Source organism: Lactuca serriola, chromosome 9 (genome assembly GCF_051521515.1).
Source record: "Lactuca serriola cultivar US96UC23 chromosome 9, Lser_US96UC23_V15, whole genome shotgun sequence".
NCBI classification, from domain to species: domain Eukaryota; kingdom Viridiplantae; phylum Streptophyta; class Magnoliopsida; order Asterales; family Asteraceae; genus Lactuca; species Lactuca serriola.
In genome coordinates, this window is record NC_136416.1 from 27,786,994 (window position 1) to 27,859,082 (window position 72,089).

General features: G+C 33.6%; 2 protein-coding genes and 1 pseudogene across 2 annotated transcripts; 1 reads left to right on the top strand and 2 right to left on the bottom strand.

The window, feature by feature from the left end:
- Positions 1-38,671: 38,671 nt before the first annotated feature.
- On the bottom strand, positions 38,672-41,012 carry LOC145072123 (RHOMBOID-like protein 2). The gene is made up of 6 exons (XM_079018507.1): positions 40,675-41,012; positions 40,407-40,570; positions 40,168-40,331; positions 39,841-40,091; positions 39,624-39,741; positions 38,672-39,538 (listed from the first exon to the last, which is right to left on the bottom strand). Exons 1-6 carry the CDS (start codon positions 41,010-41,012, stop codon positions 39,413-39,415), a joined length of 1,161 nt encoding a protein of 386 aa, XP_078874633.1. The 3' UTR covers positions 38,672-39,412.
- A 350-nt stretch (positions 41,013-41,362) lies between these two features.
- Positions 41,363-43,454, top strand: LOC145072121 (pentatricopeptide repeat-containing protein At2g29760, chloroplastic pseudogene; annotated as a pseudogene).
- Positions 43,455-43,502: 48 nt separating this feature from the next.
- LOC145072124 (uncharacterized) lies at positions 43,503-45,149 on the bottom strand. The gene is made up of 5 exons (XM_079018508.1): positions 44,995-45,149; positions 44,637-44,796; positions 43,985-44,088; positions 43,764-43,893; positions 43,503-43,682 (listed from the first exon to the last, which is right to left on the bottom strand). Exons 2-5 carry the CDS (start codon positions 44,748-44,750, stop codon positions 43,644-43,646), a joined length of 387 nt encoding a protein of 128 aa, XP_078874634.1. The 5' UTR covers positions 44,751-44,796; positions 44,995-45,149; the 3' UTR covers positions 43,503-43,643.
- Positions 45,150-72,089: the final 26,940 nt, after the last annotated feature.

The following is a 72,089-nucleotide window of genomic DNA, read 5'->3' on the forward strand; positions in this document are numbered from 1 at the left end:
AAAACTTCACCGTCATCCCCTTCATTAGAATTTTGTTGAACCACAACAACATTGTTGTTGCTTGGTCCAACACCATTATTCCCTTTCTTCAGCAATGGACAATCTCTTCTGAAGTGCTCATTTTCCTTGCAGTTATAACATTTGATGTTGGCTTTAGATTCGAAAATTGACTTCCCTTTGTTACATCCACCTATATATTATTCATCATTTGCTTATGAACAAACTGGAACGGGAAACTTCTTCTCCAACTAAAACTTTTCTTTTCAGTTATTTGGACATCAATGAATCCTTTACATCATTCACAATGATCGTTGTCCTACCATACAACAAGGTATCAACGAAATTCTCACAAGAATTAGGAAGTGAATATAAGAGGATAAGTGTTTGATCTTCATCTTCAATATTTACATTCACACTTTGTAAGTCCAAGATGATCCTATTGAAGTTGTCCAAATGATCCTTCACTTAGGTTCTTCCTGATATCCTAAGAGTATACTAACGTTGCTTCTGGTATAGCTTGTTCGTAGAGAATTGTTATGATGCTTGACACACAATTTCTCCCAAATCCCAGATGCACTCGTTTGATCTACAACCTCTCTCAGTACTTCGTTTATCAAACTCAACATAATATGTGTTATGCGCTCTTGCGAGAATATCCCCCTTCCTTTCAGCTGCCATGTCCTTTAGCAGTTTTGCTTTTCCTTCCAATGCCGCTGCACATCCTTGTTGAACCAGAAGATCCTTCATCTTCACCTTCCACAAAGTGAAATCGTTTGAACCATTGAACTTCTCCAAATAGAACTTGTGAGATGTCATCTTAAATCAAAAAAACACAAACCACAAATCTGATACCACTTGTTATGAAATCAAATGATACTTTTCAAGACTTAGAACATATTTGATGCCACCAGTCAAGCTCTGGTACAACTTGTTAGGAAGTAATGTCGATAACAAGCAAAACTAAAAGCACACAAAGACAAAGTATTTACGTGGTTCGGTCAAGGTGACCTACGTCCACAGGCAAGAAGGGTGTATTCTTTATTTCAGAGTTCTCAAATAGAGGTTACAATTATAACTCACCAGAGATTTGTCCTACTCACTAAGGATACAACAGACACAAAATAACTTAGCATGCGTCCCTATTTATACTTGAGGGATCAGATCTAAAACCCTAATGGGCCAAGCCCATTGGCCCATGAAAGGTGATAACCTATCATATTTTGCCATGCAACATCTTCTAGAACATTCATCCATGACACACAACCCATGATCATAAACAACACACACGATGTAGCACCTTTATCCATATTGGTACAACATGAACACTAGTCGCCCAACATCCATCATGGTGGCACAACATGGTGTATTCCTTGAGCATCACCAACTTCTGAGCATCATAGAGGACTTCATAGCATACATGACTCATTAGAATTATCATGTCTCATCTGTTGGATTAGTGTCTAAGTCCATAACTATTTTGGTATGTACTTGACCCGATTATGAGCATGGTCCTTTTGGGTTGCCTTCACCATAGCAATATGTAGGATGAATTAAGGAGAGAAAGGTTTAATTATGATTTATTAATATATTATGAGAATAATATATTAAAGGAGAAATCATATTGTTGAATTAATATTAGTCAAGAATTAATTGATAACTAATTTTGTGGCTAAAAGAGATTAATTAAACTTAGGGGACTGAAGTTGTAATTATAAGATAATTATAATTGGGCTATGGATCACCTAATAATATATAGGTTGGACGAATTCTATGGGAAGCCCATTAGAAATCGTCCAAGGGATATCATTAAAGGAGTCCATGGACTGCTTAGGGCTTAAGTAGTCAAATTAGGGTTTCCTAAGGTCAAAACCCTAATAGCCTAAGTATATAAAGACTTCTAAAGACCCAAAAACGTGGAGAACTTATTCTTAATGGTTTCCAACTGTTTTTGGTGTCTTCCTTCTCCTCCCTCCTCATCCAAGTTGCATATGGTGTTTGTGACTCCATTAGAGGCGCAGCACTTGAGGCACTAAGCTTTCTAAAGCCAATCAAAGCAAGGAATTGATTGTTATTGCTATATAACAATCAAAGGTAATTCTCTAAACCCTAATTTAGTTTATTATATGTTAGATCTAGGGTTTATAGTTTTGGATTCATAGCATGTACAATAGAGAAACCTAGATCCAAGCATTAGGGTTTGTATGAGCACATATGATTGTTTCTTATGCATAAATCCCATCAGTGGTATCAGAGCCTTGATTGGTTTCAATTGTATGTGATGCTTAACTGTTTTGTTTGCTAAAAATCGAGTTTTCTGCCTCTGCCCGACTCAACTCGGCGAGTCAGTATCTGGACTCGGCGAGTTGGCCCCTACTCGGCGAGTTCAGAGCTGACTCGGCGAGTTCGAGCGTCAGACATAGGGTATTTCGGGATTTTGTTGCTGTTTTGACTTGGATTTGATGCCAAAATCGTTTTTTGAAGTTAAAGTCCGAATTTTATCTTAATTAAATGATTATCCTTGCCAAAACAATAGATAATTTCAAATCTTTTGAATATTAGGTGTTTATTTGATAAATATGGATTATTTAAAATTATTTGGTAATTATCTTGTGACTAAAATTGGATTAGGTCAAATATAGATAATCCCTAAATTAATTGTTAGATTTATATTATGTGTTATTTGATCCGTAGTAAGGTTGAATAGTTTCAATTTACTCCCTTTAGGTTTTATAGTCTAAATTTGAACTTAAAGGTTTGTTTTTGAAATTTAAATAGTTAAACCCTAATGTTTTGAAATGTTTCAAAACTTGCCCTAAAGTTTTGGAATTTAAAAGTTGATTAAAAGTTTATGTAACGCCTGTGTTTCCGGGCTTGCCATTTTTAGCAATGTAATAGTCTAGGTTAACCTCTATAACCCGTTTTGAAATAATAAAGATTGTATTATTTAAGTATTGTGTGTTTTGTGCTTAATTGCTTAATTATGTGGTTTGATTAATTAAGAATAAAAATAAGCGTCAAAATTTAAGTGTAAAATAAACTTAATATCTTTGAATAATGTTGTAGTAGTTGAAACGAGGTTTCAGAATATATATAGAACGCCCAAATCTGACTTCGTATGAGGAAGTTATGATTTATCGAAGTTTCGGCTTAGCGGTGTGCAGCCCGAAATACTCGATTTGAGATCGAGCGGTTTTTAGCCGAAGTAATCTAAACGAGGATCGAAGGTCTCGTTGTTGGTATCGAAGCGATAAAAAGTTAGGCGAGAACGGACGTCAAACGAAGAAGTTATGAATTTATAACGAAGTTTTTCTGTCGCGGCCTGTTAAAAATAAATAATAAAAAATAAATTCAAAATTAGCCGACGGAGTCTAAACGAAAGTTGTAGAGCGTAGTCACACCTTCGCGTGGATATAAAGAACGTCGAAAACGGAGTTCGTATGAAGAAGATATGAATTTCCGAAGTTTATTAAATATTTTGTATTTAAATTAAATCTTTAATTCGGAGGCATTATCCGAAGAGGAGTCAGCAATCTGATCCGAAGTACGCCCCGCGTACACCGAAGATGTCGACACTCGTAGCAAGTGGCTTCGGATACGTAAGCAATGACGTTTCGGGCAGTACGCCCCGCGTACTCCGAGGCTCCAGCCTCCTATAAATAGGATCCGAAGGCAGCCGATTCTTTTGTTCATTTTCTCTCTTCTCTCTCCCATTTTGCATCGTTTTGCGTGCCAGAAATACCCCGAAGCCCCGGTATCATACTCGAGCCCCGAGGCAAGTCCTGAGATCCCGAAGATCCCGAGAAGTGCGGTTCCCGAGCCGAAGCTCTATCCGCGAGAAGTTCGATTTTTGTGAAGATCTTCCAGATCTGCTGAGGATTACTACTTCTGCAAGTCGTAGTGCTGTCCGATCATCTTCTAATCAAGTGAGTGTGTAGTTACCTTCTTCCAACACATTATTATAAATTATTTTATATAAAATACGTGCTATGTGTATATATTTTGTTGTTATATGTGTGAATGTATATTCACTCTCTTCTATCTCATAGATCTGAGTTATTCTCTATGAAATATGTGTTATGTGTGTGTGCCTCATCTGTTATGTGAAATATGTGTTGATCAAAGCATGCTATACAGGTTTTTATCTATGTATAAAAATGTATATTTTTATCTACTAATATGTTGGGTAGAACATGGGTAGATAGTTGGTGTGTAATAAACAGATGAGAGGCCTCGTTGTTGTTTGATTTAGTCATCTAGCGGAGTTTAGATGACGACCACGGGCTATTCTAGACAGTCTTGTGGAAACATTAGCAGGTTCGCCACCTGTAGGTGTTAATGAACTTGGGTGTTCATTCGCTGTACTCCATCCCCCTCATGGTTGCCTTATTTGACTTATATTGCTGAGGTACCCCCGAAGCATGTGTTGTCGCCCCGATGAAATATTCTTAAACTAGGTCCCTTATGTTAGTTGTCTTAGGGACATAAAGTGAGAATAACGGGAATGGGTAATTGGGTTATTGTTGGTTGGTGAAAATTAAATATGATTATTTATTGTGGGTTGAAAACCCTATATGCTCACCAGGCTCCCAAGCCTGACCCACTCAGTTTTATTTGTATTACAGGAAGTGGCGCGAGGGCATAAGATGGATGAACCATCAGTTGTTTTGTTTACAAGTCTGTATATGTATATATTTGTTGAATGACTTGTAATGTTATCGTTTATACTTATTGGTCTGTATCGGAACATGACACCCCGAGTTTTGATTATATAATGAAAAATATATTTCTTTTATGAAATGCTTTGGTAAACATTGTTTTATCATGTTTTGTTTTTGGGAACAAATTCCGCAACTCTTTCAAATCAAAAAGGATTTACTCTGAAAATATTTTAAAAGCATAAATGAAATCGATCTTTTCTGGCCAAGATTTTGGGGATGTCACAGTTTAATTTTGAAATGTTAAATTCTAAAGCCCTAATAATTTGAAAAGTTCAAATCACACCCTTATGGTTTTATTAATTAATTAAAGTGTATAATTAAAAGTGATTTAATAAGTCTATAAAGTTTTGGTTTATATTTAATTAAACTAAAAGTATAATTTGCTAAGTTAAACCACCTAGTATTTTAAAAGTGTAAAATACACCTTATACTATATATAACATTAAAAGTCTAATATTATATATATATATATATATATATGTGTGTGTGTGTGTGTATGTGTGTGTGTATGAGTAAACAGTCAGTCTTACCGTTAGTAGGCCTCATTCACGAAGCTGGTCTATAAGGGGTGTTTAAGGAAATTGCCTATAAAATGACGATTGAATGGGTATCCACTCTTACCCACAGCACTCTTGACTAGTGGAGGATCGTTAGCCGAACGGGTAGGATAGGACAGAAACCTTCCATTATAAGTATAATGAAGTACAAAGTAACTAAATGCTTTTTCAAATTCCCAAATCATAGTTGCTTTAGGAAAAATGTGAAATTGTATGCTAATCCATAGAATTACGCTTTGTACCCTTTTCAAACGTTAGTGTAGCGTGTGTGGTTAACCGGCACACTAATTTGGGGATGACATTGGTAGCGAAGGGTGACTCGATGTTTGTCATAGATCAATGGAGCGTGTGTGGCTAACCGGAACATTGATTAGGTGATAGTAGCATTGGGTGCACCACGTGATTCGTATGGTTATTCACACCTTATTTGTGATCCTCGGCATCCCAGTCACAATATAGAAGGGCATAATCGATATTAAACATGCCATTGAAAAGTTCAATGAATCTCAAAAGATCTAGGAGTTTCAATTCATTTAAAACTTAAACTTCCTTTTCGTTTTTCATGGTGGAAATTGGTAAATCGTCATTTACCCACCTTAAAATATTCTGCAACTAGATTACGACATCCCTCTTCTAGGTTGTAGAATATTGTGTTGGATCCTAGCCTTAATAACTCATTTGGGTGTTTTATTAAGGACTCAATCAACTTAACTTGAACTTTCTCCCGTTTTGTAGATGTCTAGTTCCGACAATCATGGTCTTCCCAAATCCCATGGAACAAGTTTTCCAAATGAAGATGACGTTCCGAGATACGATCAAGGAAATGAGAGTCATGCTTCACTTCCTCCACCTCCTCTAATTGTTCTCCCTAACCCACAAGTTCAAAGGCTTGAAAAGTTCAAGATCACTCAAGCCCTTTTGGCAAGTAAACACGAAGATGAGAAACCTGTGTGTGCACACGTCTTAGAGATGAAGTCATAAATTGATAGGTTAAACATGTTGGGTATCGAGATTTCAAGTGAGTCGGCTGTTGACTGGGTTCTTCAGTCACTTCCTGAATCATATAGTGAGTTCGTTAGAGAGTACTATATGATGGACCACGACATGACCCTTATTGATCTCACCTATTTGCTTATAGCTGCTGAATCAGCAATGATTTGGCGTGCTAATCAAGCAAATTTATCTGGTGAATCAAACTCCCAAACTTCAATGGACATTGGCAACATTGGAAGTCCAAAAAGATTTGAGTCTGTGATTGTCCGATGTGCTGTGCCAAAGGAGTCCATTTGCTTTTATTGCCAAGAGAAGGGGCATTGGAAACGAAGCTGCCCTATTTACCTAAGAGATCTAAGAGATGGGAGAGTCAAGACGTATGGCTCTACTTCAGGAAAAATCCATTATCTAACTCTTTTAAGTTTGTATTCTATATTCTTAATACATGATGTGATAAGATTACATTTTGATGTTTTGTAGGATCGAAGAAAAGAGAGGAAACTTAAGGGAAGAAGTGAGCTGAATCTAATCGTGAAGAAATGGATTTCGATCGCATTACTTGAAAATTGGATTCTTGAGCTACTACTTGGAGTTAGATTGTTAAGAAATATGTAATAACATAGTTTTTCAATTGAATTGCATTGTAATGGCAAATTTTTTCCGCAATAATATGAATTTTGATTTTATCTTATTTATTTATCCTTGCAATGGCATGTATAAATAATTGATGTTTGAATGTTTCTATTATTAGCAATAATGGATTTGATTCTTAATTATGTTATTTTTGGAAATGTCAAATGTTTACCAAATAGGGAGAGTTTATCATCGCCCAAAGTTTCAATTGGATAGAAACTTGGAATCATGCAATGTGTATTGTATGATGAATGAAAAACTTTCACACTTGGGAAAGTTAGACTAATTCTTTGACAAAGTGTGAATTGAAGGACTAGGAGATCGAGTACACTAGGTCGTACGTTGATCAAGTCTACCACAAGAGTGACAAAGATATTCGTCATGATTTACTAAAGTTTAGTAAATATGGTTATACTTATAAGATTAAGTATAATTCTGAGTTAACTAAAAGAGTTTCAATCAATAGCAGAACGAATAAGAAGAATCAAGAAGGCAGAAAGATAAAAGTTTCTCCATTCTAAGAAGAAGGGAGAGTACCTTTTATTGTGTTTTATGATGAAGTCTTAATGATTAAGAACCATATCTCAATTGATCCTCTAAGTGAGTCTTAGTGCATTTTCATGTCTAAGAAGAGGAATTGAGAATTGTAGAAATGGTTAAATCAAAGAGTCAATCATACTTCGTTCCAATATCAAGTCTTAGAGTCATACTCCAAGATTGTGACATTGAGTGAAAAGTCTTACGTAGGTTTATAACATTCATCAAATGTGGAATTTGGAAAAGGTTTCTAATTCTTGCACATTTGAAATTGGTAAGTTGTGCTGTCTTGGATAAGACAAAGACCAACTAGGACCAATTATGAGAAAGGTTTTGTCTTGATAAGAACTACACTAACTCTTGAATATTTGCTTTGTCAAGAAATGTTTCTTGACAAGAGAATCTTATATTTCAAGGAGTCAGTGAGAGTCTTAATGGTCTTGAAAGGTTTCAAGAACAAATCAAGAATAAACCTTATCATCACTAGCACACGACTTGAGGTTTACAACCTATTGTGTTGACATTATTTTGTTTCTGCGCCATTCCAATTGAGTTAATTGTGTATGTGAGTTCTATGAGTTCTCATTTGAATGCATACTAGTGCCTTAGTCGATGGAAAGTACATTGATATGTAAGGACAAGTTACTAAACTACTTGGAAGACATGGTGGGCACTCGTGTTACCATAAGGCAAGAGATCAAGATTAAGAAAGTTCAGTCCATATGAGTTTGTATTTGTCGCAAACCTTTGTTTTAGCAAATTCACATGGATAGGAACTCATACACCATAAAATCTAAGTGTCATAAGATTCCCTCCTTCATGAAAATGACTGTGAGGAAATGCCTTCACTAAGAGAAACTTAAGAAGATAGCAATTGTGAAACAAAATTGTATTCTCAAATTCGATTATGGTTACGGCATCCCTTTCCATAGTTCGAATTGTGAGATTTGGCAATTAGTTTGAACATTTGGAACTTAGTAACATAAGTTCTAAATTGTTCAAACACACATATGAGCTATCTAAGGCAAAGGTGTATAAGTTTAAGAAGCTTAGATAAAGGCTTATCGAAGCATCTGGTATTAGAAATATGAATTTTAGAAATTCAATAGGCATTGTTTTCTGGAAGTTCATTAGTTTTCTGAATACATGTCAAAGCTAGTGGGAGCATAAGTGTTAGGCTTATATGATAATCATCATGATAGTAGGAGCATAAGTGTTATGCTTGTATGATTATTATGGTGAGTATTGCAAGTTATCAATATTAGTTATAGAAAAACAAAGATTCAATTTGCAAAGTTGCATGGGCTGAAAAGTTGTTTTGCTATAATTATGGGAGAGAATATTATACTTCGTTTCAAAATCTAAAGCTTAGATTGAGAAATTTTAATAATATTAGTCAAAGGATACATAGTGTGTTCTTAAATTACGATTATGATTACGACATCCCTCTTCATAGTTCGAACTGTGAGAATGTGACACATAAAATATTATGGCAGAAGATTGATAAAGTATCATAACTTTATGTAAGACATTATGCATCGTGTCCCATACGCTTCAGGTATAGGATCGATTCCAAATGCTATAATATTTGATCATTCTAAAATTTTCCAAATGTCTAGCGCAGTAAGAGGGAAAAAGGACTAGAATCGGTTTTGACTAAAATAATTAAATAACTATCAAAGGACGATCCAAAGTTCACTGAAGATTGGTCGCTTGTGAGTAGTTGGAAGTATGGTATTGGATGGACCATATCGACATTATTATGAATAGATAAGATTCTGTTAAGAGTGAGTTGTCATATGGCAAATATGGAAATGTTTCCATATTGGAAATTGGATGTTGAGAGTCTTTGTCTAGATTAGAAACTTTTATGCAAGAAGGATGTTCAAAGGAATGCACTTTGAATGTGAGACTTCGCGTCTATGGAATTGTCTTGTAACAATTTCTGATAGAGTACTTTGTAATTTCATTGGCCAAGTCTTGGTGACTTTTGTACTATGACATTACGAAAGGATCATTGCATAAAATGTTAGAATCTAACATATTCTATTAATGGCAAGAATGTTGCGTTCTTACACTAACGATAAAGATTGGGAATTGTGAAATGATCATCGTTGGAAAAGTTTTTCAATTGATCTATTTCACAAAGTAAGGACCATAGGAAACAAAGTGTGCATGCTTGGAGCATGGGACAATTGTTGTTGTAATTCAAGTAATGAGTTGATTATCCGAAACATTAAATGATAGATAATGAGTAATCGATATGGTGGATAAATAGAAGTGTTTTATTTACTCTCACAAGTTTGGGGCCATATAGCATTAAGTATTATTGTTATGTTTCAGTTTGCATGTTTGACTTCCAGAATAACTAGGTTATTCAAACATCCACAGTCGTTCATACGTTGGAAGTAAGTATGAAGGAAGACTGTCATGAAGAGTCTGTAGCTTGTCTAAAAGGTTTAGACATAGCACAAGTTTGCTGCAGAGTTCATGAGTGCTTTGATAAGATTAGAGTATTGGATTAAACCCACGCTCACTTGGATCACTTCATGGTTTTATCATGAGTGATTAGTGAGACGATAATATTGTATATTCTTGAAACCGAGACGTGTGAGTTGTTATTTGTTGGTAATTGCACATTGATGATAAGTAAACGCACCAGTAACTTGGTGTTATAAAACTTATTGTTGTGTGTGATTCGATCAGTGAATGCAAGTAAGCATATAAGTCAAAGTTTATCCATTCCTTTTACCCAAAGTGGGATAAAAGCGATATTTATGGGCCTCTCGATGATTTAGTGATAACACATAAGTGCTTGGCCAAGCCGGGACTAAGTTGATGTGTTCAATTGTAGTTTGTTGTCAGTCGTCATAAATCGGAAGTCGGGAAACAATATAGAGAGAATGATTGAAATTCATGTCTTATGTCTATACGATATCTTGAGAATGGAGGAATATATGATCCCTTATCTAAAGAACACGCGTATCTGATAAGATCAGATTTGACAGCGGCTTTTGAAAGCTACAATTGCTGATCAGGTTCTGAAGCCATACGAAAAATAGTTATTAGACTTATCCAAGTGGGAGACTGTTGGATTAGTGTCTAAGTCCATAACTATTTTGGTATGTACTTGACCCGATTATGAGCATGGTCCTTTCGGATTGCCTTCACCATAGCAATATGTAGGATGAATTAAGGAGAGAAAGGTTTAATTATGATTTATTAATATATTATGAGAATAATATATTAAAGGAGAAATCATATTGTTTAATTAATATTAGTCAAGAATTAATTGATAACTAATTTTGTGGCTAAAAGAGATTAATTAAACTTAGGGGACTGAAGTTGTAATTATAAGATAATTATAATTGGGATATGGATCACCTAATAATATACAGGTTGGACGAATTCTATGGGAAGCCCATTAGAAATCGTCCAAGGGATATCATTAAAGGAGTCCATGGACTGCTTAGGGCTTAAGTAGTCAAATTAGGGTTTCCTAAGGTTAAAACCTTAATAGCCTAAGTATATAAAGACTCCTAAAGACCCAAAAACGTGGAGAACTTATTCTTAAGGCTTTCCAGCCGTTTTTGGTGTCTTCCTTCTCCTCCCTCCTCATCCAAGTTGCATATGGTGTTTGTGACTCCATTAGAGGTGCAGCACTTGAGGCACTAAGCTTTCTAAAGCCAATCAAAGCAAGGAATTGATTGTTATTGCTATATAACAATCAAAGGTAATTCTCTAAACCCTAATTTAGTTTATTATATGTTAGATCTAGGGTTTATAGTTTTGGATTCATAGCATGTACAATAGAGAAACCTAGATCCAAGCATTAGGGTTTGTATGAGCACATATGATTGTTTCTTATGCATAAATCCCATCATCATCAAGAAACCAAGATGGCATGCCTTGCACCAAGATGGCGCAACATGTACAATGTTGCAAGGATGACACAACATCCTTCATGCTTAGCTCAACATCTTCATGGCACAACATGTTGGGTCATCTTTCCCCATGTTGCTCCAATTTGCTTGATAGTTTCATTTTATTTACTTCTTTTTATAGTTTATTTTATCACATTTGATTCATAGTTTAGCTAATTTTTCATGCTCATTTTTTGTTTGTTATTTTATGACTATTTCAGGTACTTTCTAGTTTCGTAAGCATAATTACAAATTTTAAGGAGACTAGCGGAGCGGGATCTTTAAGAGGCGATTGGACTTGGAGGACAACAAGGATTTTGAGCTTGATAGCTAGTGGAGATGATGCATGGAGTGAGCTTGTTGATTATTTGAAGGCTTGGAAGAAAATGAACTTTAAATTTTCAAGAAATGGAAGAAATTTTACGCATACGAAGGTTATTGATCGGTGATTACATGAGCTATGGATCGTTTGGAGAAGCCAGATTAGGCTTAAAATGAATAAAACTTGAAGAAAATGGGCTAGGACTTGACTGGACTCAAACTGGGATAGTGGAGGCCCAAAACTCAAAGAAGCCATCATCAGGGACCACCCGCGCAGGGCTGCACGGCCGCGCACAGACATGCAGGGGCAATTTCAGAATTCCATATTGAGAGCTATTAGAGGAAGGTTGGTGTGCATCTTTTGCACACTTCTACACCTCCAAAATTTGAAGGTTTCTCTGGAGATTTTGGAGTACTTTGAAGGCCAAGAACACCTCAAAAACATCATCTTTTTTCTCTTGATTCTTGCTAGATGTTTGGTACAATCTACTCTTACTTTGTTTTCTTGAGTTTAGCCATGCTAGGCTAAACTAATCTTGGTTGACTTTGGTGAAAAAATTTAAATGTTAATTAAATGTTGAAGAATTCCATGAACTTGTTCTTGAATCTTTATGAGAATGTTTTATGTTTTAACATCTTATTACTACTTGTATGTTTTTATTCACGAGTTTAAATATATTTGTAGTGATTAGTTGGCTAATTTCTTGATTAAGTAAAGGATCCTCAAATTAGCAAGCACCAAGTGGTTCTTGTGTTAGTTTTTTACTTCACACAATCACAAAAACAATTTATCTAACTTGGAAGTGAAAGACTTTTGAATCCTCTTGGATTTTGTGACTTTTTGGTTCTTAATGTTAATTAATTTTCACTAATTACATGCTTAATGGAAATTGTGACTTTAACTAAGGAAATACGTTATGAGCTTCTCTAGCTATTTTAAAAACTAAGAAAAGTCTAGGTAATCTCAAGCTTCTTGGATTACTATAACCAAATTAGAGATTTAAAACAAGAATTGCACATTGGGTTCTAATGATATGTTCACCAAATGTTTAAGTGATGAAACCTTAAGTCAACCATATTTCTCTTATTTATTTTATATAAAACTCTTGTTTTTATTGAATTGTCTACTTGAATCTTAATTTAATTCTAGTTTTATTTCAAGTATTTCAAAAGATCAAAGCTCCCATTTTGTTTTTATTGTCATTTTACAAGTATTTTTGCAAAGAGGTTTTCATAGAGTTATAAAACTGAACCAATCTCTGTGGATTCGACCCCTTTACCACGATACACTATTTTGTTAGACTCGACAACCACCATTGCTCCAAGTTTCCCCAAGTTGCTCCACCCCCCCCCCTTTTAGATGATCTGTTCCTTTGGAACTTGATCCGTTCCTTCGTCAGATGATCAAAATGCATCTTAGATGATTTGTTCCTTTGTCACATGCTCCATGAAACTCAAGTACTCCATTTAGTTCTAAGTGCTCTAAATTCTCGAGTCACATTTACCAAAATCAAATCATTCTTTTTAAGTGTCCCATGATTTATAGTGATTTCTCATTCTTGACTCTTAATATGTGTGAGATTTAAAATCTATCAATGTACTTATCTTAATTCAGTACAGAATCGGTAACGAAAGAACTATTCAGAACCAAATACAAGAGAAAAGATAGAGATAAGAGGCATATCCTTCATATCAGACTATTTTTCTTTTCGTAAAATTTGAGCATACCCAGTTGTAGTTTAACCAATAAGTTCTTGAAATCAACAACTGAAAACCTCACATTCACAGTTCGCTTGAAATAAATCAATAATATTTTGTTCAATTTTGAAGATACCAATTACAGTTAAGCTACATAGACATTGAAATCAAGAACTCCCCCCCCCCCAAAAAAAAAAAATTTATCATGAACTAAACAAAGAATTTTGTGTATAATGAATTGGAATTAATCGAAAAGTGTGTACTTTATTGAAAAGCTATCATAAATAAAGTATACCAACTTGGAAAAATGTTGTTTGCTTTGCAGTAATGCCAACTAAGAAATCAAATCGAGTTCAAAGTTCAAAGCAGATGGTGATCAATTAATAACCTCCCCAAGTTGGTGATCAACTCGATAAGGTCGGACCATGCATACATATCAGGGGAGGGAGGATCAACCAGAATAAGTTATGACCGAGGAAGAAGAAGGAAGAAATGGTGTCACATGAATGAGAAGGAGAAAGGGCAAGATGGAGATTATTGAGTTTGTTCCTAATCCTTCACATTTACACAACGTACCGAATCAATGGATTTCTATGGACCAAGTCCCAAGTTTGGACCGAGTCCAAGGTTTTTGAAAGGAAAACAAGCATGATTAAAGATTGAGGACCAATCCAAGTATCCAACTTTGGACCCGGTTAGAAGGAAAATCAAACACACCCTTAGTAAGAGTTCATTTTGAAGGAGTGAAAAGAGGCTCTTTGTTTCATCTTCTAAATATTCAATGAAGAGACAATCTTTTAACCATTCAACGTTTATAGGAGGTTTGGTTTCTATTGGACTAAACGATCAAAATAACCATTTTAACATTTTGAACTAATTTATATTTAATGAAATGTTCACATATCATAAAATATCTTAACCAACTTAATAAATATTTATAAAAAATACAAAGCATTACACAAAGTCCAAACTAAACATAAATGTTTTCAAATCCATGGAAACATATTGAAATCAAAATATTACATAATACTTTCATCTTAATTCGAAAACAATTAAGCAATTAGGGTTCTTGGTGGGAAAAATAAGGATGCAAATGGAAAACAATAGTTTAGACTCATTTCCATTGTTAAATCGTTTAGGGTTCCAACCCCACCCATCTAATCAAGTCAGAGTTTTTTTTTTCTTTTTACTAAACAATCTGAGTCATAACCATTTAGAAACTACCTCTTAACCGAATGGTTAATAATCCTACCAAACAATTGCTTAGTCTTTTTGGTAAGTTGAGCCTCTAATGATTAAGCAGCTCCTTTAGTGATTTTGTACTTAACCCATCTCTGAACTATTGATTTTGATAGAAAAAAATCATATTTTCCCTCAGCCCTAGAAGGAAAAAATTGCGACCTCATCCTCATAAAAAAAAATCATTAGTGTCCTAGTCTATATTTTCCATCACTGGAACCCTCACCTTCGTCCTCCTTCCCTGAAGTCCTCAGCGTCGTCCTCTTTCCTCGAATCTGTTTTCGTCGTCGCTACCGGTAAGTTTATGAAGCATCCCTTACAACTATTTATCAAAATTCAAGATTGTATGTAGTGGTTACTGCATCACGCAACTCCAATTGGCCTTCATTTTGAAGAACCCCACTTCATTTTGAAATTGTTTCCTTTTTCTTCCACGTCTACAAAAGGATAAATCATTTCCAAAAAAAATGTTGAAATGTTAATATGATTTTGTGTGAAATGTGCAATCTTTTGTTGAAACATGAAATGCATTTTTGTTTTTGCTTTATTTTAAATTTTGATTATTTGTTTTAACTTTGAAATGTGAAATGTGTTCTAATTTTTCGAGGTATTTTGTTGAATATGCTTTTTTTGAAATCTATAATGAGAAATGTGTTTGCTGGAATGTGTTTATACTTTTAAGTTATTTTTGTTAGATGATTGAAATAGTAATTTTTTTGTCTCATTAAACAGGTCCATTTATCAATCTTTCCAAACGACACTTAATCATTTAGACATCTTAATGGTTCATTACTGAATGATTCAGTTTCTACCAAATAGTCCCTACAACCAAAACACTATCTTATTGTCATTGCTAAACTTGAATTTGATTATGTATATATTTGTTAATATTCGATACATGTTTAATTTTAATTCTTCTCATGAGATACTTTTGGGGCTAATCACAAAATAGAAAAAATGGAAGGTTGACATCAAAACAAACACATTTCAATATTTATACAGACCTATCATTCCATTCTCTAAAAGAGGTCTCATAATATGTAAATCTACATTAATTAGAGATACCACTTTTTCTACACAAAGTGATATTGTAACATCCGGTCCAGGTATTAATCAACTTTTATGCATAAATCTTTATTGGGGTGGCCACAACGTGGTGGAGCATCACCACGTCGTGGTGGAGAGTTTCGTACCGCGAGTTTTTAATGACCATCACGGTGTGGCGGCCTATAACCACTACGTGGTGGTGATTAAATGAGAAACCCTAATCTTTAGTGTTTGCGCCCCTATTTAAGGGAATATGATGGCTAGGGTTGCTCACCCTCAGCCTCCATCACACTCTCCCAGCCTCCAAGAAAACCCTAACCTCTAACTTGCCTTTTGAGTCTTTGGTGGTGATTTTTGGGTATTAGAAGAAGAAAAAAGTGACATTTGGGCTTGGATTCAACAACGGACTCTTCTCATCTTCTTGTTGGGCATCTTCTGGACTTTTGTAAGTCCTCAAGTTCCATGCTTTTTAGTTCTTTGTGTATAGATCTATGTTTCTAAGCCTTATTTTTCATGTTGGGACTTATTGGAGTGTTGGAATTCCATAAAGTTGCCAGCTTTATGGATTCCCAGAGTCCCTTTTGGGTTAGAAGTGTTAGATCTGGAATTTCTTAGAGTTTTGAACTCTTTCATGTGATCTTGGCCCCTTTTGCTCTATTTTGACCTAGTTTGAGTTCAATACATGCATTGGACATGCATGTCTATAAAGAAATGATTTTCTTGGTTCATTGAACGAGAGAATGCCTTCTGTGAAGTTTGAATGGTTGGTTTGATGGATTAAGAGCTTATTAGAATAAGTTGGTCTGAACAACCACCACGACATTGTTTTGTCCTCTAGTCACCACGACGTGACAAATGGTTGAGTTGACTTTGTGAGTTTATCCTTTGACAAGGGTTTGACCAAGTTTGATATAGGGGTATTTTGAGTTGTATTTGAGAATTGGTCACTGTTGGATGGATAGGTGACCGGTAGAGCTGATATTCAGAGTTGTGTCATGTTCAACAATCATTTTAGACTCAGAGGTGAGTTTTCCTCATTGTACTTATGGGTCGAAGGTACCAAGGTCAGCCCATTGGATTTGATATCCCGATATATTGATAGATATTATGTTGAATATGCGGTAGATCTGTATGATTACCTGATGATTACTGATACGCATTAGACTGGTAGAACTGTATGATTACATGTATTACTGGATATGTGTTAGATTGGTAGATATGTAGGACTACCTGTATTTTTTAGCTATTGACTGTTATGATATATATTGATGTGTTATAGTCGGTTGGGTTGTGGCGGTCCTGCTTTGTGCTGAAGGCCAAGATACCCAAGGCGGTCCAGATAGACTAAAGGCATGCGAGGTGGTCTAGTCAGACTAAAGGCCCGAAGAGCGGTCCAGATAGGTTGTAGGCTCGAAGCGGCAGTCCAGTCATGTTGAAGGCTCAGAGTGTGATCCAGATAGGTTGTTGGCTCAGTGCGATAGTCAATTCAGGTTGTAGGTTGATGTATGCATGCTATCATTTGTAAGGTTGTGTGTGGTACTTTGGGGGAACTCACTAAACTTTGGCTTACGGTTTAAGTTTATGTTTCAGGTACTTTAGATGATCGGAGCAAGAGGAAGGCGTGATCGTGTACATCTTCTTATTTTTATGATATTGGATCTTGGGATACTTTAATTATGATTATACTTTTGAAATTGTGGGTTTTTTTGTAAACACTTTATGGTTAATGAGTTGTTTTTGAAAATTTTAAATTTCCTATGATTTTTGGGATGTTACAGATATCATGGACTTCTCACTATATTCATTAATTTCAAAAAATAGTTTAAAGAGAACATAGAATCCAAAAACTTTGATGTTACTCGGCGAAAAAACATTAAGCGTAGAGTATCTTTTTTGACAATAAGAAACATATTATATTCTTCTCACTATATTTGATATTGCCTAAATTAATCATATATTTAAAGGCATTTATCTTAATATATTATTCTAAAATGTTTTATTTAGAGATAATTGATACTTACTATTCGATAAACATTGATTAACTAAAAGTTGGATGATTTAGATAAAGATGAAGTTGATATGAATTAAATTCAAAGTTACCATAAAACACGGGCTTAGCGCCACAAAGAATAAAGATATCGTCACGAAGAGGTTTAAATATTCGAGAACCATCGGGATAGATAACGCTTAGCGCCAAGAAGATTAAAGCGTAGTGGCATGACATTTAATTTTCTATAAATACAAGATTTTACAATGGAATTCCATGTGTAGAGAGGTTCAACTCTCACTTATGCAATGGAATTCGATGTGTAGAGAGGTTTAACTCTCACTTATGAAAAATAAACCCTTTGAATCGTTTTCAAGGTCGAAGATCAACCACGGGCTTAGCGCCCCTTAATCGATTATCGTTGCCCAAGATTAAGTTGTGTACTCATTTTTGTTCTTTTTTTACTTCAACAATTTATAAAATTCCAATTAATAAAATAATTTCTAAAACTAATTCCTTAATTTCACAATTCATTTTGAGTTTTTTTTTTATAATTTTACAATGGTGTAATTTATAAAATTCATGTAATTTTTTGATGGTGTTCGATCTAGTGTAAAAGGATCATGTGCCTTTTTGATTCCTGGAGAAGGAAGATGGTAACTTAGGGGAATCAATTTCAAAAATCTAGAATAAGAAGGTGTGGGTGGGTGGGTGGTGGAAGGGATGAAAATGGAGATGGCTGATAGGGAGTAGGGAAGTGCGTTTAGACCGAATACCCGAACCGAAACCGATACCCAGACCGGACCGACCCGAATTAGGACCAGATAAGTTATTTGGGTCGGTTATCGGGTATTTATTTTTGTCCAATTCGGGTTTCAGGTTATTCGGTCCGGGTTACCGAATAAAGATTTAATCGGGCTAAAAAGACTGACCCGTAAAATGATTGGTCACTTTGGTCGTGTGTATTGCGTAGCCAAGTAATGTTATCATGCAAAAATCTGGCCGTATCCCACTATCGTCGAAGTTTCAAAAAAAAAACCACTATCATTGTTTTCCTTAGTCGATCATCATTCCCTTACGTGTCGATCATCATTCCCAGTTTCCCACTCTTGTCGAGTAAGCAATTGATTCAATTCCATCGCGTCATAAATTCATCGGCTTTGCAACACAAAAAAAAAAACTCCACTACACCTTCAATCGTTTACTGTCATCGATCACCAAAAAAAAAATCAAGTCAAGCATTCAAGAAATCGACCTACACTCTACTATCAAGAAATTGAATTCCAATCTTCATCTCCAAGGAATCATTCTAAATCAAGGACAATTGGGTTCCAAGTCAACACACTCAAGTAAGCATCATTATCTTAACCTATTGTTATTCTTTTAATTGTTATGAATGTTATTCTTTCGAAGTGTTATCATTGCTATTATATCATATTAAATACAATATGCTATGTTAAAATTGTTAATCTATTTCAATGTATTATGTGATTGTAAATCAGTCTTATTGTAATTTAGATTAATGATTGTATTTCAATGTTAAAGAACATATTTTGCTATTTTATGATATTAAAATCATTTGGTTATTGTGTTTTAGGTTGATGATGAAGATGTTTTGGTTGATAACACTCAAATTGACAACAAAGACGGAAAATGTCAACCAACAAAGAAGAAGAAAAAATATGCCAAAAGAGCAGCTTGTTGAGCCGATTATGATGAACTTGAGGTTAACAACGTTCAACATAGCAAATGCAAATGGTGTGACAAGTTGCTCAAAACTGAGTCCCGTGAAAACGGTACATCTAATATGATTAGACATACAAAAATATGTAAACAAACCCCAAAAAATTTAGAAGAAAATTTAAAAAAGCAAACCACTTTAAATTTAAAAAAAAAATGAAACCGAGGAGAATAGTATTGACACTTAGAAGCATGATGAGAAAAGAATAAAAAAAAAAGCTTTGTTAAACTTATTTGTAGTTGGAGAATTACCGTCAAGTCAATGTTTTAAAAACCGGTTTTTTAGTTGAACCGGTATGGTGACCGGTTCCCGGTTTAACCGGTTCGACCGCCGAGTTAACCGGTTTCTATAATTTTCATCTTTTTTTTTTTCCTTTTTTCCTATACATATAAGTTCAAACATTAAAAATACATATAAAAATAAGTTGCGGATCAATCCAAATACATTAAAATAACACATAACCATAAGTTTTAGTGTTTTACATCAATCCATATACGTCAAAAAAAAATAAAGTATAATACTTAAACAAAATATAGTTTTAGATGAATAAAAACATATCAAAAAACTTTATAACATTTACCGTATGTTTTTATTTAGAAAAAGTAAATGGATTTGAAAAAAATCACCAAATTTTATTATGCAAATGGTTCTTTTTCATGTATTTTTATTCGGTTTAACCGGTTCAACCGTTTTTTTTTTAAATCGGCCAGTTCAGTCCGGTACAGAAATCAACATAAAACCGGTGATAGTTGAACCGTTCCCTCCCCCGGTTCCCGGTCCAACCGGTTCGACCGACTGGTTCACACCGGTTTTTAAAACATTGATTACCGTTCAAGTTTGTAGAGAATGAAACATTTATTGAGTATACTAATGCATTGAACGGGAAAGTGGTTTTGCCATGTAGAACCACAGTTTCAAAAAGAGTTGTCGATTACTATGTTGAAGAAAAGTCAAAGTTGAATAAGTTCTTTAGTAATCCCATAACGAATGTTCATTTGACCACCGATTGTTGGACAAGTTCATGTCAACGATCGAGCTATATGGTGGTCATGACCCACTTTGTTGATAAAGATTGGGTCATACACAAAAGAGTTATCAAATTTAAATCTTTAAATAGTCATAGGGGAGAAGACATTGGGCGCATGTTGTTGACTTGTCTTGAAGAGTGGGGTATCAATAATGTAATGACCATAACCATAGACAATGCTACTTCAAATGATAAAGCAATTGAATTTCTAATGAAAAAACTATCAAACTTATACGATGAGGGGAAACAATTACACGTAAGGTGTATGGACCACATCCTAAGCCTTATTATTAAGGATGGGTTTGATGAACACCAATCTAGTATTAAGTGCATACAAAAGGCCGTTAGATATATTAGGAATTCCACTCAATGGATTCAAAGGTTCAAAGAATGCATGAAAGAGTTAAATGTGGAATCCAAGAAGTTTTTGTGCAATGATTCCCCAACCCGATAGAACTCCACATACGAGTTATTGAAGATTGCGGTGAAGTTAGAGAAGGTTTTTGGAAAGTTTGAAGTTAAAGGTAATTCCATATTCCATTCCATTGTTTTTTGTTTTTAAAAAAAAAATCAACATGTTTGTAGATTTTTATGTCCACTTTGAACTGTCATATCTTCTTCATTATCTATCCAATTTGCCTGATTTTTTTCCAGCATGTAGATCACAATTTAACATTCAGTTTACACTATTTATATGCTATTTTGGTTGTATATTCAATGAGATATAGGCCCTTAAACATGGGGTATCGAAGCTATGTTTTTTTTAACTAACACTTATTTTATTTTAATGGGTCCTACCAGGGCCGGCCCAACATATGGGTGAGTTGGGCAGAGGCCCAAGGCATCAAAGAGGAAAGGACATCAATTTAGCCCATCGTTTATTACGGTGGCCCAAATAAGTTCAGCAACCCCTGCTATCGGTTGCGTCGCCTTCAAGACTATGAGTAGGAGTCTGGTTCTCGTCTTTCCTGTCGCTACCTAGAAAGACGAAAGGTCAAGTTGAAGAAGACGATGAGTCGATTGGTTTTTCCAATCATCGATTTGTCAAGAGGCACTTATGTGGATAGGTAATAACTATATACTCTCTCCATGTGTACTGTTTATGTCAAGAACACAAGAAGAACAATAATTTTCCTTAACTCTCCTCTCTCGTCTCCGGATTTCTGAATACACCTCCCTGTCCCTATTTCTATGACTTTGCTAATGTCTCTGCTATCTAAACTCATCAAACCTCACTCATCACTCACCCCCTCATAATCTGATTTCTATTTTCTCTAATTTCTCTATTTTCTCTATTTTCTAATTTCTAAATATCGAATTGGTTGTGGATTCTCCAATTCCTGATTTCTAGGACTGTAATCTAAAGAGTCATAAGAGTAAAGAGGGGATTTCTGAATTTTTGATTGGTTGATAATAAGACTAAGGTACAATTTTTATGCCCAACTTATAATTTCTTATTTTCTAGACTTATGATTTCCAGATTTCTAGAGTTCGTGTATTTATTTTCATTTTTTTTTTTTGATTTAGGACTAAGGAGTTATATTTTTTTAATATTTGGAGTTTGGTGGAGGTATATACTTTGCAAGTATTTAGAAAAATGGATTCTAATTTATGATTAGTTTTTTTGATTCATTAGTTTTTCTGATTAATTCGTTCATGTTGTAATTCACACTCCCTTCTTTCCTTAAATAAGAAATCAAAAATCTTTTAGCTGTTTAGAAAGAACTCCCCCATTATTTGAACCTGTTGTGATTTTGAAATTGTTGTAATTTTAAAACCTGTTGTCCACTTAATTACTTGACCATCTGGATATTTGGTTAAGAGATTTGGAGTTCAAAGCTACTTCCTTAATTTTGTAGACTACTCATCCTTTTTGGCTAACATATAAATATTACCAGGTGTATATGTAGTCCTTCAAAATTTTAAACTTGATTAAGGATTTGTCATTATTTAATCAATTATTAATATCTTGTTTTAATTTTCAGAAGTAGGACATGCATGGTTTGCTTTTGGTTTAGTTGTTGTAGATAGTGTGAGATAGACTCTCAATGGGTAAAAATGTTTTGATAATGTATTTACTTTTGAAGGGTATATATGTAAAGTTGTACTTATATAGAATTTAATTAAAAAAAATTACTTTAATTCTGTCTAATAAAAAAGATTTTATATAAACGATATCGTTTGGTACAAACATATGGGCAACATCTATTTTTCTCGCCCTGGGAATGAAAAACCATTGGACCGGCCCTGGATCCTACATATGTTCGAGATGTTGTGTCCCCCGTAGAAGAAGATTTCAAAATTTGTAGAGCTATGGTTGGATTTCTCGCGAAATTCAAGGTAAAAACCGATAGAATATCGACGTCAACAAAACCTATGACACATCATTTTTTTTTTTGCAAAAATATGCGATGTGTACAAGCACATTAGAGATTGGGTGTTAACTCCCCAATTTTGCTTGAACGGGAAGGATATGATTGAGAAATATGAAAATTATTGGGGCGACCCTGAAAAAGTAAATGACTTTTTGTACTTTGCGATCGTATTAGATCCACGGTTGAAGTTTGAGTTTCTTCAACAAGCCTTTGAGAAGTCGATTAAGTTGAAGAATACCGGAGAACCTCCTATATTCAACTCAGAAGTCACTTTGAAGGCTAAGACCTTAATACAGGACATAGAAAAAAAATTGAGAAATTTTTTAATTTCTACAAAGCAAAGTTCGACAATACCGAGTCTTCTCAAAGTCAAACACGTGCTCATGAAGATGTAGTTATTCTTGATGACGAGAATGACTTCATGGGTGATTTAATAGTACAAGCGGATTACTCATCGGCATCTACAGAAACGGAGTTGATACGATACCTAAACGAGCGGTCACTTAAATACAATAGAGATTTTGACATTCTACTTTGGTAGAAACAAAATGCATCTCTTTACCCTATTCTAGCTCGTATGGCGAAAGGTATAACTTTTTTTTATTTGTATACTTTTTTATAATTATATTTTAACACTTTATTTGTTTATGTTGATAGATATTTTGGGACTACAAATTTCTACTGTGGCGTCCGAGGCGGCTTTTTTAGTACAAGTGGGCGGATATTAGATCCATATAGAACAAATTTGTCCGATAATATATTAGAAGCCTTGGTTTGCACCCAATATTGGGTAAGGAAATCAAGGAAGCCAATTGTGGACAACATTGATGAAGTTTTGAAAGATGATGACGTCACGAAAGAGTTGAAAAACGTGATAAACAATGGAGGTGGAAAGGAAAAACAACCAATCAATATTCTCGAATAATTAATTTGTATTTGGTCATTGTTATTTTGCAAAAAACTTTTAATATTTTAATTTGGGTGTTTAATGTTTAATCATGAATTATGGATTTTTGGACTATGAATTATGGATTTTTGAAATATGAATTATCAATGTTTAATATTTATTTTCTTGAACTAGAAATATTTTTTTTATTTGGGTTATTCGGGTTATTTGGGTCATTTCGGTTAATTTGAGTTATTCGGGTCAAAAACATAGTGTAAATGTTTATTTGGGTTATTTCGGTCCTTTCGGGTTAATAACCGAAACGAAACCCATATTACTCGATCCGGACCGGTCCCGTATTAGTATAATTCCTGGTTTCGGTTCCCACTTTTCTTCCAATTCGGGTTTTGGGTTGTTCGGGTTCGGGTTGGTTCCAGCCCGAAACACGTCCGTAATAGGGAGACTTAGGGTTGTTTGGTAGGATCTGAAATTTTAAGATCTGAATTTTTAAGAGGTTTGAATATCTAAGAGGATCTGAATTTTTAAGATCTAAAATTTTTACATGCTATTTGGTTAGAACATCTGAATTGGTATGATGAATTGTAAAAATAACCATTTTACCCTTTCGTATTATGTTTCAATGAATTCAGATGCTTGTTTATATAAAAACCGAAACGATTTCTTAAATAATTATTAAAAAAAACATAAACATCATATAAAATCCAAATTGAACATCCATTAAAATGAAAACTAATCCAAATCAATCATAAATATTTTCAAATCCTAAAAATTATATTGAAATCCAAATAAAATCCTACAAACACATCAAATTTTCAACACATCAACACATATGATATGAGCTGTGATTTTAGGAAAAAAAAAATAGCATCAAATCAGCTTTTCGTGTCCAGACATTACCACATCATATTTCAGCATTAATACATCAAGAAAATGTATTTCCAAAAGAAAAAGACTAAAACAACCCTGATATATTGCATCTTCCATCTCTGCTCAAAGGATGTGTAATCAAAATACCTCGATTCCAAATTAAATTCATCAATATTTATGTCAATTTAGTGTCATTTTAAATCAAAACATGCTTCCTGAAAACAATTCGAGTAAAATAGAAATGGAGCAAGAAAACATTGATTCCATCGTATTTGGGGAGAGAAAAAATCACCAAATATCAGCAACAATTACAGATTCATTATCGATTTTAGCAAGAAAACATTGATTTTTCACCATAAAATCATCGATTATCATATTTGGGGAGAGAAAAAAGGTGTAACACTCCAATCCAAGTATTTACCTCTTTTCCCTTTAAATGAATTTTCATTACAAATTTGGTCCCTTTCGTACGCTAGGCGTACTTATGAGTACGCTTAGCGTACTTAGAAGGAATGATTGCGGAGGTGAACCACGTACACAGGGTGTACGTGGCAGTTGGCCAAAAACCCTAATTTTTGGACTTGTGACCTATTTACGCAACCTTTCACCATTTGGATAAAACCCTAATTAGCCTCCATAGCCTCATTTCATTCCTTAACCCCAGATGTTCTTGTGAGAGTGATTCTTAAGCTTAAAGAGTGGCCATTTTAGAGAGCATTCAAGAGGGAGAAGGTGGTGATTAAGTCTTGGGTATTATTAAGCTTTTAGATCCTGCATCAAGTTCATCTTGAGGAACTTTTGGAGGTATAAAGTCATATCATTGTCACTCCTTTTGTTAGTTTAAGCTAGGGTTTTGCTAAGAAGTCCCTTTTTGTTTAGTTGTACCCTCTTTTGGAAGTTGAGCAACTCCAGATGCTATGATTGTTAGATCTAAGCTCTTTGAGCATGATTAATGCATAAAGGTGCCATCTTGAAAGTTGTATTGAAAGCATGCATAAGTTTAAGGCCTCATATGAAGTCTTAATGATAAGAATGAAGTTTTGGAGTCACATATGGCATGCAAGGGCATAAAGTTGCCAACTTTATGCCTTCGAACATCTTAATGAGCTCAGATATGAAATTGGACGTTGAAATCCCAAGTTTTAAGCTCTTAATGATCGATGGCGAATCTTCTGTTTGTACGCTGGGCGTAACCTAGTGTACGTTGCGCGTACAGACAAGAGGCTCAGTACGCTAAGCGTACTGGAGTGGTATGTTGGGCGTACACACCCTAGATGGGTTTGGGCTTCCTATGGACTTGTAAGCTTATTGGGCCTTATTTAGCGCTGGGCATGGTCCCATTACTGATAGTAGTTTGTTATTTCGAGTTGGGACAAAGTTGTATTGGTTGAGCCTTATTGGGCCATGTAGTCTATTAATAGTTTTATCTTGGTCCTAGGCCCATTTGTAAGGGTGGGACCTTTGGGTCACCATGAGAGGACTTAGGCTTAGGTCTTTGGACTCTTTGTCTATGAGGAGTTATAATCCTAATTTAGGGTTATTTATTCTGTTGTTTAGTGTGAGGTATCAGACTGTTAGGCGAGCAGCTTTTGTGTTCAGCAGACTGAGGTGAGTCTCCTCACCATACCAATGGGTCGAAGGCACCAAGGCCATCCCATTACTTGTTATGAAATCTTAATAGTTGTATGTGCAGTAAATGTGTTATTTGTTTATGTAAAGACCATGGGGGAGCCTATGACAAATGGTTAAGACCATGGGGGAGCCCATGGCCCATAAGTGTAAGACCATGGGGGTAGCCCATGACATTTCGGATGAAGACCATGGAGGGAGTCCATAGCATTCTTATGTGTATGTTTGCATGGCATTATGTGGATATATGGTTGGGTATGTGTTGTGAAAACTTACTAAACATTAGCTTACAGTTTGTTGGTTGTTTTAAGTATTTCGGGATCTAAGGGTAAGGACCCGACATGATGGTGCGGCGTGCAATCTCCAGTATTTCCCCCACTAGTTGTTATGAACACTCTAATCTTTCTGAATATTAAATGAGAATTTTTAATTATTAAATGACAAAATTTTACTTGAATTTTGGATTGTTACAAAAGGAAAAACTAAAGAACGGTACATACCTGAAGACGACCTTTGATATGCGAAAGTGTCATCGGAGGTGTGGGAGGCTGACACCGGAGATACGAAGGGCAATGATGGCAACGACTGACGGAGGCGAAGCGTCTGGCGGCAAAGGATTGTAGGTAATCGTAGTGTGTTGGGAGGGAAAATGAGTCGGCGTATAAAATAGAAAAGAAAAGAGGGAAGTCGTGTAGGGCAATATAGGAACACATGCCTCTTGTTCTTTTTCAGATACAATCCCATGTCTGAAATATTAACAGACAAAAATTAAAACGCTAACAAACATCTAAATTTTTAAGATGATGCCTCTTAATTTGCCAATTAAAAGGCAAACAAACATCCCCTTAGGAAGGTAATGTCATGGATAACATCATGTGGCTACTATTTTATTTGAATTTTTGTATGAATTATCATAAAAGGTTTTTGAACTTGTAAGATTTCATTAAAAAAATGTCAAAAAAAAAGATAGGATAATTTTGTCATTTTATTTGTACTTAACTTAAAGACAACTAACGTAACAGTAACTAAGATAGGGACCGGAGGTGTAATATAAACCTACAATAATAAGGACTATTCTTGATTAATCAAGAGACTAAGACTAAAACTATAAAATCGTACCAACAACAACGAAGACCATTTTGTAGTTCGCTCTTAAAATATATATAATGTATATGACATTTTTTTTCATTATTGTTACTATATTTTTATATTAAAGGGAAAACTATTACTACGTTTTACATTATGATATTTGGCGGGATAGAAAAGAACCAACCGTAAAAGTTGTTTTTTTTTTTTTTTAATTTTTATTTTTAAATGGTTCAGGGTTTGGTAGGGTAAAAGACAATTTCCCTGTAGACAAAAACATCCGTACAATCAATGAGGGTGTCGCATAAAATCATTAAAGTCACCTACTTTCCTTTTTAAGCAATAACTTCTCATGCATTAAAGAAATGTACATTATGCAGTCGAATTGGTACACCTGTTGCCCGTAATTGAAGGTTTTTGGGGATTGGATGCGTTAACCCCGTGATTAGATGACCTAAAAACAGTACTTATTTTCTTTATTTATAAATATAAAATACAAAAAACAATCATTACATGCAATTTCGTTTATTAGTACACTATGAAAATAATTCGGAAACAAAACTCAGTTTGAGGTACTCTTAGTTTATTTAAAATTTACATTGTTTTGCTTAAAAAAACAAAATTTAATTTCAAGTAATCTACCTTTTATTAAAACAAAATTAAAATACCGAAAAGTATGATTAAAAGTAAAATATGTTTAGAAATAACCAGTCCATAATGTTTTGTAGTAGATAACTTATATAAACATAATAAAATTATATAAATAAAATGATGAATTTTATAAATAAGTTGATAAAATATTTATTCTATTATGGAGTTTTTTTAATTTGTTTGAATTAATGAATTATTTTTAATTATCATAAAGAAAAACTCAACATATAAACTGTACTAGTACGGTTGAAACTCTTAACTATTGATGATTTATAATTATTTTGATACATTCTATTATAAATTATACTATTACTTAAACAAATACTAAAATTTGCTTGGTTTGTTTGCAATAATCAATCAATACACGAGTAATCAATTAAGAGTTGAAATGCAATTAGTTTGGTTGATTAGTTTTGTAAACAGAATTTTTGTTGAAAAAATGGGACCCAATTATCACCGTGATCGGCGGCTCCATATGCGGCAGGCTTTAATGACAAGCATACGAAGACATCACGCGCGCCCACCTACATCTCGAGCCTCACGCGTCGCCCCCACTTTTTCCATTGTTTGATAAGTTGCCCCCGCACTCAACTCCCATTAACAATATTAACTTTTTCACTCTACACTCCAACTATTACAAATTACTAAAATCTCCCTCATGTTTTCTTAATTATAGTCACATCTTTTTTCAGTAAAAACAAAGGTTGTAAAAATTGCTTGACGGTAGCTCGACGGTCGACTGATGTTAAGGGATTAATCGGTCTTGGCGGGGATTAAACGATGATTAATCAGAGACCATAGATTATTAATAAAATATTAAAATTAATTAAATATTAATATATCTTAAGAAAAACAAGTACTTCAAAATTAGAAAATAAAAAAAATGTAATTTGGAAATACGAAAATATGAACATTTTGGTATAATATTTGAAATTTTGAAAATTTGAAAATTTTGGAGTAAAAAAAAAGTTGGTTTCTTGAATTTTTTAATCTTTTTTTTTAAATTTTTTCAAATTTTTTTGACATTTTTTTTTTGACTTTTTTCAACTTTTTCGAATTTTGTTGACCGATTAATCCCACCAAACCCGATTAATCATAAATTTTCGATTAATGTCCTAATCCTCGATGGTTGGAGAACGCCAAACGATTAATCCCGATTTCTGCAACCATGGTAAAAACTCGTAAGCAACTATTATGCCAATTGCCAAGGAAGTAGGAAATTCATGTTTCTCTATCATAGTTAATTATATTTTATCTGTAAGATATAAAAGTCTAGTTTTGCAAATTTTGTCATTTTTGTTCTTCTGACGATTTTTGATATATAAATGTTCGGAAATCTAGTTCATATTTGCCATTTAGCCGGTTTTCTGTCCACAGCAGGTCATTTCCGCTTAGGTGACGCCGATGACGGTGAGTCGGTGACATAGATTTGTGGAGCTAACGTGACCCTTCCCTTTTATCTGAATAATCCAATCAAAGGTAGGACATAATACAGATCGCGAAAATCAAATGTAGGACCTATCGGCTACTAACACTCTTCCTTACCACTAGGCTAGAAAGATTTTGATGTACATAACATTATATTTATTGTATATAGGTGTGTCTGACACAGAGTGTTTGTAAACATTTGAGAGCTTCTAGCTTCTAGCATTTTATCGTTTGACAAAACCTCCAGTTTTAAATAAAAAGTCTCGTTTGACATTCCAAACTTTTAGCATTTAATTTAAACAAAAAACTCATAATCTAAAAGCTACATCACGTAGCGTTTAACAAAACGTCACCAGCTACCCACTCCACGACACATGCTACAAACTAGTTTTATCGAACACGCCTATAATTTGTAAAATGATGGTAGTTTTTACATAGATTATTATTATTATTATTATTATTATTATTATTATTATTATACACACATAAAAATATATATTATTACGTATTTAACACACACACACACACACACACACACACACACACACACACACATATATATATATATATATATATATATATATATATATATGGGAAAAGTGAATATACCCTTAAGGGTATATAAGCTTAGGTACCCAAAGACACCATAATACGTTGTTTTGTTTGATATATTCGTTTTAATGCTCTTTAACTTCAACCTATAACTTGAGTTACTTTCAAGATTTTTGAAATTTCACGATTATCTTTCTCTTACATCACATTTTTTTGTCGAACACCTACTAGGCTATATATATTGTAGTTGAAAATGAAAATTATGTAAGATGAAGATAAATGTGTAATTTATAAAAATTATGAACGTAAATCAAGTTAGAAGTTAAATTATAAGAACATCGGACAATTACAATGTATTATATAATAAAAAACGACGTAGTATAGTGTATTTGGATACCTAAGCTTATATACCCTTAAGGGTATATTCATTTTTCCCTATATATATATATATATATATATATATATATATATATATATATATATATAATAAATGAATAAATACATATACAAACGTACATATATTTTAAAAACGTATAAAGACATATATAAATATAATTTTAAAATATTTTAATATATATAATACGTATACATATTTTTAAAATGAAAAATTACGTATACGCACGTTTTCTATAAATTTAAAACTATATAAATACACTTTTATGAATACCAAAATATTATTTTATTTGTATAAATCCGTATTGTACCTTTACAGAAATGTATTTATATGTTTTTAATATATACAAATGCATATGAAATATGTTTTTAATATATATATATATATATATATATATATATATATATATATATAATGTAAAAATACTTTAGAAAATATGTATACATATATTTTTAAAATGAATAAATATGTATACACATGTCTATATGTTTTCAAAATAGGTAAATACATATAAATATAATTTTAAAATGTATAAATACATAAAAATTCATTTTTCGGTATTCATAAAATATATTTATATAATAATAACCTATGTATAACTTCCAACATTTTACACATTATATAAAAAAGTTTGCGAGTTAGTAATTGAGACGTCGTGGGTTCGATTACCACAGGATGCACTCGACCCTCCTTTGCTAGATTTTTTAAAAATATAAGGGAAGCGACTACATTGATAAAGGTGAAGCGCCGACATTAATTAAAAAATAAATTAATAAGGGCACAATAGTCTTTTTAGGTAAGACAGAGACCAAGTGCACAACAAAAAGTAACAATAAAGACCATTCGAGTTAAAAAAAATAAGTTAGGGACCAAATGTATAAATTTCTCCAAACCACGGGGACCATTCGTGTAATTTACTCTTATTTTTCATTGTGTTCATATTTGGGTAACTATTTTTTTTATACACATTTATGTAATGAACTTGTTCGAAATGTTTACATAGGATCATTATGATCAGATGTAATCTGCTACAACAGGTCATAATGGTCATATATAAACACTTTCAAAAAGTTCGTTACCTGGATGTGTAAAAAATAAAAAAAAAATTATCCATACGTGAGCAAACCGAAAAGTTAATTACTTTAATAAGTCATATTCCTTAACTTATATAAACATTTATTGTACTTGTCACATAGATGCACTAATATAACCAACATAGAACAATAAACCTAACCCTATAAAGGTTTAAAAAGATTGATGTACTCAAGATAAGACAACATTATTCGAAGAAACCTTATTAATTTGGGTATGACAGGCTAAGTCAATAACTAATTGACATGATTAATCATATTTTTACCCGATTCAACACATCGACTTAGAGCATCTTCAATGGTTAATCTATACTATGATTTAATATCATTGACACCTTATCATCCCATTACTTTTAACCTTTAATTAAATGACATCTCCAATGGTTGAGCTCTCCCAATAACTTTTTCTTTAAATTTAACTAATTAATCCTTATCTATTCAAAATGTTCTACATAATACCCTCCATTTAGTTAGTCATTTTTAAACACATTTATATTTTAATACAAACTATTTTAATAAAGATTATCATTATAAATTTATATTTCATAAAATATCATTAAATATTTGATACAATTAATTAACTTGTAATAAATAAATAAATTAAAAACTAAAATATACTTAAAGGGTAAAATAAAATATGAGTAGAAAATGAGAGGGTTAAATGTACAAATAATTAAACTATATTGACCACTCAATATATATTGAGTGATCAATAAAAATAACCAAAAAAGCTAGGTACTCCAATGGTAATAAGTGTTCAATATAAATAAATGAATAGTAATAAGCTTTAAAAAAACTCCCATTATAAATGCTCTTTAGTTATGGGTGTGAGATTATGTACTCCTCCGTTTTTTTTTATTTCTCCATACATCCTTTATGACGTTGACGTGTGTGTGTGTGTGTGTGTATATATATATATATATATATATATATATATATATATATATATAAAATCGCGTAATGACTCATTTTAAAGTGAGGACTCGTGAGATGATTTCGTTTACGCAAGTCTATTGGTATCTTATGATCTCCTATTTAGATGATTTTGTTTAAATAATTAAATTTGTGCAAGAATTTGAAAATATCATGTATATGATGAGAAATTTTACATTTTTGTAGGTCAAAGTTATATACAATCTTTCCTAAATTGTTAATTTATAATTTAATACAAGGGAAAACCATGACCTCTTGCTAGATGAAATTTTTATATTGCATTTTCATTTTTCCGTGGTGCACCAATCCTGGCAAGTGTCCAGAATAGATATATTATGGTATGCATGATTTATATTTATAAAAGTAGAACACTAAAAATGCTAATTTTGTATTGGAGTATTTTGAAATGACTTAATGAATCATGAATTTCGTTCCAAGGAAATGCATCAGGTGGAAAGAACATGATGATCAAGGGCTTGGAGATTAGATGATGCCGTGTTTCATTCTGATAGAATAATTCTATGACAATGGTCATTGGTCTTCACAAAAAAAGAACTATTCGTCGTTATATTCTGATAGGATAATCTACAATAAAATGATAGGACTATATGTAATAATATATTCCTCCAGAATATTCAAGTGAAATAATATACATGTTTTTGTTTACTATTAGTGAGTATTTAATTGTTATAAAATATTGTATAAACTTTTTATTTTTTAAGAAGGTAATGAAAAATTTAAGTTGTATCCAAAAATTTGTTATTAGTTAGTGTTGACATTCTTATAGAATATCATTCTAACATAAATATGTATCATGACATTCCTAGAGAATATGATTCTAACAGAATGTCATTCCGACAGAATAAAATCGGGTTTAATTAAAAATTAAAAATTATGTTATAGTTAAAATTGAATTAATTAAAAAAATCAGAATTTTAAAATCAATATTATTAATTATTCCTAAAAACATGAAATTTTCCTTTTTAAAATTGATCTCAATTGTCTAAAATACCCTTATAGTGAAATTACATGATATTTTTTTAATTATCTTTAATTTAATAATATATATTAATCACTTTCTTGAAATAAATAAAATGATTGGTGCACAATCATTCCTACATCCACACAATAGTTAGTTAGAATACAATAAACTAAACATATATATATATATATATATATATATATATATATATATATATATATATATATATATATATATATATGACTTGTTTTGTCTTGTCATATGTAATTATTCAAAACACTTTATAAAGTATAATTAAACATGTGTAAAGACCTACAAGTTTGTCTTAAACAATCTAAGTGTAAATATTTTATAAAACTAATTATTCAAACACTTTATAAGAAAATGTGGTGGAGGATAAAAAAAATTCAAATGTTGGCCGTTTAAGGATGGTCCAACGTTCCCTTTTGGAAGTAAAAAATCTCAACATTCTACTTCAAGCAAAAAAGAGATTTGATTCTTAAAGGATCAAAAGTCAAAACAATGACATGATGATATAGTTGGTTGTTAAGAGCATAAAATATAGTTGACTGTTAAGATTATCTTTCTTATCATTTAGATGAACCATTCTACATTATGGTTTTTGGGTTGAGATTATCTTTCTTATCATTTATTATGTAAAACATAACAAAAAGATAACCATTTGGATTGTTGTGACTTAATAAGACATGTACGTGTGGAAGATATGATGGATAACGTATTGACCTATGTTCAAATCCTGATACTACTCAGTCCATATGACTATGAAGGTTCGCCTGCAGTGACTCCAGGGCATGAGGCGTAACCTCATGTTCGCAGCGGAAAATTAATCGATACACGGAAACTGACCTGAAAATCCTTGTTAATAAGGTTTCCTTTCAAAATAATAATAATAATAATAATAATAATAATAATAATAATAATAATAAATAACAAAAATACATCTTTAATATGGGCGATATACTACACCACTCTTCACCAATGATATGTCTTTAGACATAATGTATTTTCTTGCAGAGCATGAAGAATTTTATTAGGCATACATTCATGTTGAAATGATAGAAAAATAACAATTTTTGCAATTTCACTATGATGGACTTGTTTTCCATCACACATCAAGTAATATAAAGATAAATGTTAGTGGCTTAGATGGATATATGGAATTGGTTTAGGATTCCAATTAATATCGTGTTTTTTATTGATATATCGAATATGCCGAATTGGTTTATGTTCTAATTTATGTTGTTATTTTTTGATAATCTATCAAATTGTATTATAAATATTACTAATTCATATATAGTTTGATATTTTTTGATTTTTGGTATTGGTTTCATAACATATATTGCAAACTAATTAAAATCACTAATAATTATTAAAATTACATCATAAAAGTTAAAACATAGTAGAGAACAAATTGTTATATCCACAAACAGTAATAAAAATTACACCATATATAGAACAAGTGCTATAGAACGAATTACTACATCTACAAACGAAATTCTAGCAAGTATATGTTACGATTTTGAAACACAAGCCTTTCCATTGGTATATCTAAAAAGTAAAGTTAATTAATAATCACATTGCACCTCCTAGCATGTGCACTAAGATAAGACAAGACTTACAACACCGACGAGACTTTTTAAGTTCTATTTTGGTTTTTAAGTCTCTAGTGCTATGGTGCTAATTATGCAGATGATCCCATGAGAGGAAAATCGTGGTCCCTAAAGATACTCTATAATCTCCATCATGATCTTTAGCATTCTTTTGTAGCCTTAATTAATGATTATCTAAACTCTTTAAAGTCTTGGATTTCCTCCTCTTTTCTCATTTATTGATTTTTAAGTTGTTTGTTGACCTTCTGTTACACACTAAAAAATAAGAAACAAAGTTAGAACTAGGAGAAAAGATTTAGCAAAATACATAGAAATTCCTTAAAAAGGCCATAAGTAAACAAATATAAAAGTAATTAATTTAACATGTGGTTGTGTACAAAGAAGTAAAACATGTTAGAAAAATTTGCGGGAAATATCTACAAATTTGTGAAATAATTGTTGAAGTAAAAAACTGATTATTAGATAACTTCAAACGATTTGGAGCTTGTATTTTAAACTCCCTCAACGTCAACAACGATCTAACTTGGAGTTACTTGAACATAATTCGTGGTATATGTCTATGTTTACAAAATCCATAAAATAGTAAGTTAGTTACATGCTATTTGACAAAATATTTCGCGAATTAACAAATACGGTGAAACAGTTGCATAAGGCTTTTTTATTTATTTATTGAGAAATGCTACTTCACTAATTCTTCGTGACTATTTTTGTGAAATGGTCAGCTATTTTGCGGTAGAAAGGTAGAAAGGTTTTGGGTTAATGGGTTTTAAGTTGATAAATAATAATAATAATAATAAAAAAACTAAAAAAACACAGTAGATCACTTTTGTTAAAGTCAAATTGGAATATTTCTGGAAAGGAAGATGTGTTTGCTTTGCTTTTGCAAGCTTTCAAAAGGTTTGACATTATAATTATTCAAGAGTTTTATTGTTGACTTTGAATGCATCACAAGTTAACATATAATCATATCCCTTTTGATCATGATGCCATATGATTGAGGCCACAAATCATGGCTCAACTGCCGGAAATAGATAGAGATATTACGAAATAAACATTTAAAATATATAGTTTATCTTTTTTATATCATTAATTATCGTTTTTGTATGTCATGGTATCCGTTTATGAACGCTTAACTATATAAGCCATTATAACTTGTATGTTATTGGTTTTACAAAACTTCTAGTATATTTGATTTGCCATAGGCCAAAAGGCTTTTAACATAACAGTATTAGATGTTGTCATTTTTTCGTAAAGTCGAAAGCTCAAATAATGTTTAAGATATCGGTGAAATCAGAAGTAAATTAGATTTACTTATCGAAGAAAAAAATATATAATTTACATAGACAAAGTAAAACAGGGCCACACTCTCATTAGATGTATTATAAAATAAAGTATTTATATCTGACATATCTTCGATATGTTTCTTTTTGTGATAGGTTTGACTTAAGCACAAATAAATTTTTAGATAATGCAATAGAAAAATGTGGCAAATATTCACAATAGTGGCTAAAAAAGAATTAATAAAGCCTACAACTTTATAAAGTCCAAGGGACTTGTTGTCGTTAAAAATAGTACTATATCTGTCTCAAATTTATAGTTTACTTTTTATTTTATTTTATTTTATTTTATTTTATTTTAATTTTGACCTTAAATATTTTTTATTTTGATAGATAATACTTGTTATAAAATATATGAATGAATTGTATTTTAATTGTTTTTTCATCGTTATAAGTTTTATTAAGTAATATATAACACAAATAAAAATATTTAAGGTCAAAGTTAAAAAAAAGACTTCAAAAATCAAAAGTGAAATATCAATTTCGGACGGAAGGAGTATTATAAAACACTTCCCTCCACTTCCCTTCTAATTAAATAAATATATTCCCTCCGTCAAAGGCTTACGAATGACCATTCGGAATGCCTTTAACGGAGTGCCTTAGTTGCTAATGTGGCAGCCCACTATGACTGTGTGTATCGTGATGGTTGCGGTGTTGTGAAATGTGGTCACTGGTCACCACCACAATGAAGGATGACCAATCATGTTTCTTCTATTCTACCCATTTTTTATTATTTTTTTTCTTTTTTATAAAATATCAAAACGTCTTTTACAAACATTCAACAACAAACTTCTAACAGTGTTAGAGGGTGGGAAGATTGGTGCAAGAGCACCTTAAGAACTAGTGGTGCAAGAAAAAGAACTTGGATTCAACTTGTCCGATTTAGCATACCTAAGGATGCATTTTAGTCTAGTTATTATTATTAAGAAAAAACACAAGGTAACAGCTAAGACTTGATTATGAACTCTAATTAGGGTTATGGACGAACATGTAATTAATAAAGGACCTTAAGCATAGACTGTGCATAAATCGAGGGGTTGTACTTCCATAAAAATTGCAATGCAATCAAACCCTGTCCTAATGAGCTTTGTCCCTGGTCAAATCACTACTAGAAAATTGTATGGTTACCGGCTATTGACCTATTGTGTCGGTATTTAGTAGGAAACATGGTTTAGCGATAAAGTTCTGACGAAACTGGTTTGTGGGAAACAAGGTACCGACAACAATCCGAAGAAATTTCTAATAAAATTCTGACAAAATATTTCGTAGAAAATTCCCACGAGGCTTCCTGACACAATATTTCTGACAAAATTCCCATAGAGTTCATTTCCGAAGGATTAATTTTTCGAAAGAGTTTATTTTAATGCATTATTCTATTGGTATTGTGTTGGTAATAATGAAAAATTTTTTTAAAAAAAAATCTATAAAATACAAAGATTCCAAATAAGTTTTTTATAAACTATATAATAATTAAAAATCAAATACAAATTCATCCAATATGCACTTTCAACCACAATGATACATATATAAAAACAATTCAATACAATTTTATCCCAAATGGTGGCTACTAAGGAATACTTCAACAGAGTGATAACTCCTATCCAAATATCAAATACATTACCAAAATGATAGCTACCATCCAATACTTCACCAAAATAATTAGGTATTTGTACCTCACTAGCATGTTTAACAAAAAATTTACAAAAAAACAAATGGATTTTCAGGAGGGTTACCAAATTGTCTCATTAGTTGAGTTAGGTGCTTTTGTTTTTCTATAAAAACCTCTTCAAACCATTTATTGCTACGCGGTGCAGCACACGCGCAACACTTTACCTCTCGTAGCAGTTTGTTTTTTGGAAGACTTCAGACTACAAAACCTCTGCGCGTGTGCTGCGTGGCGCAGCACTTGACTTGCCTCTTCTAACCTCTTCAACTTTCATTTTTTTAAATGTTTTTTTAAGAATTTTTGTATAACTTTTTTTTTTAAACTTTGATTTTCTTAAATTTTTATTTACGGATGTGATACAATTTATTTTTATAATTTCCATAATTTTTTTTAACTTGATTTTTTTAATTTTTTTTACCGTTTTATTAATAATATTTTCAATTTCAGTTGCATCTTTTTAACGTGTGTAATTTTTTACGAACTTTGTAGACATCGTTTGCAATACTTTCTTAATTTTTTATTATTTTCTTTTTTTATTTTTTTTTAAAATTAGTTTTTTTTCTAGAATAAAACTATTAGCTTCTTTTATATTTTTTTAAGTTTTTTTTTTTTTAAAAAAGGTTTTATATTTTTGTTTTTTTACATGTTCTTTTTATTATTATTTCAATGTTTTAAAACTAGAATTATTAAATTTCGATGTTGATAACTATTTTCAATTTATAAAATTAGTTTATTTAAATTTCAGTTTACTGCAGCAGTCTGCAGATGTTAAAAAACAAACATGCTTCTTATTATAGGTTGCAGCCGTTTGTTCCACCTCTTCTGCTACAGAGGATTGCAAAGGTGGTCCGCAGACTTCATGAATTTTCGCTTCGAAAAAACAAACACCACCTTAGTTGTTGTTCCTTTTTTTTTCTTGTTTTTGTTGCATCAAAATTCTTTCCCACGCCTTTAACCTTAAAACAAACATATATAACTAGCACACAAAAAATATATATCAACATTTTTTATCCATTATAGCAACATACAAAGTATTCCATAATAACAATATACTTTACTTTTCTATGTCATTCACTTATTTTTTTTTAAGTAACAACACACTTTATTTTAATCCAATTATAACAACAAATTATTAATATAGGTACTGTTTTTATTCATAGTAGCAACATACTTCATTTTTCATTCATAATAGCAAATATAATACTTCGTGTAAGTTTCTTGGCTTATTTTTGTCGGGATTTTTACCGACAAATTAAAATATGTTCCTCGGAATTTTTTAGTGCTAAAACAAATTTTCTAGTACTGAATCCACCATGTCGCTGTTATTCTTGATCACATCACAAACTGATGGTTGTAATATATATCAAGAGTACGAGTTGTATTAAGTGTTATATGTACCTATAAACTAAGAGAGAAGACCGAACCTTTTTCTTCCTAACAGTCCTATATGTAAGTGTATATTTTAGATGCACAGCTTTGAACAAAGTTCTTGAACCGAGATAACACCATAACCTGCCGGAAGTGTATACGACCTCGACTTTCCATTGTCTAGGCATGTCAAATTTAGTTGGTTGCCTAATTGTATTGACTAAAAAACCATAAAAATATCAAAAGAAATTGGTCTCAATTAGTCGAAACACAAATAATCGTACTAAACCTAAGAAAAATCTTACATTGCACAGTGGATCACAGCTCCATAGACGCGTAGGCACACAACTTAGATAATGACACCAAGAACAATAATCGTTTCCATTTACTTTCCGAAAAAGGAACACAAATCCCATTGTAAACCTGCACATGCACGAATCAAATTAACTCAATACCCTGTGCATATATAACGCAATGAAACGACTCAAAATGGAAAGTATTTGAGATTTGAACAACACTTACAACACAGATAAAGCTATTACGGAAAGAACAAGGAATATGTGTTGACATGACTTGTATTCCGATTTTGTGTAGTAACCATGAGGAGCGATAGTTTGGTTTATCCGATTGGAATGTGGATGAACCAAAAGGATAAAACCGAGGAAGAATCCTGTTATGAATCCTCCTATATGTGCAAAGTTGTCTACGTGTGGGAGGATTCCAACCATTAGGCCAATAAGGATCATGAGAATGAGCATTGTCGATGTTGCCAACTGCATGGATTAACATACGTTATTAGCACTAGTCGTGTATCGATACATAAATGAAAATGAATACGTATATACGTACTTTGTTGGCATAAATAGTCCAATTTGTAAGTAGTTCAGAAAGCATTGCTCCAAGTAAACCGAATAGTGCTCCAGATGCACCAACGGAAATGTTTTTTCGGAGAAACAAAGATGACAACAAGCTACCACCGAGTCCGGATAGTGTATAAAGTAACCCAATTCTTGCTATGGGAAAACAGTTCGAGGAGTACTATGAAAACATGAAGAAATGGAAACGTCAAAAGGTAAAAAGTCACGCACCAAAACCAAAATCCTGTTCGAGGCGAATTCCAACCGCAAGGAGATTTAACATATTGGTGAAAATATGGAGGACGCCGGCGTGCAACCACATGGAAGTGACAATACGCCATTGTTGTCCTTCTTGGATCACTTTATTTGCATCCAATGCTCCCATTTTTAGTAGCCTAAAATCAAACTCCGACGATAAAGTTATTTAGTTTGATAGATACTCCATTAAGCATTAATTGAAGTTAATTACTGTATTGAATGTATATATATTGGAACGTACGTTGCGGAGGAAGGGCCAAGAAGGGGGTTTTCTTGGACATTTTCGAAGGCGAAACGTTGAAGCATTTGTACACCGACACAACTCCGGGAATGGAGGGGGCAGTTGTTGATATACATGGAGAGAATGAATAGGGCTACGTTGACGATGAAGATGAAGGGCACTAACCAGGGAAACCATTCCTCGGAAAAATGATAATATAAGGGAGGCGGAGGAATATGGTGGTGGATTAGAGGTGGTGGCTGTGTGTATAAAGGCGGATAGCCGACTGGTGGAGGGATGCTATGCACCTTGATCTCGATCTCCGCAGGTGAATTCTTCGCAGATGAATGGACGTCCATGGCAGTCGCTGGATTCTATGATCGGGGTGGTGGTGGTTTAATTTTTGTTTAGATGCTGTTGGTAATTAAGTAATTTTGATAAGGTTAAGGATTTGATATGTGAGAAATTCCGGTGGGTGGATATGTCGAGGAGGATGAAAGATGATCGGAGTGTTAAGTTGGAGGCCCATGGTATGTTACTATTTTCAAGCTTGTATGCTCATAAGCAAAATTAAATATTTACATAAGGGTAGTATACATATACATATGTTAATTAAAAGAGTAAATGACATATTTGTCCCAATTGATTTTCAAAAAGTTCGTCATTTTGTATTTAAAATATCAATTGTTAAATAGTTAAGAATCAATGGATGGATTTTCTCGGAGAGATGACGGAAGTGGTGGAAACCCGACAGAAGCAGCTTGCTTTGTCTCTCTTAAAGACTCCTCACTCAATCAAATGTGCCAAGCATCTCAGGTCAATCCACGTCGTCCTTCTCCGAACTGGTCTCCACCACAGCAGTTTCGCCGTCGGGAACTTTGTTAGTTGCTGTGCAAATTTGGGTCTCATGTACTATGCCACCCAACTGTTCGATCAAATGCCTGAACCAAACTCATTCGTCTGGAACACCCTGATCAGAGGATTCCAACAGAACCATGAACCCAAAAAAGCGATGGATCTTTTCGATCGCATGCGGAGTGAGCCTGATGGTCCGGATCGTTTTACTTACCCGTTTGTGGTACGGTCTTGTACCGAGTTGATGGAGCATCTTAGAGGGGTATGCATCCATGGATTACTGTTCAAGGTCGGGCTTGAGCTGGATACTTTCATTGGTACAAGTTTGATTGAGTTCTATGGTAGCTTCGGTGATATAAAGGCAGCTCGTCGTGTTTTTAATGAATTGCCAACAAAAGATAAGGTTGCCTGGACTATTATGTTGTCTTCTTGTGTAAATAAAGACACTGACCTAAAGGAGACCCGTAAGCTGTTCGATCAAATGCCTGGTAAGGATCTTGTAGTTTGGAACATCATGATCTTTCAGTACATCAAAGCCGGTGATATCCAAAACGCGAAAGTGCTTTTCAATCTAGCTCCTGTTAAGGATCTGTTAATGTACAACACGCTTCTAGGTGGCTATGCCAGATATTGTGAAGTCAACATCATGCTTGACTTTTTCCATAAGATGCCCACGAAAGATTTGGTATCATGGAACTCAGTAATCAGTGGGCTAGTCCGTGACAAGAGAATCAACGAAGCCATAACCCATTTCCACCAAATGCAAAGCGAAAACATACATCCAAATGAAATAACATTGGTAACCCTTCTCTCTGCTTGTGCTCAAGTTGGAGCTTTAGATACAGGTAGATGGTTACATTCATATATAAATAGAAACAACAGCAGTTCAAACCTTGTAGTTTCTACATCTTTAGTGGATATGTATTCAAAATGTGGAGATTTGGACAGCGCACGACAAGTGTTCGATAAAATGCCAAACCGAGATGTTGTTGCATGGAACGCCATGATCATGGGCCTCTCCATGAACGGGCAAAGCAAAACAACATTACAGCTATTCACCCGTATGAAAAGGGAACAAGTCAAGCCAAACGAAATCACAATTCTTGGTGTTCTCTGCGCGTGTGTTCATGCAGGATTGGTGAAAGAAGGTCAAAAGTTGTTTGATAGTATGGATCAAGAACACGGGTTGGAGCCTAGAGTAGAGCATTACGGGTGTATGGTTGATCTTCTTGGGAGATCCGGTTTACTAAACGAAGCGTATAGTTTGATCCAAAGTATGCGAGTCGAGCCACATGTTGGGGTGTGGGGTGCACTTCTTGGTGCTTGTAAGCTTCATAAGAATGTTGAGTTAGCCGAAACGGCTATGAGTCATTTGAATGAGCTTGAACATGAAGATGGAGGGTATCTTACAATCATGTCTAACATATACGCGAATGTAGGAAGGTGGGATGATGTGTGTAGGGTACGTGAGTTGATGAAAGAAAAGGGAATTGGGAAGCTGAGAGGGTGTAGTTCGATTGAGGTTAATGGGGTGATATATGAGTTTGGGGCTGGGGAGAAGGTTCATGAGAGGGTGGAGGAGATTTATGAGATGATTGATGAGATTAGTGGTGGTTTAGGGGTGGTGGGACATGTTGGGAGGAGGAGTGAGGTGTTTTTTGATGTTGAAGATGAGGAGAAAGATGAGGTTTTGATGTATCATAGTGAGAAAATGGCTGTGGCTTTTGGGCTTATTAGTATGGAAAAAGGGAGTGTTATTAGGGTTGTGAAGAATTTGAGGATTTGTGGGGATTGTCATGATGTGATGAAGGTGATTTCCAAAATGTATGAGAGGGAAATTGTGGTGAGAGATCGGAGTAGGTTTCATCATTTCAAGAATGGTTGTTGTTCATGTGGAGATTATTGGTAGATTTAATAATTAAAAAAATATCCCATTTTTGGAATAACCTTGTTTTATTATTCTTATAACTAGGATCAAACAAAGGACATAAGAATGAAATCAAGAAGCTCATATTCAGAGCAAATTAATTACTTCAAAATCCAAATCCAACTACTAAAAAATATTGCACAATCAAGGAAATAAAAAATTTGATCTTCAAGTTCAATAATGGGAATACAAAAACAAGAGATTACAGTTAGAAGTGTGCCAAGCTGTATACCAGAGTCCACGCCAGCTGAAATGAAGAGTTTATAAAAATTAAGATATCACCAAAATATTAATAAAATATATCATAAAATGGGATGAATAAAATCACCAGAAAGAGAGTAATTGAAGCAAAAAGTCCCTCTTGTAGAAGAGGTCCATGTCCACCAAATTCTTCTTCATCAAGCTTAAGTATGACTCCATAATACCCGTATATGATACCCGAAGAAATCAACAGAAATCTGTAATCAATCCAAAACCAGTGGATTTTTTTTTTCTTTTAAATATGTTTGTGTTGATTTATAATATTTGTAGAGAGATGCAATAACTTACGCAAGAATCCAGATACCCCCTACCAAAGGAATGGCACCCCATAGCAACCCGCATACAACAGCTACAATTTGCCGAATCCAGTGAAGTACATCTCCTAATTGGTCCTGAAGTATAAGGACAAAATGGTCATTAACTCAAAATTAATCATCTTCAACTTCAACTAGCAGTTGCAAATACCATTCAGTCTAAACGTATACCAAAGTAAAGATATATGGCATTCAATTCAGTCACATCAGTTCTCACTTAGGACATTCATTAAGACATACCAAAAGGATTTATTAACCAAGTATTGGATCCATTATTGATTTCTCCCAAACAAAATTAAAAATTTAAAACCAACAGCAATCACTCAATTGGATAACTTTCTAAAAGAATTATGAATCGATTCACTTTTCACCCAACAAAACTCTGGTAATCGATGGTGAAATACACAAGGGATTCATTCTAGACTAGACTGCTCAATTGAACATGTGTCGGTTTTACTTTAACTTTGAGATGTTCCGGTGATGGATTTTTCAATTTCATCACGGTATACATGCAATTCCATTCTACAATGCAACATATATCAAAAATTTTGTGATATGATAATAGATACCAATAGGAAACTTGAAAGAATGTATTGAATTAATAAAAAGAAGAAACAGAAACAGACCTTGTCCCAAGATGCTTCCGGATCAAGCAATTTCGCAAACTTAAATGGAGAAAAGTGGCCGTTCTGATGTTGTTTATGTTGAAGGCTTGCTTTTGCAGACTTCTTGTCTTTCATACTTGTTCGATTGAGATTAACACAAAGACAAGAAATAGTAATCCAACTGATGAGAGCAGATTAGGGCTCAGTAACAAGGTAATCGGCAGTGTGGTGGACTGGTTGGAGTCTTGGAGATATAGAAATGTGAATGATTTGTTTGGTCAATGATAATCATCCATAAGTGTTGGTGATCAAATTGGAATTGTGATATCTAGGGTTTGTGATCCAAACTGATTAAATTAATGAAGGAAAGGAATCTTACTGGAATTGAATCGATCTGATAGGATAAGATCAGGTCACGTTGGGTTGCCGTGTTTTGAAAAAGTTGATCTTGCAAAATTGCAAATCCGCAACTAACCTTCGGGTGTTTGGCCGGTTTTCGTCTTCGAGGTGATTATTGACTGATCGCCAGTCCAAATAAATGTTTAATTAAAGTTGTGATCGAGAATAACTGAATATCACTCAAATGTTTTATCAAAGAGGGGTGTTTTAGAATTATTTAAAAATAATTTATTGATTTATTGGTTTTTCAAAAAGTTAAAAAAAATGTTTGAATGAAAATGATTTTTAAAACAACTTCTTATTAACCTTTAAAAAAAATAGATTTTAATAAGTAACTTTTCAAAAAAATTTATAACATTAAAACATGTATAAATTAAGACAAATATTTTTAAAAAAATAACTTACTGATTTTTTTCACTATAAAAGTTAATCCAAACATTTTCAAAAAAACTTTTTTTCTCATTGCTATAAGTCAATAAATCATTTTCTTTAAAAATCATTTTGAAGTTTAGAATTAAAATTCCAATCATCATCTAAAAGAAATCCATAAAAATGTTTGTTTTATAATGCAACTAGGTGTAAAACTCATGTATTATATAGGTTAATTAAAAAAAATTAATATAAAGGTCTAAATATTTAAGAATTTTGGATTTATAAGAAAATAAAAAATAATGAATTATTAAGATTGACTTTTTTATCTTTTAAATTTAAATAAGTAAATAAAATAAACTAATAAGCCTTAATTTGAGAATTTTGAAAATAAGAAGGTAAGTCCATTAATGAAAACTCATATTTATTTATTACTACATTTATTGTAATTATTATATTAAAATATTATATGGAATTTATTAAATAGAAAAACTCATAAAATCACGTGTGGAAAAAAGTTAATTCAAAATAGCAACAAAATGACATTTGACAAATTGAATGAGAGTGTGACATATGGCAAAAAAAAAACTTTCATTTATTAGACTAGATTCAAAATTCTTTTAATTTGCAAATGTCATTTTCTTTGACAAGGTTCGGTTTTGATATTTAAGTTTAGACAAATTAGTTTTAATTTGTTAAGTTTCCTAAAATGACCAGAAATATAGTTAAAGTAATAATTGTTTTTGGTTTTATTATTTGTAAACTTAAAATTATTAAAACCTACCTAATAACCCTAGCCCCCATCGTATTGGTTTCTAGTTTTAGAAGTGTAAGTAAGCATTTTAGAATGGAAGCTGATAATTCTACGGATATTTTTGATACATCCACTGATTTTTCAAAGAAAATGACAATTATGTCCCTGGATCTATTTAGATTTTAATTGATTATTCACAAGCATATTTTTAGTAAAACCATTATACCAAAAGAGAAACGTGGTTTCCAGGAATACACTCCACAAGAATCCCGTCCTCCGTTGTCGTCACTTTCACCTTAATTTGCTCTTAAAGGGAAAACCACCCTGCAAAAACCAGAAGGAATTCATTTTGGAAGTGAAGAAGGAAACAAATTCTTCAGCGACATTCCCACATTTATCCCATAGCACCACTCACGAACGGATTAAATCGACTTCTGATGGGTATGCCAAAGCCAAATAAGTTACGCCAACCAAAAATTCAGGTCTAAGTTGGCTTTAGGTTTAGAACTAAATCAGAAACGTTTTCATTCTGGTGATGCGAACTCCGAGTGACTCCGTTTTTACTGTTTTTTTTTTACTGTTGAGTCGACTCAGACGATCCTAGAGCGTGCTTGCCAAATGGGTATGTTGAGAGGAGGAACTCTACATTGGCGAGCATTAAACACGGTGTTCCGATGATTGGGTGGCCGTTATATACGAAGCAGATGATGAATGTGACGGTATCAAGCAATGAGATAGGGGTGGCAGTGAAGTTGTCGGTGGCGGAGAAAGAAGGAGAGACAGTGGTGGTGATGGTGGAGATATTGAGAAAGAAGATATAGCAGGTGGTGAGCGTGGTTATGGAAGATGAGGAGGAGGGCAAAAGAATTGAATAGTTGGATGTTTAAAGAATCTGAATGAGGTTTAACGATTAATTAATTATAAAGGGGGCACAATTGCCATTTTGCTTTAAAATCCGTGGAAGTATCGATTACAATCCTTGGAATTATCACCTCCTTTTTAGAATGAAGTGACTTACATTATCATAAGATATTAAAGTATATTTTATATTTGAATAATATAATAGAGTTTTTAAATTGATAGTAGAATTTGATAAAAAAAAATCAGTCTAAATTAATGTTGTATTGATCTTTGTAATAGTTAATCTCAAATGATCATAAAACATAGATTCATAATTTTACATCTCTTAAATTTAAGATATCAAATTTGTAGGTTCTACATTAATTGGTTATTGAATATTATTATTCTTTTTAGATTCTATGCATGCATTATAAACATCTTCACTAATATTGTCACTAAGGGAAAAAAAATTGTGGCTTATGAATCTCTTTTTTTTCTTTCCTTTGAAACAAGAATTAATGATATTTTTTTCTCATATTTAGTTATCTACCCTATAATTATATAAACCAAATTAACAATCATAACTATATTATTAATTACAGATTTACAAAAAATATATGTAACAAAAATAAAACTTACCTAGCAATTAAAGAAGATCGCATCCACTATAGCAATTTATCTTTAGTTATTAATAATATTAAAAAAAAAAAAAAAAAAAAAAAAAAAAAAAAAAAAGGCCATTAAGTATTTGGTACAGTTTTGTCCACGAAAGTAAAGTGGAATATTGGATTCGGTACAGTTTTGTCCACCAAAGTAAAGTGGAATAGTGGATACTGGATAAGAGGTGTTGGGCTTAAGTGAGTGTATTATGGGCTTTTGAGTCATTGATCTGTATTATGGTTAAATGAGATATGCGACCAATATTAAGTTGTTATTGTTAGCTTTGTCAATGCTTAGCCTCGTTACCCCTCCCCTCTGTTTTTAATATGATTATATTTGTTCTAATTGTTATAATTGATTTTAGGTTTCATCTTGCTCAAATTTATCATCTTTTGATGGTGTTATTGTTGAGTATACCTAAGGATGTTTCTTTGAGTGGAACAATAGAGTAACTCAACTGGATACAACTTGATCAAATCGAATTTGCATGCTTTTCAAAACCAAGTAATTTCACGATTTCTTCCCTCTAAAATACATCTAGGGGTGTTTGAGATTTACTTTCAAAACAATTTATTGGTTTGTTGAAAAATCAATGAGTAAAAAAAATGGTTGGCAAATTCGAAAGCATTTTTCAAAAAAGCTTTTGCATTACATTCAAAAATGAGATTTTAAAAAACATATACCACTTGACTTTTTGAATAAATTACCACAATGCCCTTCATTTAACCTACTCACCTAACATATCTAATCTTTTTTGGTTATTTTACATGTATAAATTAAACCAAACACTTTAAAAAAAACAACTTATTGAATTATTTATTTTTGTCACCATAAAAGATAATCCAAACATTTTTTTTTGTGAGGAGAGCGGCACATCCATTAAAATTTTTATTAAGAAAAAGAACAAATACAATAGCAGGTTGGGGACTCCCCACCTATGGAAATGAAAAGGGCACATGGACCAAAACAACCAAATAACTAAAGACCAACAAAAAAGGGGAAAGTACATGATCTAAACCCCAATACAAGGTGTAACACCCACTTTCCAGAACGGACTGGTTTAGGGCTTCAAGGAGTCAAATGCATGGTTTTTGGACTAACAAGGTGTCACAACGTGACCATAGAGAGGTAAAAACCTGGCAAGTGATTAAATGAAAATGATGATTTAACTGAGCTCACGACGTGAGACACTAGTGCTCACGACGTGAGATGCGCTGCAGCCCAAACCCATGATCTCTTAGGGATTTATTCGTATTTAAACCCCATAAACTTCATTTTAGGGTTCTTTTACAGCCTCCTTCATCCCCAAACATAGAAAAACCCTAACACTAGCCTCCCCTTGTGATTTTTGAGTTTTTGGTGTTGTTTTGGTGGCTTGAAGAAGAAATGATCACCTTTGGAGCATAGATCTAACTTGGAAGCTTCATTTGCATTTGCTAGCAACATCTCTAGACCTTTGTGAGTAACCAAGATTCAAGCTCTGTGATTTCTTGTTGCCAGATCTAAGGTGTTATGCATGATTATCCATGGTTAAATAAGTTATAGTGTTTGGACTCCATAAAGTTAGCAACTTTATGGTCCTTAGAGTCCCTTGGTGATTATATGTAGTGGATCTGAAGTTTGGATGAAGTTTGAGTTCATGCTTGAGTTTTGACCTCCTTTTTCTTCATGAATGCCTTAATTTGAGCTCAAGTATTGCATTGGACATGCAAGACCTTAAATCATCTATTTTTATGGTTTTTGGGATTCTAGGAAGCCTTCTAGAGAAGATGGATAAGTGGATTAATGGATTAAGGACTTTCTTCATCAAAATTTCATTCAGACAGATCTCACGACATGAGACTATGCCTGTCACGTCGTGAGGATCAAAGAGTCTCGATTATTTTATCTTTTAGTGGCTCACGACGTGAGACTATGCTCGTCACGTCGTGAGGGGCAGTTGACATGTTGATTGTTGACCATGTTCAAAAATTTGATATATATATATATATATATATATATATATATATATATATATATATATATATATATATATATATAGAGAGAGAGAGAGAGAGAGAGAGAGAGAGAGAGACACACACACGCACACTACAAAGACAAGAGATAAACACAAAAGTCTACAAAAATAAAAGGGTAAAAGTGATAATTTTATAAAGTTGAAGCTAAAGGAAGTGAAAATAATATTTTTGAAAAGTAATAAAATCAAAAATATGATTTTACAATGAAAAGGGTTGAAAGCAATTGAGGAATTAAAATTAAAATTACTTTATTAATAAGCTTGTATCTTATGCATATCCACATGCACCTTTAGCTAAGTAACTTTGTCTCATAAAGACAAAGTTACATTTTAGAATATATATATATATATATATATATATATATATATATATATATATATATATATATATATATATATAGAGAGAGAGAGAGAGAGAGTTATGTTTATGCGAAACCGTCATATTATGTAAGACATGAAGGACGTAATCTTATCTATTCATTTTGTAGATAAAAAGTAATATTTTTAAAATACAGAATAAATAAAAGATTTCAAAATTTTTTTTTAAATATTATTTTCGTCATTTATTTTATCCAAAAATAAAAAATAAAAATAAATAACCATTTTTTTTCAAAATTTACGTGAAATATTCTTATTAAATATTATACTATAAATATTCAAATTGAATTTTTATAATGTTATAATATTCTACTAGAATATTAAACTATAAGTAATCAAAAATTTCTAATATAATATTTGAATATTCTAACAAATCTAACAATTCAAATACAATATTAGAATATTTTAACATACCTACCAATTTTAGTAGTTAATTAGAATATTCTAACATTATAAAAATTCGATTTTATTATTTACAGTGTAGTAGTCTATTAGAATATTTCATTTGTATTCAACAAAAAAAACGGTGATTTATTTATTTATTTATTTATTTATTATTTTTTGGATAAATTAATTAACAAAAATAATATTTACAATTTTTTTTTGGATTTTTTCTTTTATTTTGCAATATATATATATATATATATATATATATATATATATATATATATATATATATATATATATATATATATATCCAAGATGAGTGGGTAGGATCGCGTCCTCAAATCCTACAAAATTAGCATAGTATCAAATGAATGTGTTTGTGTGTGTGTATGTGTGTATATATATATATATATATATATATATATATATATATATATATATATATATATATATATATATATATATATATATATGCAAAAGTTCAACAAGGAACCATTTTAAACCATAGAACAAAGGACAATTATTTTTTCAAGTTTTAGATCGTATTATTTATCGAAAAAAATTCTAAAAATATAGAAATTCATAACTTTTTATATTCTTTCCATTGATATTAAATTTGATAATTTTTTATCTGTTTAGATTCATATTGTGAATCTGCGCTATAAATCATTAATTTTGTATAAATTCACTGTATGAATTTGCACAATTTCACAGTGTAAATCTACACAGATTTCACAAGGTGAATCTGTATAGATTCACAATGTGAATCCGAACAAATTCACAGTGGATGAACAAATATTGTGTGGACATATGGACCAATCAAAATTTAGAAAAAAATAAATCATTAATTAAACCAATAAGGGTAAATTACTAATGTTACATATAAATTAAAGAAAAAACATCATAAATGGTACCTGTGGTTTCCCAAAATTTGAAGTTTAGTCCCCGTGGTTTAAAAACATCATAGATGGTCCATATGCTTTCAAAACTTTTGACGATTGGTCCTTATTGCTAACTCCGTTAAGTAAAAGGCATTTTCGTCATTTCACTCCCACAAGGACCATTTATGATGTTTTCTTGTATTTTTTTAAAAAATAAGAAATTAAATATATAAAAGGTCTTTCCTCTCTCTCTCTCTCTCTCTCAATTTGACAATAATAATAATGGGTAAGGTTTGGTTCCTAAATTCCTCCGGTTCTTGAATAAATGTTGTAAATCGAAAGATGCAACCGCAACGACCATTCTTTTTCTTCAACCGATTCTAGAAAATCAAAGCATCCAAAACCGCTAGAGTATTTACATTTTGATTTGGACTTGTTAGGCCATAAAATAACAAAGAATTTGGCTTGAGACGTTATCAGAACCTGGTTCGAAGATGCTTATGTGAAATTGACACCTTTCCAGCCATACAACGAAGTCTTTGGGGGGTTTTTGATGGTGTTGTGATGGAGAAGAAGGTTGGCCGATCTCCTCCATCGATTTCATCAGGAACCACTTACGATTTCTAGGGCTAGTCGAATTCATCAGGTTTGGATCTGCCTTCGATTTCATTATGAACAAGTACTCATTTGATTCTTGGATAAACACATCTTCAAAGATATAGAGTGATTTCAAGAGGAAGGAGGTGAAACAAATGAATATTTTGGTGGTTGAATTCTAGCACTTATAACTCCACTTCCTCCCATCTCAGTTTTCTAGTCACAACCAACACATTCTGGTTCTTCTTCCTCAATATAAACTCAATGGAAATCATTTGTGGGCTTTTTTCTCAGTGGTAACTTAAGAATCAAAATCCTAAATTCGAATCAAACACTGAAATCGTGTTTGTTTTTGTTTTCGTAAATTAATTTGAGATAGTGTGTGGGTGTTCTGATTTCTGGAAATCGATTTGTATGTGGGTGTTTTATCTCTCACTGTTCATCAGATAGAAATAGTTATTCCATTAGCTACGATAACAATCAACAAAAACTCTAATTCAAGGTAGCCACATTAGTTCTTCATCAATATCATCAAACAAAATAAGGACATAGCTATATCACCGTTGATACCCAATTCACTCTTCCTTCAGTGAAAGAGGAGATAGAGACGATGAAAAACCCACAAAAAGAAACTTGTTGTTTTCTTCGAACCATTTCTGGTCTTTGTTGGGTTTTCCAGATTTTGATTATTTTTTGTTTTGTATTTTCGGTTCCCAGATCTCCATTTATTTGGAAAGCTGTTATGTGTATGTATGAATGAAAGAGGGGTAAAAATGGTTGAGTCGGGAAAAAGATGTAATGGGGAGAGAGAGAGAGAGAGAGAGAGACCTTTTATATAATTAATTATATTTAATTTATTCTTTTTAAATATGAAAAATATCATAAATGGTCCCAATGGTAGTGAAATGACGAAAATGCCCTTCAGTTAACGGACAAAACTTAACGGAGTTAGCAATAAGGACCAATCCTCAAAAGTTTTGAAAGCACAAGGACCATCTATGATGTTTTTAAACCACGGGGACTAAACTTTAGATTTGGGGAAACCATAGGGACCATTTATGATGTTTTTTTCTATATTAAATAAATTCCAAATTTAAAACAAGATCATATCCACTCTAATAAATGAATGTTTTTTTTGGCACATGTTACACTCTCATTCAATTTGCCAAATGTCATTTTTTAGTTATTTTGAATTAATTTCTTTTCCACATATCATTTTATGGTTTTTCTATTTTAATAAATTTCATATAATACTTTAATGTGATAATTACAATAAATGTACTAATAAGTTAATATCAATTTCATTAATGGACTTATATTTTTATTTCTAAATTTCTAAATTTCTAAATTAAAACTTATTAGTTTATTTTGTTTATTTATTTAAATTTAAAAGAAAAATCTACTCTAATAAATTAAGATTTTTTTTTCCACATGTCACACGGTCGCACATCTCATCGCAACCCGAACGTCACCTTTGAATACATTCTGCCACTTTGACGGTACAACTTTGTTTTTATTTTAATCTATTTAGGGTTTTTCTTGCATAGAGTCTCAAGGAATTGTAAGTATTCAAAAAAAATCATTCGTCGGTTAAACTTTTTTTCAATTAAAATTTCAAAAGTTCTTTTTTGTTTATTTGTTTATGGATCGGTTCAAAACTAGAAGCCATTTAGCTTTTTTTTTTTTAATTCCCTTTTTCTTTGCGCGTCCAGAATATGAACCCAAAAGTTTTTTTTTGGTTTGTCGTGGAATCAAACTAGAAGCACAACAAACTTCTCGTTATATGAACACAATTGAATAAACAACTATAGTCCTTTTACAAAACAGGTAAGATAAATCATAAATGACTGAAAATATGGTTTGATTGATGATTTTCATAAATAAAAAGAGCAAAATTCATGATTGATTAGGTGGGGAGAATTCGTGATTGAGTATCAAGGTATGACATGAAATGAAATGTATAATTACTTTCGTTTTTGTTACTTGGCAATGATGGCATGACTATGATGGGATTAATACAGATTACACATTTGTGGACAATATATATATATATATATATATATATATATATATATATATATATATATATATATATATATATATATTGTTTTAGCCACCAATCCCATTATAGATTTAGTATTTCTGAAATATATGTCGTTTCTTATATTATGCCCCTGTCATGATAATTTTTAATCTTTTTGTATTTCTAAAATATAAAATTATAGATTAGTACATTTTTAATTGATTAAAAATTATAAAATTCAACAATAAGGAAGTTTTATGATTTTAACAAGTTAACATTTCTTCAGAATGGTTGAAAAAATTAACACTTCTTCATATAATTTATTTTCTGATTTGAAGATTACATTCTATTTGAATATATTATATTTCTTTAACGTCTACCATATTCTATTTGAAAGTTGATTATGTTTTGTTTGTGGGTTTAGGTTTTGAAGATGTTATCGTTGATGTGGGAAAGAAAGAAAACATAAAGAATGAGAGTGCATTCTAGCAGAATGTATTTTGGCAGAATTTGTAAAGCGATTCTTAGCAATAATTTTCTTTCAGAAGGGATTAGTGATTTTGTTAAATTATCTACCCTTTAATTTAGGGAAATTACGTTATTTAAAACCCTACCGTCTCTTTCATCCACACCCACAAAATCGTCTCCAGCTTCCATCGAAGATGTCAAGATCGTCGGAGTGAACAAATTCAAAATTGAAAATCAGAATCGAGAACCAACCCTCCAGAGCTCGTTCAATTGACATGCGTTCGAAGATGACAAGATCGTCGTAGGGAACAACTTCAAAAACAAAATCAGAATCGGGAACCAATCCTCCAAGGCTTGTTCAATCGACGTGTGTCTCTAATAATGCTTCAGCCTCCATTAGTATCGTGAGTTCCTCCGCCATTGTCGATGATATCGATTTTCTTTCTTCTCAAAACATGACTTTACTTTCAGAAATTGATTTTCTCTGTATCTGAAATCAATTTCTTTCTTCTCAAAAATTGATTTTTTTGAAATCGATTTTATTGCTTTTCTTCTCATTTGTGAAATCCGTTTATTATTTGAAATCGATTTTTGTAAGTGATTCTCTAATCGATTTGGAATGAGTCTGTAGGATATAAAATTGATACAAGCATTTGTCTATTTCTTTTTTTAGTCCTAAGTTCTGTAGGGTTGATTTAGTATTCACAAATGAGAATTCAATAGTGATAATCAACTCAAAATATCTTACAAAGAAAGTTGGTCCCTTATTCTCTACTTAAACTCTACAAGCATTTCTTTATTTTTTTAATCCTAAGTTTAATGCATGCGATTTAGTCTTTTTATGTCTCTTTAATTTTCAAATATATTGATTCCTTTTGCTTGAACATATTTGATTTTAAGCACATCATAATACAATAGTCATGTTATTTGTATAATCTTATTCTCATGCTTATTTCTGTTTTTCTTAATACAGGTCTTTGTTTACTCGTTAGTTGAAGTTCTAAAGTCAAAGGAAATAAATTCCCTTATAGGAAGAATGAGAATGAAGAATCTTTCATGAATGATTGTATTCTTATAGAATGAAGATTTTTTCAAAAATGACTTACTATAAAGCTTGTATTCTTATAGAACGTGACAAAAATTCAAAAAATGACATTGTATTTTTATAAAGTGTAACAGTAAAAACTATTTTTGTTTATTTTTGGACCTTAGATTCTTCAATAATATTAATAATAGATGACTATTTTTTAAGAATGTTGTTATTTTTCAACTCATGGTTCAAAATTTTGTTAGTATTCAAAATGTTCAATAATATGTATTCTGTCAGAATTTGTATTCAATCAAAATATGTATTCTATTAGAATGTGTTTTTTAAACTTTTGGTCCACATTCATCCCTACATCCCCACAATATTTACCATCCTTATTATAACCTATATATATATATATATATATATATATATATATATATATATATATATATATCCTTATTTTAATAAAAAAATAGTTTTAATATCCATTTGAGATGTGTCACTCTAATACAATTTTTCATTAATATTATGCCACATGTCAAAAAGATATATTAGACAACACTTTAAAATTCAAATTACTTTTTCTAATTATATGTTATGTTTATATCACTTAATTAATGATTTATTTAAAATAATTGACAAATAGTTTTTGAATTTTTACTATGAAAATTTAACTTTTTTTTGTAACCGTGGTTCTCACGGGTTATAAACTAGTATGTATATATATATATATATATATATATATATATATATATATATATATATATATATAGGAATGAGTTTTATGGAAAACAAATAACTAGAGCAACATCTTCCGGAACCAATAATCAAATGACACGTGTCCATTTTTTTCTTATATATATATATATATATATATATATATATATATATTGGGTAAAGTGAATATACCTAACAACCTTATATAAGCTTAGGTATCTAACCTTATTAAACTACGTCATTTTGCATTAAATTTTCATTGCAATCATCCAAGGTTCTGAATCTTCATCCCTAAACTTGATTTACTTCAAAAAAATTTGGAAATTCATCATTATATTTCTCCTACATCCTTTCATTTGTAGCGGTAGGATATGAAGCCCATCAGGTGATATTCGATAGAAAGACGTGATGTAAAATAAAGATTTTTGTGAAAGTCCAAAGATTTTCGAAGTAATCAAGTTATAGGGTTGAAGTTTAAGAACTTTAGGCAACTACAATGTAAATATGATACAAACCGATGTAGTATTATGAAGTTCGGTACCTAAGCTTATATAAGGTTGTTAGGTATATTCACTTTACCTATATATATATATATATATATATATATATATATATATATATATATATATATATATATATATATATATATATTGCCTTCTGGGCATTACAACGTGCTTGTCAAGTCTGATTATCAAATAAAAGATTTGACAATTAATTAAGATCAATATTTAATTAGTATCTTATTAATTAAATAATATGTAGTATTCATTATTTTATAGGAAAGTGACAAGTCGATCCCCATAATGATGTAGGCTAAGGTTTATCAACTTTATTCTATTGCCAAAAGCTAATAATCTCTATCGTAGCAAGTTATCAACGTCCTAATAAGTTAAATAGTTTTTCGATAATAGAAGGATTTTGATAATAAGTCTTTAAAAATTGTCAAAAAAAAATGATTTTATCATAAATTTATTTTTGTGTTTATTAATGTTTGAACTTTATAAGTTATTTTTTTTCCTTTTTACTCTTTTTTATCTATGATATATCACAGGTTTCTAGGTTATCATGAAATAAAATTCGCAAGTAAATACTTAAACTTACAAATTTTTATATATTTACCTAATTATATTTTTTTTATTATATGTATTCATATGGGAAAAATATATTCATACACAAGAAAATGTTTAAATAAACATTGTATTTATGTTTTTTTTTAAATTATATTTCTTTGTATATACCGTTGGAACTTTGCTTATAGCTTATAAATATTATCCAACATGTGAGAAAGAAAGAACCTTGACTAGCTTTATAAGCCCTTGTCTCCCCATATTCTTAAATGGATAAAGCAAAAAAAAAAAAAAAGACATTTGAGCTACAATTGTGGTTTTGGGCTATCAAACTAGTCTTGGATTAGACTTGTCATTAAATATAATTAATGGTCAAAAGATGGCATTGGGCTCTTGTTGACTAATTAATTAATTTTTATATACACAAAATCTGTTAATTGTTAATTAATTGGTTGAAAGTTAATTAGGCAGTTAATTATGATTTTGGAACAAGTATAATGGTTGACAATTTTAACTGCTAATTGACTGGCTATAAATAGATGATCAATTGACAGACTAAAATGTTGATCCAATGTTTTAAAAACCGGTTTTTTAATTGAACCGGTCGGATGACGTTTTCTGGTTCAACCGGATGGTTAAACCGGTTCTATATTTTTATATGTTTTTAGTTATCCTGCATATATTGATTACAAAACTTGTCATCTTTTTAGTTTTACAAACGTAAATAAAATGCAACATATAAGAACAATCATTATAGAAGTCAAAATCAATCAAAGAAGCCCAAAACAAACACAAAAATTCAAGAATGTCCGGTTCAACCCGGTCCATTCCGGTTCAATTCAGCCGGTTGAACCGATTTTTTACCAAAACCGGCCGGTTCAATCCGGTTAGAAAATCATTATCAAACCGGTCTAAATCGAACCGCCCTCACCTCCGGTTCCCGGTTCGATCGGTTCAACCGGCCGGTTCGAACCTGTTTTTAAAATACTGGGTTGATCACATATTCAAAACACCACTTTCTTTCACTCTCGTTTTTTTCTGGGAAATCAAGGAAGCATGGAAAACTTCTTCAGGATCAAGATTTAATCTTCAATCTTGATAAGATTGTTGTATCCTCTAAATAGATCCCTACTTGGGAAATTTCTGTCTTAGGACACTACAAAGCAGGTCTCAATCTCTTCTTATTTTCGTGATTAGTGAAATTGTTGTAAACATCCATTTACAAGTATCTTCTTCTAATTTGTGAATCTTTGTATATAAATATGATTTATTTATGTTTCTGTTCGTTCAATTTCGTATTTAATTACTTTTGTCATAACAATCTAAGAAAGAAATCAAAAAGTTGAAGAATGGATCAAAATTATGTCATCAAAACACATATGGAAAAGCCTGAGAAATTCAAAGACTCAAATTTTCGGAGATGGAAACATAAAATGTTGTTTTATCTAACAACTCTTCATGTTTCCAATGTTCTCACTAATGATTCTCCATCCCCTCCCACTGGCGCAACCATTACAAAAGGGACAAATCCATCCACTACAACCCAATTGGCAAAACATCAAAGGGTTGTGGCCGCAAATGACGGCCATAAGACCCTTTAAATAGGTCTCAAACCCTGGAAATTAGGGTTTCATTAAACAGCGTTGACTCGCCGAGTCCACTCAGGAACTCGCCGAGTCCAGCTGTGAACTCGTATACGAATTCGCGACCATACTCGGCGAGTCTAGACGCCAACTTGCCGAGTTCCCCCACAAAACCCAAAAATAATGGAACAAAATATCATACTTGGGAATCCGGGTGTTACAATATGGGGATTGATTATGTAAATCATTCATTCTTATAATATGGGCTTGTGATCCATAGTTCCTTATGTTGGGCTAAACCCATGGATGATCCATAGAGGTTTAAACCCATGGAGCATGAGGAATATGGAAAGTCATGCACATTAGGGTTTGCATGGAGTAACCCTAATCAAGCCACATTATATAAGAAACCCTCTAGTTCATGAAATTGGCACTAGTGGAAACACAAGATGGCAAGCTAATTTTATAAGTGAAAGTGACATCTTCTCAAGTTCCTCCATTTGTTGGTGGTGTTGTGTGATTCCATTTAAGGTGCAAAACTTGGGGCACTAAGTTCTTAAAGGTCCAAGGCTTCCAACTACACTAAAAGGTATGTCATCTAACTTGTATTTCATGTTGTTTATGCTTCATTGTATGCTAGTTAGGATGATTCTTTGGAATATTGAATGTATGCATGTATAATAGAGGAAACATAGATCCAAAGCATCTAGGGTTGCATGTACACCATAGGAGTGTTAGAATGCTCAAAACCCTTCAGTAATTAGCTCTAGAATCAAACAATATATTGGTAGGCAAATCATTTACTATGAAAGTACCTGAAGCGACATATGCTTCCTCTTTTGCTGCTTCCAGAGTCATCTGGAATACTCTCGCCTTTGGCTTTGGTGGCACGTTTGGCTTCACAACCTCTTTCTTCTTTGGGTAATCCTTCTGCACATGCCCATCCTCTCCACAATTGTAGCACAATCTCTTATTGAATGTACACTGGTGGGCATATGGACCCGTCCTTCCGCACTTGTAACATGTCACCTCCTCATTACATTTTCTAAAGTGCTTCTTTTTGCACTTCTCGCACCATTTTTCTTTACATCCTCCTCTTCCAAATTACTGCAACCAGACTTCGAGAATCTGCTTTTCTTGTTGGATCTTGAAAATACCTCAAAGTTCATCTTCTCTACTATCCCAACTCTCTCTACACCTTCTCCCTTAACTGGGTCTCAACGTTCTTGGCTGCCCAGATGGTGGCCTTCAAAGCGGTTGTCTGCTTGACCATTGGACCGTAATCCGATGGTAGTCCATTAGCAAACTTGCTAACTTTGGAGAGTTCAGTGGCAACCAAGTAAGGAACAAGCTTCATTTTCTTTTTAAAACTTGCAGCATATTCATTAACACTCATTTTGCCCTTCTTCAGTTTCTAGAATTCATTATTAATCTCCATAAGATCCTGATCAGAGCAGTATTTTATTTTAAGTTTCATAAGAAAGTCTTCCCAATACTTCTTGATAGCTTCTCCCTTAGGCATGGTATCAGCTAGTTACTTCCACTAGCTTAATACTCCAGTCTTCAATTATATGGCCGCGATAACGGTTTTCTGCTTGTTGCTACAATCACAACTTTAAAACACCATCTCCATCTAGGAGATACATTCCATGACTTCCATCGGTGTTGGGATTCCAGAAAGACTTGGTTGTTTGGATGCCATGAAATCTTTGTACTTGCATCCACATCCATCATTTATTCCATCGAGTTAGTTTCTTCTAACCACATGTGGCTCAGCTTGACTGACAGTTCGACTGTAGTTTCCCTCCTTTGACTGTTCTATATTTAATTTAGGTTACACAACATACATAGTAGGTTCATCCATATTCTATTAAAATAGACGTCTTTTCTCTTCCATCTAACAATCCAACATCTCATGTATCATTGCCAACGTGATAGGTTCGGGTGTAGCTGCTACCTCTGGCGCACGCTCAATCACTCGTGGCTCAGGCTGTTGGTTTCCATTAGCGTTTCATAATATGTTGTGTGTTCTCACCATGATGTTATATAAACCAAAGCAAACGTTCAGTGTACCGAGACGAGAATTTAAGATAAGGAAGTTTTTATCCGACATATAATCCTCCTTATTCCTCTGAAATATTACATGCATTTCTAATACCATAAGTAAATGTTTAGAATCCTAAACACGTAACATTCCTAAATCTAGGTCGGTAATAGACCATCGATTCATTCAAATAATAACTCCTAGGTAGGCAACCTAAAGCATCTTAAGGAATCTTATCGTTATAACATGCTTTAACATAAATAATTTAGCATATAAAAGCAGTTTAGGCATCATTCCAAAAATAAACCAGTGTATGTGTCATTTCAGGCATACTACTTAAAATATAGCAGACACCTATCTTATAATCATCACTTCGTATTATAAGTAAGTATAGAAATCCAAAATTATTCCTAGTTTGCTTAAACTAATGTTCTGATACCAATTGTGACATCTCCATTTTCACGGCTAGAAAAAACCGATTTAATTATGCTTATTTCACTTAAGAGTATCCCTTTTAAAGAATTATAATATGGAATTTGTACCCAATAATTTGATAATATTATTACCAAGCATTTCAGAAGAATTGTGTTTCATTAATAACTTTGAGATGTCATCGTCAATACATAAACATAAGCATAACAAAAATATACATGCCTTACAATAGTTTATTACAATATGGCCTAAAATTATCCATAAATCGCTCAACATCATTGGGCCATCGTGCCGCTACTTGTGATCAAGGTTGTAGAACTCGCTACTCGGTACTTGCTCGGCCGACTGCCGAGTAGGGAGTACTCGGGGAGTACTCGGATTCGGTAATTCATGTAGAAATATTTTTAGGAAAATTATATATGTCAAAATCATAAGTAAAATCATAATTTGATTGAAATATATAAAAAAATTAGATACATGTGAATACATAAAAACTAAAATACACATAATTGTATCACTTTGTGAATAATTACTGAAAATTTAAGATATATATATGTAGTAATAATCACACGTGTGTGTAAATAATAAATCATGAAGTGTATTATACATATTAATCTTGAAATTCTTGATTTTTTTCTCTTTTTCTGACAATTTTGACCTTTTGACCGAGTTGGCCGAGTTTGACTTTGTTGATCGAGTAGGCCCGAGCAAGACCAAGTAATACCGAGTAGGCCCGAGTTAGAGAGATGTTGACCGAGTTTTGACCAAGGTTGACCGATATTTGACCGAGTTTGACTTAATCCGATTTTTTTTTGCCGAGTTCACATAACTCGCCTCGGTGGAGGGCTGATTCCGAGTACTCGACCGAATAGGCCAAGTTTTGCAACAATGCCTGTGATATAAAGAAACCGAGTGGTTCAGGCTTGGGGAGTGGCGAACACATAGGATTTTCAACCCACAATAATTAAGTTCTTTAATTATATATTTTGCATCAAATGTTTTACCCAATTACCCATTCCCGTTATTCTCACATACCGATCCTAAAATATTGATCTCAAGGGACATATCCTAAGGATCATCATCATCAATGGGTAGATAATATTGCTTCAGGGATTCCTATAGCAATATGTGTCAATAAGTCAACCAGGGGGGATATAGTACACCAATGAACTTATAGTTCACTACAACTACGGGTTGCGAGCCTTCCAGCATTTCCACTGGACTGTCTAGAATAGTCTGTGGTCGTCATCTATACTCTGCTACATGAATGGTTAATCAAAAGTCAAGTCCTCTTATCATCATCTCATCATTTTCATTACCCATCAATACCCAATATATTTTATATAAATATATGAAAATACTTATATGATTAAATCAAGTAAAATTATATAATTCATTTAACACAGATATCAAGAAATACATATAATAGGCACACATAACATTTAATCATCTAAATACTTTATATCTATGTGTAAGTTGAAAGTAACTATGCACTTACTTGCTAAAGTGCATGACTGGAAAGTTGGACAACGCTTCGCTTCATCACTTTGCTTTTCCTTTGATGTGACCTAGGTTTAATTATCACAAAGTCTTAGTTTATTATCTATTATGACTAATTGATCTCTAGTTGACAAGGGACAACCAGGTAGGATCATATCGGAGGTATGGTATGTTTGGTATACAAAGTATACTGTTTGGAAATCCCACTTTAAACACCTCACTAAATCCAGCCTAGACATCATCCTCGTAAGTAGATCAACTAGTAATATGACTTTGGAATCACTGACAAAACTTATTTATAAATTCATAACGACTATGAATTTAAATATAAATTATGCTTAAAATATTATATAGTGTAATCTAACTTATAGAGACTTCTTAGACAAAAGACTGGAAACTGAATTGGCAGACCTCTGGTCTTCTAACTGTCGGGCCTCTAGGGGTCGTAGGGCTTCACCGAAGGCAAAGAACTAAAGAAAATGGGCTATTTTCGCTAAAAACGAGAGAGAGAGAGAGAGAGAGAGAGAGAGGTGGAGAATGTGTGGGAAATGAACTAAATTTGAAAGCTATTTATACTTCATAAAGGCATTGCGCGCCTCGCACCATGTTTGGGCACGCCGCACATCATGCCGAAAGGGGTGACATGGCACTCGTTGATTGGTGATACGTGTCGGGCTCTGGTGGGTTGCAGGTGCTTCTGCGCTTCTGGGTGGTGTGCAGTTAGAAAAATATGAATTCTTATAAAATTCACAGTTAATACATACGAGCTCTGTTTTTTACGGGTTTTATATCCATGCGTAACTATCGACGAGATCTATAATTTTCATTTAGACTCTGTCGGATAATTTTGAAATTATTTTTAAAGTTATATTTTTAACATGCCTAGACTATTAAAGTCTGTTAAAAATTCATAACTCTCTCATCCCACGTTCGTTCTCGATTGTCTTTATATCGACAGACTCCTGTTAATGAGATCTTCGATTCTCATTTAGATTGTTTCGGCTAATAATCAACCAATCTAAAATTCAATTTTTGTGCTAACACAGTTACGCTGAAATATTAGAAAAATCATAACTTCCTCTCATGAAGTCAATTTTAAACATTCTTTATATGCACGCTCTCGGTTTTATGATTACTACAACTTTCGTTTAGATCACTTAGGCTAATAAGCGATCTATCTCCGACTCACTATTTACGACACTCGATGCCGTATCGGGTCGAACACGAAAGTTCAATGAATCGTAACTTCTTCGTTATAAGTCAAATTGGAGTGCTCTTTATACCTATGAAAACATCATCATGACTACTTTCTCTTTTATCAAGGCTATTCAGCCTAATTATTATTCTATTTTGGAAGACTATTTTGTTCTTATTTTGTTATATTGTTTTAAACACACATAGAACACATAATACTCAATAATTCTCTTCATTTACTTCATATAAATATAAAAATTATTGACCATTACAAGTATATAATCTTAGTAATTCCCAGCGAGATACACAGGCGTTACAAAACGCCAGCCCAATGCTTGATGATTGAGTTTGTTTCCTTAGTTTTGAACTTGGTTTTTTGGTTTTTATGAACCTTGAGGAGGAAGAACTCCATCTTTGTACAAGGAATCAAATAGCTAGCTTGGATCCATCATCTTCTTCAAATTTCTTAGTCATTTGAGATATAAAGTTTATACCTTGACCTTTGTTCCTCTTGATTCAAGTTTATGCTCATTATGGTTGGTTTTGGTCTGTAACGTCTCATTTTCACATCAAAATTTTACAATTTTAATTAAGTTAAAACTTCACGTATTTAGAAACCAAGTTAAGAAAACAATTTGTTCCAAAGTACATTGTTTAAATAAGAGTAATATAGTAAACGCCGAATCTTCATTGTTGTTGATGAATGTGTACAATCATGCATTTGCCTTCCCACGATAACCAATGATACCTGAAAAACATAAACAACTGGATAAACACAAAGCTTAGTGGGTTCCCTAAAAATACCACATACCACAATACACATACAATCATGCACACCGGGTCCATAGTCATCAGACTGGATTATGCCCGACCCACAGTCGTCGGACTGGATTGCTCCGGGTATGTTGGCTTGCTGCCTCAACCCAACCGTTCCCCTCCCCCTCGAGCCTTCGTGCCTATGGCTTATAGCAGGCCTACACATGGTATCTTGGCCTACATCACAAAGCAGTACCGCCTCAACCTAACCCACCATAATAAGTCGACATATATAATCAAACAAGTAATCAAGTATACACATAAGCACATGCAACTATCTCCATAAGTCTACCTGTCTAACATCTCACTACCGTGTTCTAGGCTCCTCAAAACACACTACTCCACTACCGGTAAATATCCAAGGAATGCAAAGCCATATGTAATGGAAGGTGAGATAGACACCCGAACAGATGATCCTACTCTAGAGCCACAACTAAACAAGGAACAAGAAATAAATCATAGATTAAGAGTTCTCAGGTTATCGTACATGGCTACACAGCCCCTAGGGCACTCCACTAGATGATAACCAGTCTACTAGTATTCTAACTAACAACTTAACACACAAGGATCTATATATCTAACAGATCACTATAGCACAACAACGTCCTATACACAAGGGTACATAACAAAATCTAGTGGGCCGACATTGGTGCCTTCGACCCACGGGTACAGTGAGGAAACTCACTTTAATTGGAGAACCCAAAAACACTAGGACACACTCCATTTCTGCATCAACGAACCTACTAGCACTAAAACATAGTAGAACCTTAATTAACAACCTAAAACCTTCAAGATTGACCTACGATCAAACTAATTAAAGTCAACGGTCAACGGTCAACAAAAGTCAATGGTCAATGGATCTTCACGACATGAGAATCTATTGGTCATATCATAATCAAATAAAGGCAAAATAACCACGAGTCTTCAATCGTCACGACGTGACATGCACCTCGTCACGTCATGAGAAATGGCTGGAGGGCAGCTTAATGGATTAAGCCCTTAATCCATCAAGCCACAAACTCATATCCTCCGGAAGGCTTCCTTACACTCCAAAAGCCATAAAAATTGATGCTTTAAGGTCTTCCATGCCCAATGCAAGTCTTGAGCTTAGATTAGGTCACTTTTGAAGAAAAAGGAGGTCAAAACCTTAAGCATGAGCTCAAACTCCACCAAACTTCATATCTAGCACAACTAGCCACCAAGGGACTCTACGAACCTATAAAGTTTTCCAAATTTATGGAATCCAAACACTCTAGATCTAGAAACAAGAAACCATAAAGCTTGAAGCTTGAATACTCACAAAGGTCTAGAGAAGTTGCTATAAGATGGCAATGAGGCTTACAAGCTGGATCTATGCTCCAAAGATGATCCCTTCACCTTCAAGGCACTAAGACACCATCAAAAGTGTAACATCCCAAAAATCAGAGTAAAATTTTTCATTTTCCAAAAACAACCCAAAGACCATAATTGTTTACAAAACATTGTTCCAAAAGTAAAAATTATAAATCAGAGTATCCTAAAGTCCAATAACATAAAATCCGAAGGATGTGCATGATCATGCCTTTGCTTTCCCCCGATCATCTAAAGTACCTGAAACAATAAACTAAAACTGTAAGCCAAAGCCTAGTGAGTTCTCCAAAGTACCACTTACACAACCATACAAATAACATCATGCATACATTAGCCTTCAACATGACTAGACCACCTCACAGGCCTATGGACCATCTGGACTGCTCTTAGAGCCTTCAACATGATTGGACCGCTGCATTGAGCCTTCAGCCTATTTGGACCGCTCTCCGGGCCTTCGGCATAACTGGACTGCCTCACATGCCTTTAGTCTATCTGGACCGCCCTGGGTATCTTAGCCTTCAGTACCAGCTGGTTCGCCTCAACGCAACAAACCATAACATGTCGACATATACAGTAACAATCAATAATCAGCAAGCATGTGTAGCCCTACAGATCTACCAATCTAACACATATCCAATAGCATAGGTAGTCTTATAGATCTACTAGTTTAATCACATAACCAGTGCACACATATCTCAACATAACAACATTCAACAAACCAAGATATCTAATCCAATGGGTCGGCCTTGGTGCCTTTGACCCATAAGTACAATAAGGAAAACTCACATCTCAGTCCGGAAAAGATAGCTGAATAGGGCACTGCTCCAAATATCAACTCTACCAGTCACATATACATTAGATAGTGACAAATCTCAATTACAACTCTAAATACCCAACATACCCTTAGGTCAAACTTGGTTAAATCCTGGTCAAATTCAAAAGTCAAAGACGTCAATCTGAGTAAACTCAGCTGAGTACGCCCACCGTACTCAACTTATACGCTTAGTGTAGTCATGGCCTAGATTGGGCTCCCAAGGGAGTACGCCCAACGTACTCAGAAGTACACCTAACATACTTAGCCAAAAGTCCTTTTCCCATTAAGTGCTTATTTCATTAAGTTCTTTCGTCCAAATGCAGATCTAGCCCCCAAATATCATTCCCAACCATAAAGTTTTCAACTTTATGAGTTTGCATGCTTAGAAAATGCCCAACACCAAAACCCTAACTTGTCTTATGCTCTTAAGCTCTCTAGCATTTGCATGGAAAGGAATAAGGGACCAAGGTTACACTTATATGAGTCTAGACACTACCAAACGTCCAAAAGGACAACCCATTTTGTCTAGCGCATGCCATACTCAAGAACACCATAACTTGGGGACAAAAAGCATATAATAGCATCATACAAGCTAGATCTATCAAAATAAGCATCAAGGTGTAAACTTTATACCTTATGGAGATGAAGAAGGGTGCAAAACTTCCAGATCCAAGGTTGCTTCTAGCCTCCAAGTTGTTCTCCTTTCCTTCTCCTTCCTCTAAGAACACCAAAACACACACTAATTGCTCACGGATGCTCACAAAATGGATTAGGTTTTCTAGGGTCGAATACGGAGGTGGAGGCTGATGAATGAAGGGAGTCTTGAGATTTAAGGATTTATAAATAGTGCACAAACCTTAAATATTAAGGTTTTGGTCCAGGCTATGTATGCCTAACTTACGCTTGGGTACGCCCAGCGTACGCAAGAAATTTCTAAAAATTACAAAAATGCCACGCGAGACAAAATTTGCAAACAGTACTCATACCAAGGGTCAAAATGTAAAATACTTGGAAATCAAGATGTTACAAAAAGCTTAATAACTCATAATTGGGGATGGGTTTCATTTGAAATGAGTGGAGGTTGAAGAGGATACCCTAGCTCATGATTTAAGATCCTTAAATATAGAGAGAACCCTTAAATTTGTGGGCTTAGGCTGCAATCACTCTCGCGACATGACCATCCTCTTGTCATGTTGTGACAAGCCCTCATACGCATTTCATTTTCAATGCGTCGCGTCGTGACTTCCATATGGTCATGTCATGACACCCGGTTTTACCCAAAAACCAAGCCTTTGACTCCTTGTTCCCCTAAACCGATTTGTTCAAGAATATGGGTGCTACATGGTCCCTTTTATGGATGTTCGTGGAGTTGAGGGACTCTAGAGATTTTTATGGCACTTTCTTGTCTTTTCGACTTCTGTTAAGTGAGGAAAAGGACAATGCTTGGGTGTTCTTGATCCCACACACAAAGACTTAGCCTTTAGTGAGCTTATTGGACTTAGGGTTGAAGATCTTTAATCGTGGTGATGTTTTTATTGGATAAAGTTAGAATCTTTATCCATTAAGTCATTGAGAAGAACCATATATGAAGTTATATGACTTGATATGTATGGATTAAGCTCTTAATGAAGAAAATTCTTTCTAACTGAAACCACGACGTGGACAAAGAAGGCTCACGATGTGGTGGCGCGTTGTAATGCGTCTATTTTGTTAGAACTTGGCTACAACGAGGCCAAGGACCTGCCACGGTGTGGTGGTCATTGACCGTTGACTTTTGACTTTTGGTCAAAGTTAAGTAGAATTGGGTAATTGATTAAGTACTGGTTCAGTTTGGCATTAGGAGGTCCACGTTAGGTGTTATGTTGTTGAGGTTGCTATGGAGCTTCTATTGTTTGACTCATGTGAGTTTCCTCACTTTACTATGTGTTGCAATGCATATCCTAGCATGATAGGATGTAGTGAAGTAGCAATATGCTGGTTAGAGAACAAATAAGATCGGTGATTTTCGAAATGAGTGTCGTAGGGTTGTATGTAGTCATGTAGGATAACTTGAGAACTCCCGATATAGGCTTTCTTGCATGTTCATTGTTTGGTTATGGCTTTAGAGTAGGATCATATTGTAACACCGTGATTTCCAAAAACAAAATTCTCATTTAAATAATCAATTTAATATTAAAAACACTTGTTTAAAATCTTATTCACATTCGAATTACAAAACATAGTTTCATTTTCATTATAATAGAAGACCAGGATCCTCCAAAACACAACTCTTTCTTCGGTGTGTACAATCGAACCGTTGCCATCCTGCGTTACTGTAAGAACCTGAAACAACATAACATAAACAACGTAAGCACGAAGCTTAGTGAGTTCCCCAATATACCTTACGCACATACGCCTTTCCAGGCCCTGACCTTCCGGTCAACTGTACAATGCCTTCCGGCCCATGAGATACTCGCCTTCCGGCCCATAAGATATTTGCCTTCCGGCCCATAAGATAATTGCCTTCCGGCCCATAAGATAATTGCCTTCCGGCCCATAAGATAATTGCCTTCCGGCCCATAAAATAATTGCCTTCCGGCCCATACACATATATAACACATAATACAAATACTCTAACACATAAAGCACATATATCATATATCAACCTGCCTTCCGGCCCGTAACATATTCTAACACATAAAGCACATACACCATATATCATACCTGACCTTTCTGTCACATAATACTTTGCCTTCCGGCCCATATATAAGCATGTATATCACGCGTAGCAGCCAACTTTCCATTTATAGCATATAAACATAACACATAACATACTTGACCTTCCGGTCACACAATCAAACCCTTCCGGGTGAAGTATAGTGAGAAGACTCACCTCGCGGACACTGGAAGATAGCAACTCCTGAAATCCCTTGCACTTGATCCTCCGAGCTACAAGCTCCCTGTAACATCATATATCCCTTATTAATACTTCTATCTTCCACGTTAACTGACCCTAAGAAATCACACCAGTCAACTCTGGTCAACAGTCCATTGTCAGCTCGACTGGACTCGGCGAGTTCCCTGGCGACTCGGCGAGTCTGTTCGTCCTTCAATCCTCTAAGATTCCCCTTCTACTCGTCGAGTATCCTCTTTGACTCGACGAGTCACTCCTGGAAGAATCGCGGGGCCACCCCGACTCCACTCGCCGAGTCTGAAGAACAACTCGGCGAGTCCCAGTGAATCTTCAAGCTACTCGCCGAGTCTGATCATCCGACTCGGCGAGTCCACGCCATGCATTCGATCAAACTGCTTCCTGAGATACATATTTTCCCGAATATACAAACATAGGACCTTCTAGACCTCTAAGGGTACTAATACAGGGTTATAAACGTTGGATAACAACACAACAATCCATCTAATCTCCAAATGGGTTTCACAAACCCTAAATCCATGCACACATTCACATAACAGAAAATAATCCGAAAGGTTACCTGAATCATGCACTCTCAGTGTCCCCAAGCCTCAAAACGTGATTCCCTTGCTGTCCCATTAGCCAAAACCTTCTCCTTCTTGGACAATAACTTCCTCAAATCACCAATGATCTTCAATCCTTGTTCTGGATGCCCACAACCGATTTAGGGTCCTTCTCAGTCGGCCAAAAGGCGAACAATGGAGGCATAAGATCCCTTATATACGTCCCAAACTGAACGGCTAGGGTTTTCCACTGAACAGCGTCGACTCGCCGAGTCCATACCTGGACTCGTCGAGTCTAGCCACGAACCCGCGACCACAACTGCGACCCTACTCGGCGAGTCTGGCTCCAACTCGCCGAGTCCCCCCTTTAAAACACCCCCAAATGCTATTAAACAATACTTAAGATTTTGGGCTGTTACAATTCTCCCCCACTAGAATTAGACTTCGCCCTCGAAGTCTCACTCTGAAAAAATAGTTCTGGCTGCTGCTCCCGCACCACACGTTTCGGCTTCCCTAGACACTTCCGATCTCTTCCGCGGTTGCCACTGAATCAATACCAGAGGTACCTCCTTGTTCCTCAGAAACTTGATCTTCCGATCCCTGATGGCCACTGGCCTCTCGGCGTAACACAGGCTCGCATCCACCTAATCGTTCTCTAGTAGAACCACTGCTGACTCATCTGCTATACACCTCTTCAATGGCGACACCTAAAAGTGTCATGGATCCATCCCAATTCCGTTGGCAGCTCCAACCGGTAGGCCACCTTTCCTACCTTCGCACCTTCACACACAGACCCAACATACCGAGGCCCCCACTTACCCCACTTCCTGGATCGAAACACCCCTTCCCAGGGAGAGACTGTCAGGAATACGAAGTCGCCGACCTGAAACCCATGCTCGAAACGGCGTCTGTCAGCATAACCTTCCTGTCAACTCTAACGATCTTTAACCTCTGGTTAATCCTGCTGCATCTGCTCTGTCGACCAAAACACGATCGCTGTACTGTCCACCGCTTCCTGCAACCGAGAATTACCCAAGACGCGACTCTGATCTAAATTTCAATGATCACACGACCCATAAGGGTTATGAAACTCTGAATCACCGGTTCCCCGTTCCTAAGCCCACTTTATCCATATCGGACAACTGAGGGACCCATTCTCAATTCTCAGGGCAACTCTCACGAGTTCACCTCTTGCAATTGTATACACATGCTGCACTCGCCCCATCATACCTTTCCCTTCCCTCACTAAGTGAAATCTGCTTAACAACCCTGCCACTACTCCCTGTATCACACATGCACTGGATCTGCTCGCAAGGACTCTCGGGTCCATGCATTACCTTTCCTCAACGAACGAGATTCCGACATCACCTTCCATGCAACAGATCAAAGGGCGGCATACTAATGCACTAATGATGGCTGTTAATATGGAACAACTCAACCAATGATAATTACGTACCGCGGCTTACTCCGACAGCTAATACACATGCCCGAAACATGTCCTCGAACGTCCGCATCGTTCGCCCTCTCTAAAATGTCCTCAAATGTCATCATGATAAGCTCCTTTCCCATATTCCTCCTCAAGACTAAGTACCAAATCAACTTTTGGCTCCACATCTGAGTCCCCAACGGTCACCCATATTGCGATCCAAATATTCCACTGACTTTTCTCCCCGTGACCACTATCCCGACCCAGTGACACGT

Bases quoted from the DNA above. Each gene is read 5' to 3' on its own strand.
- LOC145072123 (XM_079018507.1), bottom strand. From the start codon at position 41,012: ATGGACGTCCATTCATCTGCGAAGAATTCACCTGCGGAGATCGAGATC. The intron at 40,332-40,406 runs GTGCGTGACTTT...GTTTTCCCATAG, and splicing joins CGAACAGGATTTTGGTTTTG to CAAGAATTGGGTTACTTTAT. The intron at 39,742-39,840 runs GTAAGTGTTGTT...GTGCATGTGCAG, and splicing joins GTAATAGCTTTATCTGTGTT to GTTTACAATGGGATTTGTGT.
- LOC145072124 (XM_079018508.1), bottom strand. From the start codon at position 44,750: ATGAAAGACAAGAAGTCTGCAAAAGCAAGCCTTCAACATAAACAACAT. The intron at 44,089-44,636 runs GTCTGTTTCTGT...CTTATACTTCAG, and splicing joins CGGAAGCATCTTGGGACAAG to GACCAATTAGGAGATGTACT. The intron at 43,683-43,763 runs GTGATTTTATTC...TCTTCATTTCAG, and splicing joins CTTCAATTACTCTCTTTCTG to CTGGCGTGGACTCTGGTATA.